The 72,089-nt window shown below is 45.0% G+C and overlaps 1 protein-coding gene across 1 annotated transcript; it reads left to right on the top strand.

Annotated features, from left to right (window-relative positions):
- Positions 1–45,639: 45,639 nt before the first annotated feature.
- LOC124672207 (exocyst complex component EXO70H1-like) lies at positions 45,640–47,358 on the top strand. Its single transcript, XM_047208477.1, has one exon. The coding sequence runs from the start codon at positions 45,640–45,642 to the stop codon at positions 47,356–47,358; it is 1,719 nt and encodes a 572-aa protein (XP_047064433.1).
- Positions 47,359–72,089: the final 24,731 nt, after the last annotated feature.

The raw sequence follows: 72,089 nt of genomic DNA, 5'->3' as shown, positions 1-72,089 counted from the left end.
GCTCCTCTTCCTACATAACCTGTAGTCGTCTCTACGCCGAGGATGTACTTCACACCCCTTTGAACCTGTACTGCGCTAGAGGAAACGGAAAATCTTTCCGCGAGAAACAAACAGAGAAACTACCTCGTACTCCTCTTGGTTGTGACGCCGTACTTGTCTCTACGACGAGGATGTACTTCACACCCCTTCGGACGTGTACATGCGCTAGAGGAAACGGAAATCTTTCCGGATAAATCAAAAAGAAAAATACAGATACTGTTCTCCTCTTCCTACCTAGCGCTGTACTCGTCTCTACGACGGGGATGTACCTCACACACTATTCGAACATGTACACTGCGCTAGAGAAAACGGAAACCCTTTCCGGATAAATCAAAAGAAAAACACGAGTACCGTGCTCCTCTTCCTACATAACCTCGTACTCGTCTCTACGCCGGGGATGTACTTCACACCCCTTCGAACCTGTACCTGCGCTAGAGAAAACGGAAAATCTTTCCGGAGAAACCAAAAGAGAAATACGATACCGTGCTCCTCTTCCTACATAACCTGTACTCGTCTCTACGACGAGGATGTACTTCACACCCCTTCGGACGTGTACCTGCGCTAGAGGAAACGGAAAATATTTCCAGATAAACCAAAAGAGAAATACAGTACCGTGCTCCTCTTCCTACATAACCTGTACTCGTCTCTACGACGAGGATGTACCTCACCACTATTCGAACATGTACCTGCGCTAGAGAAAACGGAAACTCTTTACAGATAAACCAAAAGAAAAACACAGTACCGTGCTCCTCTTCCTACATAACATGTACTCGTCTCTACGACGAGGATGTACTTCACACCCCTTCGAACCTGTACCTGCGCTAGAGGAAACGGAAAATCTTTCCAGAGAAACCAAAAGAGAAATACGAGTACCGTGCTCCTCTTCCTACATAACTCTGTACTGCGTCTCTACGACGAGGATGTACTTCACACCCCTTCGGACGTGTACCTGCGCTAGAGGAAACGGAAAATCTTTCCGGAGAAACCAAAAGAGAAATACGAGTACCGTGCTCCTCTTCCTACATAACTCGTACTCGTCTCTACGACGAGGATGTACTTCACACCCCTTCGGACGTGTACCTGCGCTAGAGGAAACGGAAAATCTTTCCACATAAATCAAAAGAGAACACAATACCGTGCTCCTCTTCCTACATAACCTGTAGTCGTCTCTACGCCGAGGATGTACTTCACACCGCTTTGAACACTGTACTGCGCTAGAGAAAACGGAAAATCTTTCCAGAGAAACAAACAGAGAAACTACCTCGTACTCCTCTTGGTTGTGACGCTGTACTTGTCTCTACGACGAGGATGTACTTCACACCCCTTCGGACGTGTACCTGCGCTAGAGGAAAATAAATCAAAAAGAAAAATACGATACCGTTCTCCTCTTCCTACCTAGGCTGTACTCGTCTCTACGCCGGGGATGTACCTCACCACTATTCGAACATGTACCTGCGCTAGAAAAAACGGAAACCCTTTACGGATAAATCAAAAGAAAAACACGAGTACCGTGCTCCTCTTCCTACATAACCTGTACTCGTCTCTACGCCGGGGATGTACTTCACACCCCTTCGAACATGTACCTGCGCTAGAGGAAACGGAAATCTTTCCAGATAAACCAAAAGAGAAATACAGTACCGTGCTCCTCTTCCTACATAACCTGTACTCGTCTCTACGACGAGGATGTACTTCACACCCCTTCGGACGTGTACCTGCGCTAGAGAAAACGGAAAATCTTTCCAGAGAAACCAAAAGAGAAATACAGTACCGTGCTCCTCTTCCTTCATAACCTGTACTCGTCTCTACGACGAGGATGTACTTCACACCCCTCCGGACGTGTACCTGCGCTGGAGGAAACGGAAAATCTTTCCAGAGAAACCAAAAGAGAAATACAGTACCGTGCTCCTCTTCCTACATAACCTGTACTCCTATCTACGCCGGGGATGTACCTCACCACTATTCGAACATGTACCTGCGCTAGAAAAAACGGAAACTCTTTACAGATAAATCAAAAGAAAAACACGGTACCGTGCTCCTCTTCCTACATAACCCGTACTCGTCTCTACGCCGGGGATGTACTTCACACCCCTTCGGACGTGTACCTGCGCTAGAGGAAACGGAAATCTTTCCGGATAAATCAAAAGAGAAACACGATACAGTGCTCCTCTTCCGGAGAATAAAAGAGAAAATCAAACAGAAACCTTTCCAAAAGAAAAAAATAGAAAAAAAAACAACAATTTGATGCGCCGAAGGCGCTCTGATACGAGCGAAGCCGAGCCGTAGCAATCGCTTCGACATATGGGGGTAACGACAAACGGGGACAACGACATATGTCTGCCATTCATTATGTTTATTAATGTTTGATGCGCCGAAGGCGCCTGATACGAGGCGAAGCCGAGCCGTAGCAATCGCTTCGACATATGGGGGTAACGACAAACGGGGACAACGACATATGTCTGCCATTCATTATGTTTATTAATGTTTGATGCGCCGAAGGCGCCTGATACGAGGCGAAGCCGAGCCGTAGCAATCGCTTCGACATATGGGGTTAACGACAAATGGGGACAACGACATATGTCTGCCATTCATTATGTTTATTAATGTTTGATGCGCCGAAGGCGCTTTGATACGAGGCGAAGCCGAGCCGTAGCAATCGCTTCGACATATGTCATCTCGTAGCACTCTGTTGGAATTAAAAAAAATTTGTAATTTGAAAGTGCTACCTCCCTCCCATTAATTCCCCAGAAAACTCACAGCCCGGAAATACAAAGGGAAAAAGCCAAAAAGAAAGTCCCGCCCAATTTTTTGAAAACGTACTGCGCGTAAAGGGAAAAAGAAGATTAACGGGTCCGCATATTGTTAACGGGTCTACCGGCGCGTAAAGGGAAAACCAAACCCGGAAAACGATTCGCGTCTTTTCCCGGGGACACGTTCCGCGCGCGACACGTGTCGTCGCGAGAGCGCGCGCGGGGGATGGGTTTTTCCCTTCTCAAAGGTCGGCCTTCGTGTAGTGGCACCCGTACGTCGGCCAGAAAATGAAAGATACGTTAAGTGTGCGTACAGCAGATAGGTGGGGCCTGCAGTGTTCAATGCTGTAACGGGTAGGAGAAGACGGAGTCCCTGAACGGGGCCGTCACTGGCGTCAACCCGGACTCGCGGTACATGTCGGTGCGGCGTCGTGGACCATGGCGCTGTCGCTAAGGGCGTCTCCAACGCAAACGTCAGCGTCCGGCTTGTCCGAAAATGAGGCTGGTACACGCTTCAGCGAGGTGATGTATAGTGACCGAGTTCGCAGCGACGCAAACCTGGCTTAAATATGCGTCTCGGATCCGTCTATGTGGATTCTGCGCGAACACGCAAAATGTTCGCTCGCGTCTGGCGGACATTTCGTCGGACTCGCCTGACAGTGATCTAGGCTCGATGCGTCTTCTCAGTAGCGCTAGACGCGTCGTTTCGGCAATCTACGGCCGCGTAATGGCGATGCCTCACGTGGAATCCTCACGCGTATAGGCCGCCCCCGTCGAGTGAAATGCACGGCCGCGACGGCGAGTCGCCGGCGAGTCGGGTAGCTAGGCTAGTAGTAGGTAGTATTAAAAAAATGTATTATGTCTAATTTTTAATGAAAGTGAAGTTATCTCCCTATGACACGCACGCCAAGGGGAGGACGCGAGCGGCCAGCGCTCGGAGTCCGCGGCCACGCAAATGAGGTCCAATTTTTTTCGGGATGGATCCGCACGCTAGGCCACGTTTTTGTTCGATTTGACCCATGCGCGGGTGCGGGATGGGTACCCGCCTCGAACAGGGCGACGCATTCCAGACGTCCAAAATATTCGTGCGCGTCCGTTTGCGTTGGCCCAAATGGTCGAAATCAACCGCGCGTCCGTTTCCGTCGGGGTGGCTCCAGCGGCACGACGTATTTTTTCGATTTTGCATTTTTCAACATAAAAATATAATTTACATAGTAAAAGAAAGGAAAATAAAATAAAAAACCTAAGCACGCCTGCGCCTACTGGTCGTCGTCGTCGTCGATCACGACGAGCTCCGGTACCGGCCACGGCCAGTTGGCAAGCGGCTGAACATATGTCGGTGCCGCCGGCGGTGGTGGAGGTGGAGCAACCCACTCCGGTGGTGGCGGTTGAGCAGCCCACGCCAATAGTGGAGGTTGAGCAGCCAACTCCGGTTGCGTGGCCGAGTCCTCAAGCGGATGTCGTAGGGCCTCTTCCTCCGTGAGGCCCGGCGGCATGATGCCGGTGGCGTAGCGGGGAAGCGGCGACTGCACCGGTTGGTCCACCTTCGAGACGAGGACGCCGAGCCTCACGATCTCGTCGTCCGTCATCGTCGTCGGGTACTCGAACTTCCTGCCCTCCGTCATGGCCAACTACCATTCCTGGAAAATGCAGGCGACGTAATCGTCATTGTCGTCCTTGGCCTCTTCGTTGTGGTAGGCCAGCGCGTCGATGTAGTCGTCGTCGTCCTGTGGAGGCGCCGGCGGTGTTGGATGATCAGGTGGTGGTGAATTGTCAAAAGGGAAGTCCCTCTCGCCGAGGAAGCCCGCCATCCTCCTCGGTCTTGCGCCAGGTGCGCCAGGTGTCGGAGTCGATGGCGTAGGCGGCATCAGCGTGGAGGTCTGGCGGTACGTACCGCTGCTTGCGCCGGATCTCGGCGTTCCACTCTGGCTCGCGTGGAGGCACAGGCGGGACAGGCACCCGGAGGTAGTTGAGCTGCCAGCCGCCACCAGGCAGGTGCACGTCCACATTTCGGTGCAACGCATTTCAGACACGAAATGTTCCGTCGGGCCGAATGGTCGAAATCGATCGCGCGTCCGTTTGCGTCTAGGGGTGTCCCAGCGGGCCGATGCATAATTTTTTCTTAATAAACTCATAATTTACATTAATAAAAATACATAAAAAAGACTTAAAAATGGCCAGCAAGGCCTGCTAAAACCTAGCTATGGGCTACTGCTCATCGTCGCTGACGAGGTCAATGAACTCCGGTGTCCGCCATGGAAGCTGGTACGCGGCAGTGGAGGAGGAAGGGCAGTCTGCAGCAACAGCGGCCAGGCCATCGGCGGCGTAGGACGCTGTGGTGAAGGTGGCCACGGATCCCATGCCGTCGAAGGAGTAGGAGTCGGCGAGCGGGCATTGGAACGCGTCGGCGTGGCCGGAGGAGTCGCCGGCCTCCCCTGCACGAGCGCTGACTCGCGAAGCTGGATGGCGAGCCCGTCCCACACGTTGAGCTCGCTATTGGCTACTGCCATGGCAATGGCCTCCTCGTCGCTAATGTCCGGCGGCTGGGTCTCCGGATCCCACGACGGCCCGTCGTCGTCGTGGTCATTGTCTCCGCCTTGGACATAGCTATCCGACGAGGTCTCGCACTTGGCCTCAGCGGCGTCCTCGTCCTCATCGTACTCGTCGTTGTCGTTCTCATCTTCTTCCGAGGCGATCTCGTGGTCGAAGTAGTCGAGGTCGCCAAGGTATCCCGCTCAGCGGCGCGCGTTGAACTCCCACGTCCCGAACGAGATCCAGTTGTAGGAGTTGAGCCGGTACGCCAGATCTTCTCGGAGATCGGTTAGCAAGATGGCTCGGCAGCGGCACACCTTGTCACGGCGCACTCGGCCCTCGCGTGGCACGGGTGGGGGGGGGGGAGGGGGACCGGCACGCGCATGGAGTTGAGGTACCAGCCGACCGGTTTTTCCTCCCAGAGGCGGCACGCGAACTCGATGCGAACGTACCGCCCGACCCACAACTTCTTGTCGGACCGCGAGCCGCTAGCCTCGTGGTTGTTCTTGGTTTTGCGGAACGGCCAAGATTTCTTCCCCATGGCGTCAGTCGGGTGGATACGGCAGACTGGCAATGGTGTGGTCGAGAAAATGGGCGCCTCCAGCGGACCTTTAAAAGGCTCGGACACCATCTCGTCTTCAATGTTCTGCCACTGCGACGCCACCCACCAGCACACGAGCGCGAAAGCTGAGAGGCGCCATTAACGCGGTCCTGAAAAGCTGTAGCGAGCCGCTCGTAAGTCATGCCATGCTGAAGACGAAACATATGTGCCACTGCCAGACGGGCCCGTGCGAGAAGCTTGCGGACAACCGCTGCGTCCGCGCAGCGTCCACACAGACGCAAATGAACGGAATACCATAGACAGCATGAAAAATTTGTATTGTGGCGGACAGAACCATAGACCTGTGTGCCTGATGTGAGATATGTGGCTAGTACAGGTTGCGCATCGGGAAAGCACCGCCTGCCAGAAGGGAGTGGAGTATTGTCCTGGGAAGCAGCCATGTGGGAGGAGTAAGAAGACGCCATGGATCTCGAGCTCTTCTTCCGTGGGGGAAGGAACCCTAGACGAGAACGGCGGCGGATGTGGAGTGTGATCCCACCCCAGAGCCGTTGGGCCACGCAGCTTCCGGTCCAACAGGCCATGCGTCAGTCCAGGACCTGATGAAACATTTTGTACCGGTGCATCCGTTTCAGGCGCGTCGCAATGAATTCAGCCCATCGGTCACAAAAGGCACTGTTCCTTATTCCCCTGTACGAGCAGATACGGTGAAGAATACACGGGTTTGCAACCGATCTGTCCGACTCTCTTTGGTCCACGTATCGGGCTCATCTAGACCCGGGAGCCAAGATGGATTTCTGATAAAGTTCATGAGTACATTTTACATTAAGTATACCGCAAACTTTAACATACACATACATCTCCCTCATGGCAAAGAGGTGAAACAGTTTGCCAAATCGATTGGGAGTAAGATGCTTAATTCATTTTCTTATAATGCTCAAGCCAAAGACAAGCCAAAGCATCTAAAAAAAACCTTGATCAAGATGATCAAATAGAAAATCCATGACAACTCAAGGCGGTGGCACGAGGTGCTAAATTTTTCTATGATGAGCTTAAGCATGAACTCCAGGACAACTCAAGGCGGTGGCACGAGGACAATCCAGGACAACTAAACCTTTAACCCAAAACATGAACGATGAGCTTAAGCATCGCCCTTAGACTAACACTCTACATTTTTCTATTTTCTAGCACTCTGCTAGAAAACATGAGGGCATATGTTAGCACTCATTTGTGGCAGGTAGTTCGGTGAGGTGAGGAGACACTGCAAATGGCTGAGTAAAAGGCAGATGCATCTAGCTTTGGGACGGATCCGGAAGGAGTCAGACGGTGGTCCGACTTAGGAATGGAGGAACAAGGTTATGAGAAGAAAAGAGTCCAGAAGATACTCCAAGGAAAGCCAGACATGGGCCAAGTTAAGTCCAGGAGCCCATCAAGCAAGCTGGAGAAGCCAAGGCGGAGATGAACATCAACACGGAAGAACATATCTAGAAGGCTTAGAAAGGAAGTCGCATGGACGCTTGAAGTCCTGGTCCAGCACGAAGCCGAAGGAGTTTTTGCCTTATTTTTAGCTATATTTTCCGGTCTGGATACTCACTTTGTAATGTGTAGAGGAGACCCAAACTTGTACAAGAAGTCCAGCCACCTCATATATGTGTGAGAGGTGACAGCCGTTCGGCAACATATCAATACATATAGTTTTTATCCCTCAACCCCTTGTTCGTGCTTCTGTTTATCGACAACTTCACACATATTTCCTCCATGAATCGATAAACAAACCAAGGATGGTCAAAATGACTTGGTTCTGCCCGTAATCGTTAGAACCACTGACGGGGTCCCTCCCTCCCATTAGGGCTTCGGGTTCTAAAAGCGTTTGCTAGTTGTCTTGTGTATCATGGTGATAGTCAGCCTCCTTCATGGTGAGTTGCGAAGTATCTCCATCGGCCCACGGGTACACAATGAAATGTTCGTGTGACACGTTTCTAACACAAAAACTATGGGTGCATCTTTTCGTCCTGATGTGTGTGCAGGTTCTACATATGCATTCTTTAGGAACTTCGAAGTCCGGTTTGTGGTAGCAACAACTTCTTTATCCCTCACATAGTGCTTGCAACACGGGTGGGGGTAACCCTAGAAATCAAGATGTGCTTAAACCGAATATAATATGAATCTGGTTCATCTGAAACAATTGATGCATGCACGATCAGAGCTAGATGGTGGAGCGAGGAATCGGCAATTTTTGCCTACTTCGTGGACTTGGCCACTACAATTGGAACTGCCACGTTTAAACATAGTTTGAGGGAAGGAAATAAAGTAACTTGTGACCTAGCTAGGTTTTGTTTTCATGATGATAGTTCTTATAATTGAACAAAACCTAATAATGAGCCCCCTAGATTTATGTTAAACAACCTAATAAATGATGTAACTATTAATTGTAATCAATAAAAATTGCAACATAGTTTTTTCCTTCCCTAAAAAAAATCTAACGGTGCTGGTAGACTTTGCGTCCCACAAAAGTCTATTATAATATTTGGATGAATGGTATACATATGGTATTAAATTTTATCAGTTCGCCGAACAATTTTGAAAGATCAAATAATTCAAAGGTAATACCAAATCTATGATTCTAGACCGGGGGAAGCAATGAAGGCAGCGGCTGACACGCAACATTTTGTTTTAGTTTGAGTTACATGGAATGTGCTTCATGATTGTGTGGGTTTTGAAGTCCTCTTAGAATTTCTATAAAGAAAGGTCCTCCGAGCTATCAATGGATGTTACTTGAAGAAATTCCACCCAGATGAATGATAATGCTTCCAAATGCACTTATGGATCATGTACATATATGTCACATTATCTCAATACATGGCCGATGATCTTAAACATCGCCCTTAAACTAACCCTCTACATTTTTATATTTGCTAGCACTCTGCTAGAAACCATGAGGGCATATGTTAGCACTCACCTTTGACAGGTAGCCGGGTGAGGCGAGGAGACGTTGCAAATGGCTAAGGATAAGGCTGGCTTTGGGGCGGATTCGAAAGAAGTCGGTGTTGGAGATATGCCCAAGAGGCAATAATAAAAGTGGTTATTATATATCTTTATGTTTATGATAAATGTTTATATACCATGCTATAATTGTATTAACCGAAACATTGATACATGTGTGATATGTAAACAAACAATGAGTCCCTAGTAAGCCTCTTAACTAGCTTGTTGATTAATAGATGATTAGTTTCATAATCATGAACATTGGATGTTATTAATAACAAGGTTATATCATTATATGAATGATGTAATGGACACACCCAATTAAGCGTAGCATAAGATCACATCATTAAGTTATTTGCTATAAGCTTTCGATACATAGTTACCTAGTTCTTTCGACCATGAGATCATGTAAATCACTTATACCGGAAAGGTACTTTGATTACATCAAACGCCACTCGCGTAAATGGGTGGTTATAAAGGTGGGATTAAGTATCAGGAAAGTATGAGTTGAGGCATATGGATCAACGGTGGAATTTGTCCATCCCGATGACGGATAGATATACTCTGGGCCCTCTCGGTGGAATGTCGTCTAATGTCTTGCAAGCATATGAATAAGTTCATAAGAGACCACATACCACGGTACGAGTAAAGAGTACTTTTCAGGAGACGAGGTTGAACAAGGTATAGAGTGATACCGATGATCAAACCTCGGACAAGTAAAATATCGCGTGACAAAGGGAATTGGTATCGTATGTGAATGGTTCATTCGATCACTAAGTCATCGTTGAATATGTGGGAGCCATTATGGATCTCCAGATCCCGCTATTGTTTATTGGTCGGAGAGAGTACTCAACCATGTCCGCATAGTTCACGAACCGTAGGGTGACACACTTAAGGTTTGATGTTGAAATGGTAGAACTTGAATATGGGATGGAGTTTTAAGATTTGTTCGAAATCCCGGATGAGATCCCGGACATCACGAGGAGTTCCGGAATGGTCCGGAGAATAAGATTCATATATAGGAAGTCATTTTATAAGTTTGAAAATGATTCGGTGCATTTATGGAAGGTTCTAGAAGGTTCTAGAATATTCCGGAAGAAAGTAACTTTGGAAGGCGGAGTCCCGAAGGGACTCCACCACCATGGCCGGCCAACCCTAGGGGGTGGAGTCCCAGGTGGACTCCACCTAAGGTGGCCAGCCACCCCCTCCCAAGGGAAGGTGGGAATCCCACCTCTAGTGGGAGTCCTAGCTTGGGTAGGTTACATGTCATATGGAAGGTTTTGGTTTGGGGTCTTATTCGAAGACTTCTAGACCAACTCTTGGGTGTTCCACCTATATAATGAGGGCCAAGGGGAGGGGGCCGGCCACCCCAACACCACAAGGTGGCCGCACCCCTTAAGTGGCCGGCGCCCCCTCTCCCCAAACCCTAGCCGCCCCACTCCTCCTTCTCTCCCGCACGCTTAGCGAAGCTCCGCCGGAGTTCTCCACCACCACCGCCACCACGTTGTCGTGCTGCCGGATTCAAGAGGAGCTACTACTTCCGCTGCCCGCTGGAACGGGGAGGTGGACGTCGACTTCATCAACACCGAACGTGTGACCGAGTATGGAGGTGCTGCCCGTTCGTGGCACCGTGATCAAGATCTTCTACGCGCTTTTGCAAGCGGCAAGTGAACGTCTACCGCAGCAACAAGAGCCTCATCTTGCAGGCTTTGGAAATCTTCAAGGGTGAGTCTCGATCATCCCCTCGTTGCTACCGTCTTCTAGATTGCATCTTGGCTTGGATTGCGTGTTCGCGGTAGGAAAATTTTTGTTTTCTATGCAACGAATCCCTACAGTGGTATCAGAGCCGTGTCTATGCATAGATGGTTGCACGAGTAGATGATACGTCTCCAACGTATCGATAATTTCTTGTGTTCCATGCCACATTATTGATGTTATCTACATGTTTTATGCACACTTTATGTCATATTCGTGCATTTTCTGGAACTAACCTATTAACAAGATGCCGAAGTGCCAGCTTGTCGTTTTCGCTGTTTTTGGTTTCAGAAATCCTAGTAAAGAAATATTCTCGGAATTGGACGAAATAAAAGCCCAGAGGCCTATTTTCTCACGAAGCTTCCGGAAGTCCGAAGACGAGACGAAGAGGGGCCACGGGGTGGCCAAACCCTAGGGCGGCGCGGCCCCCCTTGGCCGCGCGGCCCCGTGGTGTGGGCCCCCGTGCCGCCTCTCGACTTGCCCTTCCGCCTACTTAAAGCCTCCGTGACGAAACCCCCGGCACCGAGAGCCACGATACGGAAAACATTACCGAGACGCCGTCGCCGCCGATCCCATCTCGGGGATCCCGGAGATCGCCTCCGGCACCTCGCCGGAGAGGGGAATCATCTCCCGGAGGACTCTACACCGCCATGGTCGCCTCCGGAGTGATGAGTGAGTAGTCTACCCCTGGACTATGGGTCCATAGCAGTAGCTAGATGGTTGTCTTCTCCCCATTGTGCTATCATTGTCGGATCTTGTGAGCTGCCTATCATGATCAAGATCATCTATATGTAATTCTATATGTTGCGTTTGTTGGGATCCGATGAATAGAGAATACTTGTTATGTTGATTATCAAAGTTATGCTTATGTGTTGTTTATGATCTTGCATGCTCTCCGTTATTAGTAGAGGCTCTGGCCAAGTTTTTACTTTTAACTCCAAGAGGGAGTACTTATGCTCGATAGTGGGTTCATGCCTGCATTGACACCTGGGACAGTGACAGAAAGTTCTAAGGTTGTGTTGTGCTTGTTGCCACTAGGGATAAAACATTGATGCTATGTCTAAGGATGTAGTTGTTGATTACATTACGCACCATACTTAATGCAATTGTCCGTTGCTTTGCAACTTAATACCGGAGGGGTTCGGATGATAACCTCGAAGGTGGACTTTTTAGGCATAGATGCAGTTGGATGGCGGTCTATGTACTTTGTCGTAATGCCCAATTAAATCTCACTATACTCATCATGATATGTATGTGCATGGTCATGCTCTCTTTATTTGTCAATTGCCCAACTGTAATTTGTTCACCCAACATGCTGTTCGTCTTATGGGAGAGACACCTCTAGTGAACTGTGGACCCCGGTCCAATTCTCTTTACTGAAATACAATCTACTCCAATACTTGTTTTTACTCGTTTTCTCCGTAAACAATCATCTTCCACACAATACGGTTAATCCTTTGTTACAGCAAGCCGGTGAGATTGACAACCTCACCTGTTTCGTTGGGGCAAAGTACTTTGGTTGTGTTGTGCAGGTTCCACGTTGGCGCCGGAATCTCCGGTGTTGCGCCGCACTACATCCCGCCGCCATCAACCTTCAACGTGCTTCTTGGCTCCTCCTGGTTCGATAAACCTTGGTTTCTTTCCGAGGGAAAACTTGCTGCTGTGCGCATCATACCTTCCTCTTGGGGTTGCCCAACGAACGTGTGAAATACACGCCATCAAGCTCTTTTTACGGCGCCGTTGTCGGGGAGATCAAGACACGCTGCAAGGGGAGTCTCCACTTCTCAATCTCTTTACTTTGTTTTTGTCTTGCTTTATTTTATTTACTACTTTGTTTGCTGCACTAAATCAAAACACAAAAAAATTAGTTGCTAGTTTTACTTTATTTACTGTCTTGCACTCTATATCAAAATACAAAAAAATTAGTTGCTAGTTTTACTTTATTTACTATCTTGTTTGCTATATTGAAAACACAAAAAAATTAGTTACTAGCATTTACTTTACTTATTTCATCATGTTTCCTTTTAATTTTACCACAAAGAACATACCGGTAGGACGTGGGTCTATAGTTGGGAGAAATAATATAGAAGAATTCTTCAACCATGTTAGTACTATTGGTGATTTTGAGGATAGACACTTGGTAGACCTTGCGCCTACTTATGAAATTGCTGCCGCGCATTTAGTTCGCTTGTTGGAAACCAAATTTGTTAATCTCAATCCTATAATCCAACATATGTTTTTCACACTTGGTGATATGGAAGAAGGGGAAAAGAAAGATTTTGTTTTAGAAACCCTTCTTAGAGAATTTGGTGGTCTAGCAAGAGAAGCTAGAAAGGTCTTTGCTAAATTTAATATGCTTGGTTCTCCTACTAATTTTGCTAGTCTCCTTGAAAAGATGGATATGGATAGAATAAGATACACTAATAATATTGATGATGGTGAGGAGATCAAAGCACCAATACCATGCAAGCTCCTAGCTATGAATGATGCACTAGAAAATAATTATGCTTGGCTTGTTCCTGAAAATTTGTTTGATGAGAGTAGCACACCTAAGACTAATGAAAAGGGAGATGCTAAAACTTATGTATCTAATATAATATGCCTAGTTGAGAAAACTCCACACCTCGCTGAGAATGCACCACCCTTCGATAATACTTGATACACACTTTCTGCGCCTAGCTGAAAGGCGTTAAAGAAAAGCGCTTATGGGAGACAACCCATGTTTTTACCTACAGTACTTTGTTTTTATTTTGTGTCTTGGAAGTTGTTTACTACTGTAGCAACCTCTCCTTATCTTAGTTTTGAGTTTTGTTGTGCCAAGTAAAGTCTTTGATAGAAAAGTAAGTACTAGATTTGGATTACTGCGCAGTTCCAGATTTCTTTGCTGTCACGAATCTGAGCCCACTGCCCTGCAGGAAGCTCAGAAAATTATGCCAATTTACGTGCATGATCCTCAGATATGTACGCAACTTTCATTCAATTTGAGCATTTTCATTTGAGCAAGTCTGGTGCCATTTTAAAATTCGTCAATACGAACTGTTCTGTTTTGACAGATTCTGCCTTTTATTTCGCATTGCCTCTTTCGCTATGTTGGATGAATTTCTTTGATCCACTAATGTCCAGTAGCATTATGCAATGTCCAGAAGTATTAAGAATGATTGTGTCACCTCTGAATATGTCAATTTATATTGTGCACTAACCCTCTAATGAGTTGTTTCGAGTTTGGTGTGGAGGAAGTTTTCAAGGATCAAGAGAGGAGTATGATGCAACATGATCAAGGAGAGTGAAAGCTCTAAGCTTGGGGATGCACCCGATGGTTCACCCCTGCATATATCGAGAAGACTCAAGCGTCTAAGCTTGGGGATGCCCAAGGCATCCCCTTCTTCATCAACAAATTATCAGGTTCCTCCCCTGAAACTACATTTTTATTCGGCCACATCTTATGTGCTTTTTCTTGGAGCGTCGGTTTGTTTTTGTTTTTGTTTTGTTTGAATAAAATGGATCCTAGCATTCACTTTATGGGAGAGATACACGCTCCGCTGTAGCATATGGACAAATATGTCCTTGGTTTCTACTCATAGTATTCATGGCGAAGTTTCTCCTTCGTTAAATTGTTATATGGTTGGAATTGGAAAATGATACATGTAGTAATTGCTATAAATGTCTTGGGTAATGTGATACTTGGCAATTATTGTGCTCATGTTTAAGCTCTTGCATCATATGCTTTGCACCCATTAATGAAGAAATACATAGAGCATGCTAAAATTTGGTTTGCATATTTGGTTTCTCTAAGGTCTAGATAATTTCTAGTATTGAGTTTGAACAACAAGGAAGACGGTGTAGAGTCTTATAATGCTTTCAATATGTCTTTTATGTGAGTTTTGCTGCACCGGTTCATCCTTGTGTTTGTTTCAAATAAGCCTTGCTAGCCTAAACCTTGTATCGAGAGGGAATACTTCTCATGCATCCAAAATACTTGAGCCAACCACTATGCCATTTGTGTCCACCATACCTACCTACTACATGGTATTTTCCCGCCATTCCAAAGTAAATTGCTTGAGTGCTACCTTTAAAATTCCATCATTCACCTTTGCAATATATAGCTCATGGGACAAATAGCTTAAAAACTATTGTGGTATTGAATATGTAATTATGCACTTTATCTCTTATTAAGTTGCTTGTTGTGCGATAACCATGTTTACTCGGGGAACGCCATCAACTCATTGTTGAATTTCATGTGAGTTGCTATGCATGTTCGTCTTGTCCGAAGTAAGGGCGATCTACACCGAGTTGAATGGTTTGAGCATGCATATTGTGAGAGAAGAACATTGGGCCGCTAACTAAAGCCATGATTCATGGTGGAAGTTTCAGTTTTGGACAAATATCCTCAAATCTCTAATGAGAAAAGAATTAATTGTTGTCAAATGCTTAAAGCATTAAAAGAGGAGTCCATTATCTGTTGTCTATGTTGTCCCGGTATGGATGTCTAAGTTGAGAATAATCAAAAGCGAGAAATCCAAATGCGAGCTTTCTCCTTAGACCTTTGTACAGAGCGGCATAGAGGTACCCCTTTGTGAAACTTGGTTAAAGCATATGTATTGCGGTGATAATCCAGGTAGTCCAAGCTAATTAGGACAAGGTGCGAGCACTATTAGTACACTATGCATGAGGCTTGCAACTTATAAGATATAATTTACATGATGCATATGCTTTATTACTACCGTTGACAAAATTGTTTCATGTTTTCAAAATCAAAGCTCTAGCACAAATATAGCAATCAATGCTTTTCCTCTATGAGGACCATTCTTTTACTTTCAATGTTGAGTCAGTTCACCTATTTCTCTCCACCTCAAGAAGCAAACACTTGTGTGAACTGTGCATTGATTCCTACATACTTGCTTATTGCACTTATTATATTACTCTATGTTGACAATATCCATGAGATATACATGTTACAAGTTGAAAGCAACCGCTGAAACTTAATCTTCTTTTGTGTTGCTTCAATACCTTTACTTTAAATTATTGCTTTATGAGTTAACTCTTATGCAAGACTTATTGATGCTTGTCTTGAAGTGCTATTCATGAAAAGTCTTTGCTTTATGATTTACTTGTTTACTCATGTCATACACATTGTTTTGATCGCTGCATTCACTTCATATGCTTTACAAATAGTATGATCAAGTTTATGATGGCATGTCACTCCAGAAATTATCTTTGTTATCGTTTTACCTGCTCGGGACGAGCGTAACTAAGCTTAGGGATGCTGATACGTCTCCAACGTATCGATAATTTCTTGTGTTCCATGCCACATTATTGATGTTATCTACATGTTTTATGCACACTTTATGTCATATTCGTGCATTTTCCGGAACTAACCTATTAACAAGATGCCGAAGTGCCGCTTGTCTGTTTTCTGCTGTTTTTGGTTTCAGAAATCCTAGTAAAGAAATATTCTCGGAATTGGACGAAATAAAAGCCCGGAGGCCTATTTTCTCACGAAGCTTCCGGAAGTCCGAAGACGAGACGAAGAGGGGCCACGGGGTGGCCAAACCCTAGGGCGGCGCGGCCCCCCTTGGCCGCGCGGCCCCGTGGTGTGGGCCCCCGTGCCGCCTATCGACTTGCCCTTCCGCCTACTTAAAGCCTCCGTGACGAGACCCCCGGCACCGAGAGCCACGATACGGAAAACATTACTGAGACGCCGTCGCCGCCGATCCCATCTCGGGGGATCCTGGAGATCGCCTCCGGCCCCCTGCCGGAGAGGGGAATCATCTCCCGGAGGACTCTACACCGCCATGGTCGCCTCCGGAGTGATGAGTGAGTAGTCTACCCCTGGACTATGGGTCCATAGCAGTAGCTAGATGGTTGTCTTCTCCCCATTGTGCTATCATTGTCGGATCTTGTGAGCTGCCTATCATGATCAAGATCATCTATATGTAATTCTATATGTTGCGTTTGTTGGGATCCGATGAATAGAGAATACTTGTTATGTTGATTATCAAAGTTATGCTTATGTGTTGTTTATGATCTTGCATGCTCTCCGTTATTAGTAGAGGCTCCGGCCAAGTTTTTACTTTTAACTCCAAGAGGGAGTACTTATGCTCGATAGTGGGTTCATGCCTCGCATTGACACCGGGACGAGTGATGAGAAAGTTCTAAGGTTGTGTTGTGTTGTTGCCACTAGGGATAAAACATTGATGCTATGTCTAAGGATGTAGTTGTTGATTACATTACGCACCATACTTAATGCAATTGTCTCGTTGCTTTGCAACTTAATACCGGAGGGGGTTCGGATGATAACTCTGAAGGTGGACTTTTTAGGCATAGATGCAGTTGGATGGCGGTCTATGTACTTTGTCGTAATGCCCAATTAAATCTCACTATACTCATCATGATATGTATGTGCATGGTCATGCTCTCTTTATTTGTCAATTGCCCAACTGTAATTTGTTCACCCAACATGCTCGTTCGTCTTATGGGAGAGACACCTCTAGTGAACTGTGGACCCCGGTCCAATTCTCTTTACTGAAATACAATCTACTGCAATACTTGTTTTTACTGTTTTCTCTGTAAACAATCATCTTCCACACAATACGGTTAATCCTTTGTTACAGCAAGCCGGTGAGATTGACAACCTCACTGTTTCGTTGGGGCAAAGTACTTTGGTTGTGTTGTGCAGGTTCCACGTTGGCGCCGGAATCTCCGGTGTTGCGCCGCACTACATCCCGCCGCCATCAACCTTCAACGTGCTTCTTGGCTCCTCCTGGTTCGATAAACCTTGGTTTCTTTCCGAGGGAAAACTTGCTACTGTGCGCATCATACCTTCCTCTTGGGGTTGCCCAACGAACGTGTGAAATACACGCCATCGGTAGAACACAATGGTTTTGTGGGCGTTGATGCTTATGTTGTCTTTAGTTTGAGTACTTTGCATCTTTGTGGCATAGTGGGATGAAGCGGCTCGGGCTAACTTTACATGACCGCGTTCATGAGATTTGCTCCACGCTCGACATGCAACTTGTATTGCATAAGTGGCTTTGCGGGTGTCTCGTCTCTCCTACTATAGTGAAGATTCAATTTACTCTTCTATTGACAACACTAGTATCACCGTTGTGGTTCATGTTCGTAGGTAGATTAGATCTTACTCGAAAACCCTAAACCACGTAAAATATGCAAACCAAATTAGAGACGTCTAACTTGTTTTTGCAGGGTTTGGTGATGTGATATGGCCATAATGTGATGATGAATATGTATGAGATGATCATTATTATATTGTGGCAACCGGCAGGAGCCTTATGGTTGTCTTTAAATTTCATGTTGAGTAGTATTTCAAAGAAGTTGTAATAGTTGCTACATGGGAGAACAATCATGAAGACGGCGCCATTGACCTTGACACTACGCCGACGATGATGGAGATCATGCCCGTTGATGATGGAGATCATGTCCGTGCTTTGGAGATGAAGATCAAAGGCGCAAAGACAAAGGGGCCATATCATATCACATATGAACTGCATGTGATGTTAATCCTTTTATGCATCTTATTTTGCTTAGATCGCGACGATAGCATTATAAGATGATCCCTCTCACTAAAATATCAAGATAATAAAGTGTTCATCCTTAGTAGCACCGTTGCCAAGACTTGTCGTTTCGAAGCATCTCATGATGATCGGGTGTGATAGAATCAACAAGGGCATACAACGGGTGCAAGCCAGTTTTGCACATGCGGATATTAAGGTGTCCTTGACGAGCCTAGCATGTACAGACATGGTCTCGGAACACGTGATACCGAAAGGTAGAGCATGAATCATATGATTGATATGATGAACACTTTGAGTGTTCGCCATTGAAATTACACCTTGTCTCGTGATGATCGGACTTAGGTGTGGTGGATTTGGTTCGTGTGATCACTAAGACAATGCGAGGGATATTGTTTTGAGTGGGAGTTCACCTAGATTTTTAATTATGTTGAATTAAAATTTGAACTCAATTTATCATAAACTTAGTCTAAACTTTTGCAAATATATGTTGTAGAGATGGCGTCCCCAATCATTTTTAACCAGTTCCTAGAGAAAGAAAAGCTTAAGAGCAACGGTAGCAACTTCACCGACTGGTTCCGTCATGTGAGGATTTTCCTCAATGGTGGAAGCCTGCAATATGTGCTTGATGCACCGCTAGGTGACCCTCCTGCGAAACCGAAACCGATGAAGTAAAGAATGTTTACGAGACTCGGAAAACTCGGTACTCTCAAGTTCAGTGTGCCATCCCGTGCGATCCGGAAGCCGATCTTCAAAAACGTTTTGAGCATCACGATCCTCATCAGTTGGTCAATGAGCTGAAAGCTATCTTTGAAACTCATGCGGCCGTGGAATGCTATGAAGCATCGAAACACTTCTTCAGCTGCATGATGGAAGAAGGCAGCTCCGTTAGTGAGTACATGCTCGCCATGACCGGGCATGCGAAGAAACTCAGTGATCTGGGAATAGTGATTCCTAACAGACTGGGGATTAATCGTGTCCTTCAATCACTGCCACCTAGTTGCAAGAACTTTGTGATGAACTACAATATGCAGAACATGAACAAAGAGTTACCAGAACTCTTCGCCATGCTGAAATCTGCTGAGATTGAGATCAAGAAAGAGCACCAAGTGTTGATGGTCAACAAGACCACCGAGCTTCAAGAAACAGGGCAAGTCTAAGGGAAAATTCAAGAAGGGTGGCAAGAAAGCTGCCACGCCTCCTGTGAAACCTAAGACTGGTCCTAAGCCCGATGCTGAGTGCTATTACCGCAAGGAGAAGGGACACCGGAAGCGTAATTGCTCCAAGTATTTGGCGGATCCGAAGAGCGGCCTTGTCAAGAAGAAGAAAGAAGGTATATCCGATATACATGTTATAGATGTTTATCTTACTCGGTTCTCGTACTAGTACCCGGGTATTTGATACTCGGTTCGGTTGCTCATATTTGTAACTCGAAACAGGAACTAAAGAATAAACGAAGACTACTAAAGGATGAAGTGACGATGCGCGTTGGAAATGGATCCAAAGTCGATGTGATCGCCGTCGGCACACTTCCTCTACATCTACCTTCGGGATTAGTTTTAAGCCTCAATAATTGTTATTTTGTACCCGCGTTGAGCATGAACATTATATCTGGATCTTGTTTAATGCAAGACGGTTATTCATTCAAGTCCGAGAATAATGGTTGTTCTATTTTTATGAATAATATCTTTTATGGTCGAGCACCCGAAAAGAATGGCTTATTTCTGTTAGATCTCGATAGTAGTGATACACATATACATAACATTGATGCTAAGCGAATTAAATTGAATGATAATTCTACTCATATGTGGCACTCGTCGTCTTGGTCATATTGGAGTGAAACGCATGAAGAAACTCCATACCGATGGATTACTTGAATCACTTGACTTTGAGTCACTTGATAGATGCGAAGCATGTCTAATGGGAAAAATGACTAAGACTCCATTCTCTCGGTATTATGGAGCGAGCTACTGACTTATTAGAAATCATACATACCGATGTGTGCGGACCAATGAGTGTAGCATCGCGCGGTGGTTATCGTTATGTTCTAACCTTCACAGATGATCTGAGTAGATATGGGTATATCTATTTCATGAAACATAAATCCGAAACTTTCGAGAAGTTTAAGGAATTCCAAAGTGAAGTAGAAAATCAACGTAACAAGAAGATTAAATTTCTATGATCCGATCGCGGAGGTGAATATCTGAGTTATGAGTTTGGCATGCATTTAAAGAAATGCGGAATACTTTCACAATTGACACCGCCGGGAACACCACAACGAAACGGTGTGTCCGAACGTCGTAATCGAACTCTCTTAGATATGGTTCGTTCTATGATGTCTCTTACCGATTTGCCGTTATCATTTTGGAGTTATGCATTAGAGACAGCCGCATTCACTTTAAATAGAGCACCATCAAAATCCGTAGAAACGACACCGTATGAATTATGGTTTAATAAGAAACCTAAGTCTGTCGTTCCTTAAAGTTTGGGGTTGCGAAGCCTATGTAAAGAAGTTACAACCGGACAAGCTAGAACCCAAAGCGGAGAAATGCGTCTTCATAGGATACCCTAAGGAAACTATAGGGTACACTTTCTATCACAGATCCGAAGGCAAAATCTTTGTTGCTAAGAACGGAACCTTTCTTGAGAAAGAATTTCTCACTAAAGAAGTGACTGGAAGAAAAGTAGAACTCGATGAGATTGATGAATCTATACTCGTTGATCGCAGTAGCGCAAGCACGGAAGTTGTACCTGTACCGCCTACACCGGCAACAGAGGAAGCTAATAATAATGATCATGAAACTTCGAACGAGGAAACTATCGAACCTCGCAGATCGACAAGGGAACGTGCCACTCCTGATTGGTATCATCCTTGTCTAAATGTCATGATTGTGGACAACAATGATGAGGACCCAGCGACGTATGAAGAAGCGATGATGAGCCCAGATTCCAACAAATGGCAAGAAGCCATGAAATCCGAAATGGGATCCATGTATGATAACAAAGTATGGACTTTGGTAGACTTACCTGATAGCCGCAAGGCTGTCGAGAATAAATGGATCTTCAAGAGAAAAAAAGATGCTGATGGTAATATTACTGTCTACAAAGCTCGACTTGTCGCAAAGGGTTTCCGACAAATTCAAGGAGTTGACTACGATGAGACTTTCTCACCTGTAGCGAAGCTAAAATCTGTAAGGATTTTGTTAGCAATAGCTGCATTTTTCGATTATGAGATTTGGCGTATGGATGTCAAAACGGCGTTCCTTAATGGAGACATTGAGGAAGAGTTGTATATGGTACAACCCAAAGATTTTGTCGATCCTAAAAATGCCGACAAAGTATGCAAACTTCAGCGTTCAATCTATGGACCGAAGCAAGCATCAAGAAGTTGGAACCGACGCTTTGATAAGGTGATCAAAGACTTCGGGTTTATACGAGTGTCATGGAGAGGCCTCGTATTTACAAGAAAGTGAGTGGGAGCTCCGTAGCATTCCTGATATTATATGTAGATGACATATTATTGATTGGGAATGATATAGAACTATTAAGCAAGTGTAAAAGGTTATTTGAATAATAGTTTTTCAATGAAAGACCTTGGTGAAGCATCGTATATATTAGGCATCAAGATTTATAGAGATAGATCAAGACGCCTAATAGGGCTATCATAGAGTACATACCTGGAAAAAATTCTAAAGAAGTTTAGAATGGACGAAAGTAAGAAAGGATTCTTACCTATGTTACCAGGCAAGGTCTTGAGTAAGACTCAAGGTCCGGCTACGGCAGAAGAAAGAGAAAGGATGAGTCAGATCCCCTATGCTTCGGCAGTAGGCTCTATCATGTATGCCATGCTATGTACAAGACCGGATATAGCACATGCTGTTAGTTTGACTAGTAGATATCAAAGTGATCCAGGAATGGAACACTGGACAGCGGTCAAGAATATCCTGAAGTACTTGAAAAGAACTAAGGATATGTTTTCTTTGTTATGGAGGTGACCAAGAGCTCGTTGTAACAAGTTACACCGATGCAAGTTGGAACACTGATCCTGATGACTCTAAGTCACAATCTGGGTACGTGTTTATATTGAATGGTGCTGCAGTAAGCTGGGCAAGCTCGAAGCGAGTGCACGGTGGCGAAGTCTTCAACGGAATCGGAGTACATAGCGGCTTCGGAGGCTTCATCGAAGCGGTATGGATGAAGAGGTTCATTGTAGAGCTCGGTGTGGTTCCTAGTGCATTGGACCCACTAGTCATCTACTCGTGACAACATGGGTGCCATCGCCAATGCACAAGAACCAAGGTCACACAAGAGGCTCGAAGCATATCAAGCTGCGTTATCATTCGATTCGCGAGTACATCGAAGATGGAGAAGTAAAGATTTGCAAAGTACACACCGATCCGAATGTAGCAGATCCGTTGACTAAAGCTCTCCCTAGGGCAAAGCATGACCAACACCGAATGCCATGGGTGTTAGGTACCTTACAATGTAATCTAGATTATTGACTCTAGTGCAAGTGGGAGACTGTTAGAGATATGCCCAAGAGGCAATAATAAAAGTGGTTATTATATATCTTTATGTTTATGATAAATTTTTATATACCATGCTATAATTGTATTAACCGAAACATTGATACATGTGTGATATGTAAACAAACAATGAGTCCCTAGTAAGCCTCTTAACTAGCTTGTTGATTAATAGATGATTAGTTTCATAATCATGAACATTGGATGTTATTAATAACAAGGTTATATCATTATATGAATGATGTAATGGAAACACCCAATTAAGCGTAGCATAAGATCACATCATTAAGTTATTTGCTATAAGCTTTCGATACATAGTTACCTAGTCCTTTCGACCATGAGATCATGTAAATCACCTATACCGGAAAGGTACTTTGATTACATCAAACTCCACTGCGTAAATGGGTGGTTATAAAGGTGAGATTAAGTATCCGAAAAGTATGAGTTGAGGCATATGGATCAACAGTGGGATTTGTCCATCCCGATGACGGATAGATATACTCTGGGCCCTCTCGGTGGAATGTCGTCTAATGTCTTGCAAGCATATGAATAAGTTCATAAGAGACCACATACCACGGTACGAGTAAAGAGTACTTGTCGGAGACGAGGTTGAACAAGGTATAGAGTGATACCGATGATCAAACCTCGGACAAGTAAAATATCGCGTGACAAAGGGAATTGGTATCGTATGTGAATGGTTCATTCGATCACTAAGTCATCGTTGAATATGTGGGAGCCATTATGGATCTCCAGATCCCGCTATTGGTTATTGGTCGGAGAGAGTACTCAACCATGTCCGCATAGTTCACGAACCGTAGGGTGACACACTTAAGGTTTGATGTTGAAATGGTAGAACTTGAATGTGGAATGGAGTTCGAAGATTTGTTCGAAGTCCCGGATGAGATCCCGGACATCACGAGGAGTTCCGGAATGGTCCGGAGAATAAGATTCATATATAGGAAGTCATTTTATAAGTTTGAAAATGATCCGGTGCATTTATGGAAGGTTCTAGAAGGTTCTAGAATATTCCGGAAGAAAGTCACTTTGGAAGGCGGAGTCCCGAATGGACTCCACCACCATGGCCGGCCAACCCTAGGGGGTGGAGTCCCAGGTGGACTCCACCTAAGGTGGCCGGCCACCCCCTCCCAAGAGAAGGTGAGAATCCCACCTCTAGTGGGAGTCCTAGCTTGGGTAGGTTTCATGTCATATGGAAGGTTTTGGTTTGGGGTCTTATTCGAAGACTTGTAGACCAACTCTTGGGTGTTCCACCTATATAATGAGGGCCAAGGGGAGGGGGCCGGCCACCCCAACACCACAAGGTGGCCGCACCCCTTAAGTGGCCGGCGCCCCTCTCCCCAAACCCTAGCCGCCCCACTCCTCCTTCTCTCCCGCACGCTTAGCGAAGCTCCGCCGGAGTTCTCCACCACCACCGCCACCACGCCGTCGTGCTGCCGGATTCAAGAGGAGCTACTACTTCCGCTTCCCGCTGGAACGGGGAGGTGGACGTCGACTTCATCAACACCGAACGTGTGACCGAGTACGGAGGTGTTGCCCGTTCGTGGCGCCGTGATCAAGATCTTCTACGCGCTTTTGCAAGCGGCAAGTGAACGTCTACCGCAGCAACAAGAGCCTCATCTTGGAGGCTTTGGAAATCTTCAAGGGTGAGTCTCGATCATCCCCTCGTTGCTACCGTCTTCTAGATTGCATCTTGGCTTGAATTGCGTGTTCGCGGTAGGAAAAATTTTGTTTTCTATGCAACGAATCCCTACAGTCGGGCGGTAGCCCAGCTTAGGCATGGAGGAACATGGTGCTAAGAAGAAAAGAGTCCCGAAGATACGCCAAGGAAAACCATATATGGGCCGAGTTACATCCATGAGCCCATCAAGCAAACTACATTGAGTGAAGCCAAGGTGGAGATCGACTTCAACACGGAAGAACATATATAGAAGGCTTGGAAAGTTTCGCATGGACGATTGAAGTTCTGGTACAGTATGAAGCCGAAGGAGTTTTTTCCTTAGTTTTATCTGTATTTTCCAGTCTAGATACTACCTTTGTAATATGTAGAGGAGACTTAAACTGATACGGGTAGTCTAGCCACCTCATATATATGTGAGAAGTGACAACTTATCGACAACCTATCAATACATCTACTTTTTATCCCTTGTGTGGCTTCCATTAATCGATGACTTTACACGTATTTACTTTGTAAATGGATAAACAATCCAAACATGGTCAAACCGACTTGGTTCCGCCCATAGTCGCTAGAACCTATGATGGGGTCCCTCCCATTGGGGCTTCAGGTTCTAAAAGCATCGGCTAGCTGTCTTGTGTATCACTTTGATAGTCGGCCTCCTTCGTGGTGATTTGCGAAGTATCTCCATCGGCGCCGCGTGTACACAACGACGTGTTCATGTGACATGTTTATATCGCAAGAACTATCGATGCATCGTTTCATCCTGATGTGAGTGCAGGTTCTACCGGTGCAGTCCCTTAGGGACTTCGAATGCCGGTTTGTGGCAGCACCAACTTCTTTTATCTCTCACGTAGTGCTTGCAACGCGGGTGGGGGTAACCCTAGCAATCAGGATGGGCTGAAACCAAATACAAGCTGAATCAGGTTCATCTGAAACAATTGATGCATGCACGGGCGGAGATAGATGGTGGAGCGAGGAATCAACAATTTTTCCTACTGCGTGGACTTGGCCACTACGATTGGAACTGCCTTTTAAACAATGTCTGAGGGAAGCAAATGAAGTAACTCACTACCTAGCCAGGTTTTGTTTTCATGATGATAGTTCTTATAATTAGGACAATCAGTCCCCTAGCTTTTATCTTAAACAACCTAATAAAGGATGCAACCATTAATTGTAATCAATAAAACTCGCAGATCGTTATGTTGCTTCCCTAAAAAAAATAACGGTGGTTGTAGACTTTGCGTCCCACAAAAATCTATAGTAGTAGTTGTGATGGAGATATTTTGCTAACATATAAGCATCTTAACAAAATATGAATGGTATACATATGGAATTAAATTTTATCAGTTCGCTAAACTATTTCCATAGATCAACTAATTCAAAGGTAATACCAGATCTAGACCGTGGAAGCGATGAGGGAGGCGGCCGGCACACAACATTTTGTTTTAGCTTGAGTCACATGGAAGTCACATGGAATGGGCTTCATATATGTGTGGGGTTTGAAGTCCTCTTAACATTTCTGTAAAGAAAGGTCCTCTTATGATTTCGACAAAGCTGACTAAATATCTATAATATTCTATGGGAGTCTTTCCAAGACCTCTATTGGCGATGCATAGGAGATTGCTAATTCAAATGTAATTTTCTATACTCAGCTTATACTCCTGATGCTGTCAACTAGCGGAAGGAAGCACGTCGACGTTTGTGATGTGGAGGCGAATGCGACTGGTGACATTCGCAGTTGCGCATATGGTTTCTGACATATTAAACTGTACTTGGTCTGATTCTAGGGCTGGACATTGTGAGTCCAAGCAAAGGGCAACACAAAAAAACGGCATGGCCATGAGCATCTTGGATCGAGCAAGGCACGTAGAACTGGTCAATGTCAAACGCTCCTACCAAGTAAAAGATGCATCGATCGGACGGGCGACAAATCAGCCCCCGCATCCGCATATCAATATAGTAGTACTCAAGATAAATGATACTACTCTACGATGACTTGACTTCAACGGGCCTTAACCAGTTAAGCTTGATCATGTCAAATCTGATTGGAGTTCAGCAGACTACAAGTAATCAAGGAGGTCGCATTTGGATAGATTACACGGGAGTCGTAAACTAGCTATCGTGAACTTTTCTGTCAGTTTCAGGGGCCCCAATCGACTATTGTGATGACATGGGAGTCTGTTATTTAGCCTTGCTGACTTGATCATTTCAAGACGTCAATATCTGTCTCCACAGGAGGAACCTCTTGGAGACCATTCTGGGCCCTAGCCCACTCTCCCAAAACTGTAAAACATTACTAACTTGTCATTTAGCTCATGAGATTCACTGATCCAGATTACATATTCCAGTTATTCTGTTAGGCTCAGCCCATGCGGGTTCTGTTACAGGTTACTTTCCACAATTTGGGCCGTATTATTGGTGTTGGTGTTGGTGCTGGGCAAGAGTTACTACGCAAGAGTTAGCGGGTCGAGTATGCTGAACCGTAAATTCCCCAAAATATTTCTTATCCTCGTACTTCTGACGGTGCGTAAAGGGAGCCGTCTCCGAAGGCGGGAATTCTTTTGGTCCGGCTGCAGCTACTTATGAAGATTGTACTTTGCTTTGTCGTAGTTTTACTGAAGTTCTTTTTTTTTTTTTGAACAAGAAGAGCCCCGAAAGCCCTGGAAGCTTATATTAATATCCAAATAGTGGAGGTGTACATTATTACAGAGGACCCCATAAAAAAGGTAAAGTAACACATGAGTCCCCAATATATATGGAGGAGACCTCGCTGAAAGATGTAAAAAGCAATCAGGTCCCTCCCTCTCTCCTCTGCCGAGCTAGAGATCAGCTGCACCGCCGTCAAGCACCGCCGCGGGGACGAAACCACTTGCTGCACTGCCAACGTTGAGCGCGGCCGCTGACCTGGAAGATGGCCTCCGATGGAGGTTGATAAGATGCCGGAGCTCACCGGCGTTAACAAACGGCACACAGCCGTCGAGATGAAGCTCGCCGAAATTGCTTCCAAGCTTCGGAAAGCCCAAACGGATGAACTCTCACCAGCTCCTTCGATGTCGATTAGCCCGCCCTCAATCACGACACTCCTGCCACGGGTGGGAGAAGGCAGGCAGAGATGATTGGAGCAGCAAGAACTCAACACAAAATGGCCACCAAAGACAGCACCGCCGTCGCCATCTTCATCTTCCTCCTCGCCTCCACGGCCGGCCAGGTCGATGTCGATGATGTCAAGGGCGCATCTTTGCAACCAGCAGTGCTTATTGTTGAGGGGCTTGGCAGGAGTAGCATACGATTCCATCCCCCACCTTGGGGACTTGACATCGCAGCTGCTCGGCCATCCACCGGTGCCGCACCAAGACACCAGGGAAAGAGAGTCCCTGCTCATCTCCATCGTTCCACCATCTTCCGTCCGTCTTCCCCACCCCTCACCACCACGGCCGGCCAGTGGGAGGAGGACGAACAGAGCAAACATGGAGATCGAAGAGGGAGAGCAAACCTTGGGCTTATTGACGGAGATCCATGGGGGAAGGTTAAGCGCCGTCGTCTCCGATCGCCGGAGCTCCTTGCCGCGCCGCCTCCACCACCATAGACACCGGATCTTGCCCAGAAGATCTGGCGCTAGACTCCCAGACCACGGCATCCCGCTGAAAACTCTAGACCTAAACCTATCTACAACACCGGCGCGTCCCCCTCCCCATCTCCGTCCGGCAGCGCGGCCGGAGAAGGGTCGGGTTCGGCCCGGTCTCCTTCGGTCAACGGGCAGAAGAGTGGATGGGGGCGAAGAGGGAGGACGAAGGAGAGAGCGGTGTGAATTACTGAAGTTCTGTGTTTTCATAGTTTTAGGAAAGCTAATACGGCAGCACACACTCTAGCTAGACATTCAGAAGGAGCATTGTCAGTTGTTTGACATGATGGTCCTCCTAATTTCATTGTAAGTGTGTTGGCGAACGATATATCTGTGATTCATAATTAATAAAGTACGCCGTGGTGGCTTTCCCTCAAAAAAAAGGGAGCCGTCTCCGAGGTCAAAATACTGGAGACACTTCAATATTGGATACTGTTCTTTGAGGTGGAAAAAACTGTCTCAGAGTAGCTCGTTGTTAAATATTAAGGCCTTGAGCTGGATAATACGAGAACCGTCTATAGATGATAACGAGCTCTAAATCTCGGTTCAATACTAGTGCCTTCCTCAAAATCCCCAATGTCCGCTCCTTCTTCTCTCCCCCAATCTCAATCTATGAAATGGTTAGTTGCTCCGAATCAGTAGTTCTCCCAATCATCAACGCAAAAGCAAGCAAGCGAAGTTGTTGCTCCAATCTGACTGTAGGTGTAAGTGTTGTGCGTCGCGGCTAGCTGCAGCTCTAATCTCACTAAAGTCTAGGAAAGCCATCGGCATGTCCTTTGTTCCTTGTCACGGTCCACCAGTGCTTGTCTGCGTGTGCATCATATCTTTCATTTATTTTGTCAACACATGAAAATACCGTCGCATCCAAGCAATGTCTTACCCTCCGATCCATATTACTTGCAATTACATTTGATGTATCTATAATTAAAATATGTCTAGATATATCTATATTAGTGTCATGTAATATGAATCAGAGGATAGCTAGTAACTTTTCGAGAAACAACCTTTGGATTATGTATCCATTGATCCACACAGCTACAAATTATTAAATAGTATTACAAACAATGACAAGCATTGGGGCCCAAAAAATCAGCTTTAACTTGAGCCTATCCACGTAGGGCATGTCTCAGGGGTGGCACCTCCAAATCTTAGTAATGTGAATTATAGAATGTGAATTATAATTCACCGGCCAATTGACATGTGACTTTTTTTTGGCAAAAAATCACAATATAAAATCCGAAACCAGCTCTTACAAGAATATCTTTACAAGAAAAAAATACTCCCTCCGTTCTTTTTTAATTGACTCAGATTTAGTACAACTTTGTACTAAATTTGAGTCAATTAAAAAGGAACGGAGGGAGTAGAAGGTAAGTCCTTGAAGATTTTAGCACCATCTTCCTTTTGCATCCCTTGACGCACGCCGTGAGCAAAACTCAATGCCGCCTCTAGGCCTCCATCATAGAAAAGCTCATGTCAGAGAAAGCTTAAGAAAACCTAGATGCTTGTAGAAGCAGCGGCTGGGAAGTCGTCGACGTAGAACAGAATATGTCGGCGACCATGATCTCAAAAGATCGATGTCCTGAAGAAGCTAGTACTGAGAAGGGTGGGGAGATAAACCTAGCTCTGGCCAGATGGATATGGGGGACTCCAAACTCGCAAGTTCCCCAATGAAGCCTTACTTGGCTTACTTGGCTGAGCTTCATCATGCGGAATTTGAGGACACCAATACGCTATGACATCATCCCCTCCTCGGAACGCTGCCGCCTTAGACAGACACTTATTGCTTCAATCCTAGTGCCAGACCATCCACTGTCCGAATGACTTTATTCTCATCGCCGCCGACTACACCAGAGACAAAGAACTCGAAGACACTACAGGGACCGGACATCCGATCCGTGGTTCCCCCACCCTCCGGCCGTCGTTACAGCTAATGAGGGTAGGGACCTGGGGGCGCCGACAACCGAGGGTAGGAGGTGATCGCCTGTAGATCGCCTCTCTCAAGAGCTAACCCTAGGAAATTGTTTCGTTCACTAGCCTTCAAGATGCAACACTCCAAGATAATGCCTTCAAGAAGAAATCTCCTCTCTTACCTATTTGAGTTGTTAAACATGTTTTCCTAACCGCTCTGCCCCTTTCAACAATTTTGTCACCACTAAATGGTGTTGCATGTGATAGTGTCATCAAACAAGATGCCTCACTATCGCGCCCTGGGACGCAAAGAGGGTCTAGTATATACAGTTGGTTAAACTTGGGGTTGTGCATTGAGCTAGGAGCTTATCTTTATTTCATATTTTATTTTCTGGGTGTGTCTCAGTAAATCGAGAATTATTAGGAGTTTAATTCTCAGTCAGGTGATGCCATTTTCACAATTTTGTACTATATGAATAATTTTTATTGCGTGAATAATTATTTTTAGTATTTTTGGGTTACAACTCTCTTACGATTTGAAAATATCAGTTGCAAACGAATTTGTTTCTTGATAAATGAAATATATAAATACAAAGATGATATGGGGGGCGGCGTTTTGGCTCCCGGGAGCATTTGCTCCCGGTTTTTTCGAAAAATTAAAACAAATCGAAAACTTGTCAAAAAATTCCGGAAAAAATCATGCATGTACCTGACCATGGCACGCACCACCGTGTAAAATTTCGTTGCAAAATGTCATTGTATGCGCCCTGGACAAAAATGACAAATTTCTGACATGAAATGAGATCCAAAAATATGAATCTCAGATCTGGAAATTTGTCATTTTTGCCCAGGACGCATACGATGACATTTCGCAGCGACATTTCACAAGGTGGTGCGTGCCATGGTCAGGTACGTGCATGATTTTTTTTAGAATTTTTTGAAAAGTTTTGAAAAACAAAATTTGCTCCCCAAAAATCCGGGAGCAAATGCTCCCGGGAGCCAAGATGAATTTCCCAGATGATATCAATTACACCGAGCATGTGAAACAGCATAATACCTAAAGCAAGTCTATGCATAAGGATGCACACAAGCAAAAACAAAAAGAAGAAGAAAAATGGAAAACAAAGCCCCCGTTGAAGCAATCAGAGACATACATCAGCAGAACTGCAAAAACACTACCAGTGGTGATGACATCTACACTATGGAAAATATTTTCCAAAATGACGCCTGCAGAATGCAACAATTCACAAGCATTGCCGTTGTCCAGTGTAAAAACCATCATGGTTTGATCCTGTTTTTTTTACCCCGGAGAATATCCAATCTCTGGACAATGCATGGACGAAGCTAGAAGAAAATATTACCGTTGTCAGTTCTATATCCTCTCTATTACGCTGGTGTCATACTCTATAAATGCAACTTGGTTAGCAATAATTAGTGAAGATTTTAGTACTTTTTATTGGGGTCAGCTGACGCCAATGCATATAAGGTAGCTTTTTTTCGAAATAGGAGAAATATCATCCCAGCTTCTGCATTCAAGGGATGTACGCGGTTTTTTTATTAGATTATTCACAACATCTTACAAGAGAAATACAAAAGATCAAACTTGAAGCCACCTCGCTAAACCTATAGAGGGATGAAGAGAGTCACAATTCACCAACTCACATCATCCAAAAAACCATATGCCTTCCCAGGCCGCCCAATAGCAGATGAGAAGCACATCCAGTCAAGCAGACTCTCAGCGCACGCCAACGCACACACCATAGAAGTTGCTACCGCCATCTAATAAGGTAGCTCCGTCACTGAGACAATGCTTTCAACAAGAAAATGACTAGAACGCCTCCAATTTAGCTAGAAGCACTAAAGGTTCAACTTAGGGTTTTAACCTTAGAACACTAGTAGAAAATGGACCTACAGTCCCGGTCCATTTGGACCTTCAGTCCCGGTTTTTCAACCGGGATCAACCAGTCAGGACTAAAGGGTCAACGTTCACTATGAAGGGTGGAATTTCATCAAACTTATTATAATCTTCTGACATGTCTGTCTTGTCCTCCACTCCCACGATGTTTCGTTTTCCAGAAAGAACTATGTGGCGCTTTGGCTCATCGTATGATGTATTCGTTTCCTTATGTTTCCTTTTCCTTGGTTTGGTAGATATGTCCTTGACTAGGACGAATGGTTCGTCTCTATACCCAAGATTGTTGAGATCCACTGTTGTCATTCCATACAACTTGTCTACCTGGACCCCGCCTCATGTTATCTTGACCCATTTGCACCTAAACAAAGGGACCTTATAAAAGAACGTCCATAGTCAAGTTCCCATATCTCCTCTATGTAACCATAATATGTGTTATTTGGGCCTTTGTTGTTTATTGCATCAAAGCGGACACCAATATTTTGGTTGGTGCTCTTTTTATCTTGAGAGATCGTCTAAAATGTATTCCCATTTATCTCGTACCCTTGAAAAGTCAATACAGTCGAAGATGGTGTCTGGGCCAACAAGTACAGCTGATCTCCAACAGTGGTGTCATTCATGAGATGTTTTTGCAACCAACCGCCAAAAGTCGACATGTGTTCACCTGTAATCCAATCGTCTGACTGCCCCGGGTTCTGGGAGCGTACACAATTCTTGTGTACATTGATATACGGAGCCACCAAGGTGGAACTTTGTAGAACTGTGTAGTGTGCTTGAGTGAAAGAAATCACGTCCCTACATATCATTGATTTCCTTCCTAGCGTGCCTTTTCCACTTAGTCTCCCCTCATGTCGCGATTCAGGAACACCAATCGGCTTAAGATCAGGAAAATAAAGTCAACACAGAACTCAATGACCTCCTCTGTTCCATAGCCCTTGGAGATGCTTCCTTCTGGCCTAGCACGATTATGAAAATATTTCTTTAAGAATTCCATGAATCTCTCGAAGGGGAACATATTGTGTAGAAACACAGGACCGGAAATGGAAATCTCATCGATCAGGTGAACGAGGAGATGCATCATAATATTGAAGAAGGATGGTGGGAACGCCAACTCAAAACTAACAAGACATTGGACCACATCATTCTGCAACCTCGGTAGAATTTCTAGATTGATAACCTTCTGAGAAATTGCATTGAGGAATGCACATAGCTTCACAATGGGCAGTCGAACATTTTCCGGTAGAAGCCCCCCTCAATGCAATCGGAAGCAACCGCGTCATTATCACGTGGCAGTCATGAGACTTCAGGTTTTGGAATTTTTTCTCTGCCATATTTATTATTCCATTTATATTAGAGGAGAAGCCATACGGGACCTTGATACTGCTCATGCATTCAAAAAAGTTTTCCTTCTCTGCTTTTGTAAGAGCGTAGCTGGAGTAATGACGTCCTTTATCTATCTCATGCAGTTTTTTGGGGTCTTTCATACTTTGCTGGTCCTCCCGTGCTTCTGGTGTATCTTTTGTCTTCCCGTACACGCCCAGGAAGCCTAGCAGATTCACGCAAAAATTCTTCGTCACGTGCATCACATTGATTGAAGAGCGGACCTCTGAGACTTTCCAATAGGGTAGATCCCAAAATATAGATTTCTTCTTCCAAATGGCCACGTTTCCGACATCATCATTCGGAACAGACTGTCCACCAGGACCCTTTCCAAATATTACTTCTAGATCCTTGACCATACCAAATATATCAGCACAATTACGGTGGGCAGGCTTCTTCCGGTGATCCGCCTCATCGTTGTAATGCTTGTCTTTCTTTCTTACGGGATGGGTATGCCTAAGAAATCGACGATGCCCCAGGTACACGACCTTCTTATATTTATCCAAATATTCACCTTCGAGCTCATCTAAACAGTGCGTGCATGCATTGTATCCCTTGTTTGACTGTCCTGAAATGTTACCAAGAGCAGGCCAATCATTGATGGTTACGAAAAGCAGTGCTCGTAGGTCAAATTCCTCCTGCTTGTGCTCGTCCCACACAGGTACACCTGTTATGGACCACAGCTGTAGAAGTTCTTTGACTAATGGCTTCAGGTACACATCAATGTCGTTGCCGGGTTGCTTCGGGCCTTATATGAGCATTGGCATCATAATGAACTTCCACTTCATGCACAACCAAGGAGGAAGGTTAGAGATACAAAGAGTCACATGGCAGGTGCTATGGCTGCAGCTCTGCTCTCCAAAAGGATTCATGCCATCTGTACTTAGACCAAACCTTAAGTTCCTTGCATCCTCTGCAAAGTACGGGAACTCTCTATCGATTTTTCTCCACTGTGCATATGAAGAGGGCAAAGCAACATATACCCCTCTTGTGCCAACAAGTGAAAAATGGCTAAGTGTGGCTCGTACTTGGGCAGGAGGAGTATATGTAGGCAGTGTTGCGGTCAGAAACCCACCGGCGAGCAGCGACGGGCAACACAGTAGAGCCGGGAGGCTCCCAGGGCTGCGGCTGGCCCTGGTCCCTCCGAGCGACGGCCCGCAAAGACTCCGGCACGCACGTCCGATGCTGATGCAAGGGCGTGCCACCCGACCTATACCCGGTCGTAGAAGGTGTTGGATGTGCCTCGCTTAGTTTTCTCGCATGGCGTACACGTAAACATTAAATACGAGCCTCGATCGGCTCTCGAGTTGTCCCGTGAATCGGCTCAAGGAGCCGATCCACCCATGATCCGTACGAGGTGTACGATCGGATGGTGGTCCCGCTTGATCAAAATAAAGCTAAAACGACCTACTACGATTTAGGTTTTTCACCACATAATCGGAACATCCTACTCGTGATTGAGCTCGGCGGCCACGCACGGTGATCGTAAACCGACCCTAGACAAGGCCTAAAAACCAACACGAAGTTGATCCCCGAACATCCTCGTCTAGGGCTAGCAAACTACACCCTACGCGCCACCGGATCCTTCAACCCGTTTGTAAGGCCTAACTATGCGGATATTAAACTAATCCTTGAAGAACAAGGAGCAATCATAACGGATCGGATCTACTAAATAATGATCAGCGGGTGCCGCCCTTACACCCAAGATAGGTGTAAGGGCGGCTAGACGTCTAAGGGTTGCACGACGACAGCATATGATACGATGAACAATGCTAACCCTAAAACATCTATGATAACTACGTTGCTCGCCATCAACAAGGCTTCAGCATGAGCAACGCATGAACAGCGAATAAACGTGTACTGCCTAGATCGCAAGATGCGATCTAGGCAGCATGATGCTTACCCGGAAGAAACCCTCGAGACAAGGGAGTTGGCGATGCGCCTAGATTGGTTTGTGGTGAACGTGATTGTTGTTTATTTCATAAACCCTAGATACATATTTATAGTCCGTAGTCTTTCTAACGTGAGAATAATCCCAACCGTGCACGAGCCAAACTCTATCTAACCGACACGTATCCTACTATGTTACAGATACACGGGCAAACTAGCCCAAACTTTGTATACAAGGCCGATTCATGTATTTCTTCTATGTATATACTTCAAGCCCATCTGTAATCGCGGCCCGCCTCTGATCCGGTCAAATTCTGGTGATAACAGGCAGATGGGCACTTGGTCCCGGTTGGTAAAGTAAACCGGGACCAAAGGGTATGCGTTTGGTCCCGGTTGGTAATACAAACCGGGGCCAAAGGGTTTCGAGGCGGCCGTGCCCTGCCGCGGGCCCTTTAGTCCCGATTTGAAATACAAACCGGGACCAAAGGCCCAAACGAACCAGGACCAGAGGGTGGGGTCGCTCTGCGCCAAACAAACCGGGACCAATGCCCCCCACTGGTCCCGGCTCGTTTTAAAACCGGGACTATTGCTCCCAGGGTACTGGACAAAAAGTCTGTTCTCTACCAGTGGAAATTGAGACCGCCAATAAAAAAGTCTACGCTGCCCCACTCACCAAGAACACTGTTGTAAAACACCGATCATCAAACATGTATACTTCTCCCGATCCGCTGCAAGTACTCCCTGGAATTTTCACAAGTTCTCGACTAGACATGAGCATGCGAGATGGATCCTCTAAAGCCTATCCGGCCTTCTACAAACACAACTCAACTTGCAACTAAAAAATCTCAATTGCAGCCTCATATACAACTGAAAAATCTTAGTTACAATTCCATTTGCAACTTGAATCAGGATACAAAATTGTTGGTTTCAGACTTGACTGAGCACTAAGTAGCTGAGAATTAGCAATTCAATTATTTTGTTTGATTTCAATCGATTTGTTGGCTAATTTTTTAAGAAACTCTCAGAATAACTTCGGGCCAGGTGTGGAGTATCGTGCATGCAGAAGAAGATGCAATAGGGATATATTGCTATCAGTGTCCTCCTTTCAGTCATTTTCTCTTCTTCCTTGTCTACTCACATGTGACCTAGCGGAGGGAAGCACGTCTGAGGTTTGCGACAGGGATGCGAGTGCGACAAAGAGGAAGACTGCTGACACTTGCGCATATGGTTTCTCTCATATCCAACAATACTTGGTCTGATTCTGATTGTGGGGGTGGACATTCCGAGTCCAAGCAAAGGGCAACACAAAAACCGGCATGACCATGAGCAAGTCGGATCGAGCAGGGCACAGAGAACTGGTCCATGTCGAACGCCCCTGGTACTAGAAGATGCGTCAATCAACCACTGCCACCGCATGCTAATGTAATAAGATAAACGGTTCTACGATGACTTGACTTCAACGGGCCTGAACTAGCTTGGCTTGATCACGTCAAATCTGATGGGAGTTGAGTTGACCAACTCAGATACTGCCTGACTCAATCACTTAAATTTCTCCCATAGACCCAGACTGCAAGGAAAATAAAAGCTCGAGAGATTATACTAGCTAGCAAGTAGCCAAGTACGTATTAGATAGCTAGCTAATCTAATCAAAGGAAATAAACAAAAGCAAGACAAATACTCTTCAGTGCAGGCCTCAACCGGAAAATGACTAAGCTGTTCCTTGCGCATGACCAGATCAAACAAGCTAAGTATTGTACGTACTAGAAGATTCGTCGCACGAGGCGAAAAACCGCCAGCAGATCGATCTGTCTTCACTAATCGTACCGTAAGATATTGGGCTACAATTCCTATAAGCTATCCAGCGCATCTTGGGTGTATATCTAAATCTAGATGCGTAGATGCGTACGTAGTCTAGCTGCCGGCCAGTTCCTCCGCTCCTTTTCAGCCGCCGAGGGGTTCGTAAACTTTTCTGTCAACGTATTCATTAACCATAAGCTTTTCTGTCAGTTTCTGGGTCACTATCGACTACTGTGATGACACGGGAGCCGGTTATTCAGCCGTGATGGCTTGGTCTCTCCAAATCAAACGGCAATAGTTGTCTTCGTGTGCATCAGATATTCATTTATTTTGTCTACAAATGCAAATACCGTCCCGGTTAAGTAATGTCCTGCCAACGGCAATAGCTTATCGAGCATGTCGCTCGATAAGTAATGTCCTGCTTTGCTTCAGATGGTAGGTTTTTTATTTTGAAAAGGAACCTTTCAGTTTTTACATCGATTGATGCACACAACCACATGTTATTAAGTATTAAAAACAACAACGAACATCAGTGTCGAACAAATAAACATAAAAAACTTGAGCCTATCCATGTAGGACCGATCTCCGCGGCATCTCCAAATCATCACTCCCTGAAAATCAAAATCTGTTGAGTTAGGGTGGTTCGCCGAGTTAAAAGCTTCGGAACTCGACAAACATGGTTGTCTGCCAAGTTAATCAAAAAAATACATCGAAAAGGTGACAAACTCGGCAAAGATACAAAAAAAAAACAGTTTGCAAACAAACAAGGAAGCACGCTGCAAAAATTGGAAATGCACTAAGAAAACAAGTGACCACGGCAAAGAATGGGGACATGTGGCTGGAGCGCCGGTAGATGACAGCGACACCATGGCAGCGGGGCTCTTTCGAGTGTACCCTAACGGACACTTGGCAAACAACACTCTTATCCCGCCATCTCTTCCTGCGCCAAACTTCTTTTCACCTTCTTTTCCCACCATTTCTTTAAATCCATCTTCAGCCCTTGGTCCAATATATATTAGCCCATCCCTCTACCAAATAATCCACAACTCACTCTTCGGTGTTGTTTCTCCCCTCCCTTCTATGTTCTTTTCGTTCGTCGAATATTAATCATCCGGATGAGATCGGGTATATCCTGGGGGTAAGTGATATCCAACACATGGCCTTCCCGAGCCACCACTAGATATATCCGGTCTCAACCATATGCTTTGTTATAGCTTTGAGGTGTTCTTTTTCTTCATGGAATAATACAAATCATCCAGATTATATTGGGTATATGGGGGGGATGTGTTATCCAACATACATCGAGTTTTTGAGGTACCACTGAATATGTCCAGTTTCAACTGTGTGCTTTGTTAAAGTCCACACAGTGTTCCCAAAAAAATACATAGGTAACATTGGAGCTCCCGTGGTGGTTCATTGTTGTTTTTTCAAAGAAGAATTGGTAGCTGGTAAATCCAACACTTTTTAGGTATATGAAATATACCATTTACCATCTATCTCATGCTCTATCTAGCCCTAACTATGCCCCATATGCTTTACTTCCAACTCTCATTCACTTTCATACGAGTATTGCACAATTACTAGTTTTTTTAGGATATTATTACCTTTTTTCTCTTGCTTTTTATGTGTATGTAGGTGCAAGACACTTTTATGACTAAGGGGGGACAAGGGGAGCAAAGAGGACACAATATGGAGGAGTTGCAGCCACCAGACTAAGCCATTTGGAGGATGGAAAAACTCATTTTTTTTCCCGAAGCACAAAATACAAATCCAAGACCGTGATGTTGTAGCACTCATCCATACGAGTTCAACAAGCCAAACAACACCGAAATCAGAGTTAGAGACTTCAACGACCGCCGATACGGGCAGGTCGTGCCCGTATGCGGGATCCAGGACGCGAAAACCTCCAAAAAAGCAGGCGTTTCTTCACCGTTTCGGCCCCCACTCGTCCCTAGGGTTCCCCCGAGTCATAAGTTCGGTATTGGGGGAGTGTCAAAGGCCCTCTTAGTCCCGACGCTCAAATGCGACTACAATATCCATCTTTTGCAGCAGTTTTTCGCCACCCTTGTGATCAAAGGGGATGATGGACACACTATGAGATGGATGTCTGGTGCTAGCCCTTTTGAGGCCACCTTCTATAGGTTTGGTCAGTTGTTGGAATATCCTTTTGATGGCCCCAATGCCACTGGTCACCATCTCCATGCACCAGGTTGCTGATGACGATCGACGGGCTTGATGAAGTGTCTTGATTATTCCCTGGCAACAACACCACATCTTGATACGTTGGGACTTCAAGTGCAGAGTGTTGTATCAGCAGACTATTTTCCCCACAAGGGTGACTCGAGGGTTTAAATCGAACTCTTGGGGAACTGAGCAAAGAGTATTCTCATATCTCTTCTTCTAGCAATCCTGCAAGTAAAATAAAAGCCTTGTGTCCCCAACTTTACCGTGTGGTTGTCAAGCACAAGGTTTCGCGTATGTAAATAAAACATTTTGGCATGTAAAAATAAAGCGAGTAAAACTAGATGAAATAAAGTAACTAAGTAAAAACTGTGAAGGGGTTGATTTTTTGGTGTTTTGGATGCAAATAAGAAAAGTAAATATTTTTGTATTTTTGGATTTAAATAGTGAAGCAAATAGAAAACAAGATAAAAGAAAGATAACAGTGTTTCTGATGCTAAAACGTGGACCGGGGTTCATGGGTTCACTTGACTATTCTCTCTTTTAAGTTGTAGTGGACAAATAGTAATTCATCAATTAGATATGAGGATGCAGAACAATAACATGAGTAAGATACGCATTCATATCGGCATCACGCCCTAACATAGAGATGATGCAACACATCTCTCTTGTACTACACAAGAAAGGGAAAACTTCATGCAATCTTGTATTAAGAATTAACAGAGTATAGCCATAAGTACTTTGACATGATGTTTGAATATCAAATTTACTACCTTGACCAAACAAGATCATCACTTTTGTCATGTGATGAACATAGCACATGCATTCACTTTATCCCTAGTGAGGTAGCAAAATAAAAGGCAAAGTCATAATAGATCATGAATTTGTTGTCACTATTCAATCACTAAAATCATGCTACTCCATCTAATACACACACCACCCCACACACGCTCTTGCATATATGTTGGATCAGAAAAAATACTTAAGAACGGGGTACATAATATGCATCTATCAATACATCTTACACATAATACGATCAGATCTCGTAGCACAATATCATAGAATAAGGATATATTACATAAGTATTACAAATATGGCCATAATCATGTGAGGTAGCTCATATGGCACTAAGAACTATGAAGAACATGAGAGAAATAGATCAAGCTACTGCCACAAACCCGTAGTCCAGAGGTGGAATACTCTCCTTTGATCATATGGTAATGACGATGAAGACGTCGGAGAAGGTGGAGATCCATCTGGCAGTGATCCCGGCGGAGTTTCCCCCTCCAATCTTCTCTGCTACAGCCTCCATTTTCGTGTTTGTGTCTTCCTACGGCGTTCTCCTCCTGAGAACTCTTCGGGGCCATATATATAGTGATTTTTAGGTCAAAATACGTCGGTGGGTGAAAAGATCACGCAATTTGGACAATCGACGGCCGAAAGAGGTCAGGTGGCACGCCCTAGAAGTCTAGGCGCGCCACATGGGCTCTTTTGGGCCTCAGACCCTTCCAGATGTGCTTCCAGGTCCTAGTTTGCTTCCCCGATGAAAAAATTACGCTCCAAAAATCTCAGGTCAATTTGACTCCTTATAGATCTTTGAAAGTGAAAAATACACAAAACAGAGTTTTCCTATTCTGCAGAGTTATAACCAAATAAAGGGGATCATTCGTAAATCTCCATAAATCAATGTAAAACATGGTATTATCATCATATATGTTGCAAATATGTGAGAATTAAATATGATATAGGACAAAGTTCATGTATGCCTTTTACATGCATCAGTCGCCCAAGCAAGGATAAGCTCTACAAGCTCTATGATGATACTGGAGTGCTTGGCACTATCACCGGTCTTCGGCCTCTATATGATCAGCTTGTGATCATCTTGTGTGACAACATTGCTCCAAGTTGGGGCAACAATGATGTTATTCGCAGTGCCCTGGTAAATCTTCTTCACCTTGCCTATGAGTGTGCACAAAATGAATATGAGTCTCAGGATTTTCGTGTGGATGTGATGGCCTATATCTTCCATGAGATTTTTGATACTATTGTTTCCAGAATCTATATTCCATATGATCCCTAGATTATGATACTCATCAAGGATACTATTGGCATTAATGATTTGAGTGATGACTGTGTGGAGCACCTTGTCAAGAAGCCATGTGTGAAGAGAAAGAAGGGTGCCTCCACTGCTTCTGCTACCCCTGGGTCTTTCACGAGAGATGCTCATGCTAGTTCCACCACCCATGGGCGCCAGGCTCCCTCCACATACATCAAGAAAGAGGTGAAGAAGCTGAATTGGTTTCAGTGCAATGTCTTGCACGTGAATGTTGAGATTCAAGAGGAGAACTATCAGTCCAGTCGTGAGTGTGCAGACATTCAGCACAATCAGCATGTTATTCTTCGCAAGATCAGTGGCGAGCAAGGCCCTCCTTCTGAGCTTACTACTCATGCTACCTACAACAACTGGCACTCCTCTCTAATCAACTAGACTGAGCTTGAGCAGCACCTTCTAAGGAGCAATATTTCTCGCTCTTCCCCACCACCAACCCAGGACAATGATGAGGACTATGTGAGTGAGGATGTCTCGGACCCCGCAAACTCGGAGTGATATCCTTGGGACATGTATCATATCCTTCTCCCGTTTTTGGTGTTTCGATGCCAAAGGGGGAGAGGTAGTTCTATTAGGATCTCCGGGATCTGCACGGATGGGGCTCAAGCATATGCTTTTACCATTCTTTGAGAGCTTGTGTCCATTTATTTTTCATTTGTGTTGAACATTTGCGTATTTATTGTGCTACTATGTTCTATGTGCTATTTGCAAGGTATGTGAGACATATGGATTTCTGTATTCCATATTGTTGAGACTATATTATTGCATGGTATGTGACTTATGGATTTCGGTATTCTCTATTACCATAAGGCTATGAACTCTATCTCAAAGTCTCAACTATATTTGATATGATATCATACCTATTGTTGTTTGATCATGTCTCTTATATTAAATCTTTGAGGCCAGTTGAACCTCTTTGTTGTGCATATGTATTCAAATATAAATTACTTATATGCACACATCTAGGGGAAGTGCCTCTATCCATTTGCAACATGTTTATATGTGATATTTGAACTTTATTGAAAATCCTAGTGTTGTCATCTAACACCAAAAAGGGAGAATTGAAAGAACATTTCCCTATTATTATGATTTTGTGTGTTAGATAACAACATTGCTGATGATGTAATGATATTTTTAGTGGTGCGGGATCATTTAGATGTGTTCATTTTATCAACATCAAACCCCAAAAAGTATGGATCACATATTGCGCATGAAAAGAGTTTAGTTTTCCAGCTCCAAGCCATATATTCTGTAGTATCTGGGAGGGGTGGAGGGGATATTCCGCCCAGTCTGGATTATCCCCCGAAAAACGGAAAAGGACTTTGAAGAGACCAAACGTGCGAGCCCTAGCACACCCCCCGGATATTTGGCCAGATATTTGACCGGAGATTTCAAAAAACCAGATTATTCAGTAGGTCGGATAATCCAGCCCGCACTTAGGTCGGATACTTCGGCTCCAATTTCGTCAAACGGCTCTTTCAGTAGCTTGGGTATAAATACCCCACTTCATCTTCCACCTCAAGATGCTCGTTTTTATCAAGAAAACCTCATCCAGCTCAACCAAGATTTCCACTAGATCTCAACAACCCAAAGCTCTTGATCTTTGGAGAATCGAAGGAGACGAACATGATCTACATCATCACCAAAGCGATTTGATTTTCCCCCTCATTCACCTAAGGGAACTTTGGCTAGAGTTTCCTTTGGAAACCCTAGTTGTTGTTTACATCATTGATAACTTGTTGTTCTGCTGTAACAGCCTTGGGAGGCTCCAATTCAGCTATGTATGTGTGCCCCAAGAACCTTGTAAAGGCCTAATTTCCATCTCGAGGAAATCCCTCAGCGGACAAGTGAGCTAGGCCTTCATGGCGGCGCTCATCGTAGAATAGGGTGAGGCCTTTGTGCCACTGGTTAGGCCTTCGTGGCAACCACACCCCTCCAACGTAGACGTACTTCCCTCAAAAGGAAGGAACCACGGGAATCATCACTTGTGTCTCCACGTGCTCCACACTTGGTTACCTCTATCTTTTATTGTATTTATTGTATCTTTCTTAGCGGTAGATTGCTTTGTTGTGTAGTCTTTCATCTAGGTAAATTCACTTAGTTGCATATCTAAAAAAATTACCTTTGTGCCAACCCTAATTTTCTTTAAAAAAAACTAAAAACTTGGTAGCACCTGTTCAACCCCTATTTTTCTGATTTTTTAATTTGTTTTGCTCAAATTGGGACTCACATGAAATGATGCTTAGCCAAACTAGGCCTTGCAGGGCACACCGTAGAGACCATGCAAAATTGACATCGTACCTTTCTTCGCCAAGTGTTACCATCGACAAAGGCACCATGTTGCAGCAGCTTATGTTCCTGACATTTTGTCTATCAAATGGTATGGCCCGACAAAGGTCTTTACTGTATTTTGAGGGGCACATGACAAGAACTGAGGCTTTTCCAAGTTTCAGGGAAAAACACTCGGCAAAGCCTCTGTTCTTTGCCTTGCCCCCCTCAAAATACGCACCAAAAAAGATTTAAAGTTTATCTGTGTATACTAAATACACACAATAAACGTATTCCCATCATAAACTAACATGACACATGTCTCCTCGGTTAAAATAGTCCCCCCGTCAAGCTACATTTTTTATCATTAGAGGCCAAAAAACACTCGGAAAAATCTTTGGCAAGTTCCGGGGCAAAACACTCGGAAAAATGCCTTTGCCCATGGGATTATATCGTTTGCTCTTTGCCAAGTGCAAACACTCAACAAAGCCTTTACCGAGTTCCAGTGTAGAAACACTCGCCACATGATCTTTTCCAATTGGATTGCTGCCGTCTACTCTTTGTGAAATGAAAACACTCGTAAAAGGCTTTGCGAAGTTCCAGGCGGCCTTTGTAGAGTATCTTCCCACTAGGCAAAGGCACAATGTCCCGTAGTGCCAAATTGTATAGTGCAAGATGCTTAGAGGGCGCTTTAAAAAAACTAGTTTCTGAAACATCGATGCTTATTTATGCTATACATGATAGGTAAGTAGGCACCTCTCTTTTATAAATAAGCACCGGTGCTTTAGAAAAAACTTGGTTTGTTTTCATAAGTACCCCTTGAAGCACCTTGATTAATAAGAGTGTAATCCACTAGTTGAGCAACTTGTGACTTGAAGAAAGGTCAACACTCCAAGATAATGCCTTCAAGAAGGAACCTCCGCTCGCACGTCGATGTTGACCGATCTGAACTAGCCCCGAAGCAAAACCTCGAACCAACACCTTTAACAAGGAAATGACATGAGGCTGCCCTATCAAGGTAGAATGCCAAATCATGGGTTTCACCTCGAGAAAAAACATCCTAGTGTCAATGACCAATATTGTCATCTACCACTCTACCAACTGGACCACACAGAACTAGTCGGCCAATGGAGGATTTGCTGGAAGTGGTCCGGTGGTGGTTGCACTATCATCCTACTGTTGCCGATTTATTTGTGGTGTTATGCCGGGAAAACTCGGGTAAACCCCATATCTAATTATGAGTTAAATTACAAGCTACTTCCTCTGTCTCAAAGTATAGAACGTTTTGGTAAGCTAAAATAGCTAACCAAAAGACTTTGCTATCTGAGAACTAACAGAGCATCCTCCATGTTATGGCCTTGTCATTAGCTTTATTAATTTAAAGTCAAGATATGGTCTTAAGTTCAAACTAACCCAGACCTTCCATGCTAATAGAAGCGTCGATGGCAGGACTGAAAGTGTCTATGTAGATCTCAGCCCTAAAGATGGACCAGCGGTTGATGACGGTAACGATTTCTTTCAAGTGGGCATGAGACGCTCCCGTTCATTTAGTGGGTGTCTCGGGCTATGCGATGTTCCCGGGTTCTAGCTAGTGATTTTTTTTTTGTGTGTGTGTGTGTGTGTGTTTTCATGGAATGAGTACCTGTTGGCATGATCTTCTTTCATTGTGTTGTGTGGTGGTTTCGAGTTTTTTTTTATATATAATCTCTTGTTTCACCTTTGATAAATAAAAATAGATAAAAGCGGCCGTTTGAATTCATGCAGAGGCCGGGGCATAGCATCTAGTTCGAAAAAACGCGTGTGTATGTTCTTGTAAGTGCTGTTACCGCGTACAGGAGAGACCAGGTTAATCACAAATTCACAATGCAGGCCAAACAAGCTGGAATATTTATATTTCAATATGCATTCTGTTGCACGGCTGCAACGCAACTCACATCCGTGACGGAGATACATCGACGCAAGCTTGGCCAGGTGTCGCGTTTGACCGACGTCGCCATAATACTGTCCCAACTCGGCCCAAGAAATGTATAAGTACCAAATACTGCCCCCTGCCGTCCAAGCAAAGCTCAGCTCTTCATAACAAACTCCGCCATTTGCCTTGCATTTCCTTGGAACCAAAGCTAGCTCAGCTCAGCTCAGGCGATACATCAGTACGTACATCACCGTCACACATCGCGGACAACGATCAAACCATCTATCGATAGCAACAATGACGCGCGCCGGCAGCCGCAGCACCTTGGCTCCCCGCCGCACGCTCCCGGCCACCGTCGTCGACGACACCGTGGCCGCCGCCGCCATTCTGCTCGACAAATGGCACCCGGAGGATTCTTCTTCCGGCCGCTCCCTCTTCCTCGACTCCACCACCCCAGACGAGGCCGACGCCTTCCTGCGCGCCGCCAAGGACCTGCACCGCGCCATGCTCTTCTACGCGTCCGGTCTCACCGCCAAGGACGTCCACGGCGGGGGGCACGGTCTCATACAGGCGCAGGAGCTTCTTGATACCGCCATGAGGAGGCTCCAGCTTGAGCTCCAGATCCTCCTCTCCTCCCTCCCGAACGTCTTGAAGTTCGAGGAAGACGACGACGTCGACCAGAGCACCGACGCTCTGAGAGAAACGTGCGGCCACCTCCGCGCGGTCGCGGAGGCCATGCTGGCCGCCGGGTACGGCCAGGAGTGCGTCTCCGTCTTCAAGGAGCGCCGCCGCGCGTCCGTGGCTTCCGCGCTACAGCGCCTGCACGGCTTTTCGTCATCCCTGCAGCAGGCCACGATCAACAAGCTATCCTGGGAACAGATTGAACCCAAGATGCAGTCCTGGCTCTCCGGCGCGCGCGCCGCGTTCGCGTCCGTCTTCGCCGGGGAAAGAGACCTCTGTGACCGCGTCTTCGCAGGGGAAAACGCGTCCGTCGGCGATGCCTTGTTCTCGGCCGTCGCCGAAGATAAGGCAATGATCATCCTCGCGTTCGCCGAGGCCGCCGTGGCGCGCGCGCGCCGCGCCCCGGAGCGGCTGTTCCGCGTGCTCGACGTCCACGACGCGCTCACGGAGACCATCATCCCGTCCATCGTCGCGGCGTTCGGTGACAAGTCGGAGGTCACGGCCCGTGCCGTCACGCTAGCGATGACCAAGGTCGGCAACGCGGCGCGGGGTATGGTGGCCAGCTTCGAGGCGGCCATCGAGAAGGAGCCGGCCAAGGCCACGGTGGCGGGCGGCGCGGTGCACCCGCTCACCCGCTACGTCATGAACTACCTCGTCTTCCTCGCCGACTACGAGAACGCGTTGGCTCGCATATACTCGGCGGAGCAGTTTACGGACACGTCGTCATCCGTCGGCTCCGGAAGCGACACCGCCAGCTCGTCATCGTCGGACCTCTCAATGTCGTCGACATCATCGTCATCGATGAAGCTAGCGACACTTAGCCTGTGGTCGAACCCGATCGGTTGGCTCGTGTCCGTTCTGATGCGGAAGCTGGACGCCAAGGCCGGGAACTACCGGGAGGCGGCGCTGAGCTATTTGTTCCTGGCGAACAACACGCACTACGTGGCCAAGAAGGTGGGCGGCGGCACGAAGCTGGAGGCGGTCCTCGGCGAGGAGTGGGCGGAGGCGCAGAGGGCCAAGGCGCGGGGGTACGTGGACGTGTACGTTCGCGCGGCGTGGGGGACCAAGGTGCTCCGCGGCGGCGCGATGGACGAGGCGGTGGTGGAGGCGGCGACGATGCAGGAGAGGTGGGTGGCGGCGGACGATGACATGGGGGAGGCGCTCAGGGCGGTGGCCAAGGCAGCCGTGGTTCCCACGTACAGGATGTTCTACCGGCGGCAGGGAGCTGCGGCCAGGCTAACGCCGGGGGACGTGATCGGCATGATAGACGGACTGTTCGGCGGCCGGGCGTCAGACTCAGACATCAGCAGCAGCAATAGCTTAGTCAGCACCTAGGCAAAAAAAAAAAAAAAAAAAAAAAAAAAAACTAAAAACTAAAAACTAACATGTACATTGTCTGTTGCTGTGCAGCGCGTTTCTGAACAATAATGTATTGCTCCACATTTTTCCACGTTCAAATTAACTAATCCTCATTTATTATTGTGAAGATGCCAATTACACGATGTAGTGCAACAATGTAATTTTCTAATGACACTGCACAGCCAAAAGAAAGAAGAAGCTGAAAAAAGAAAAGTCTCAAGGCACTATGCATACGCACAACAACCAAAAAAGGAAAAAACAAATAAAAAAAGACTTGCTACAATGATATATTCTTTGTAGCAGCACTACAAATACCCAAGACAACACTAGAATTCCGAATTCTTCCAAAGTGAGGCTCAAAGAAGGAAGCAGTGCAGAAGTGTCCGCCTGATCACAAATCGTAGGTTTTTACCCTGAAGAAAGTTCACACTCTCAAAACAATGCATTTAACAAGGTTGTTGCCATGCACAACTCATTAAGACTGTACCTTAGATTTTCACCTTGGATTGTAAGATTTTAAACTTCTCATGTGTTGTCGCCCAAACAGCAATCACCAAGTGAATTTCTCATTGCTGCACCAACGTGAACCACCAGTAGTTCTCACATCTCTCGGCTTCCGTGATATTCTCCGCCTCCGACTTCACCATGGAACATAAAAGACATGTCCCCGGTAACAAATAGTAGAGCTTCGCGTCGCTCCCTCCTGAAACCGAACGGTTGGAAAAAAATACGGGTGTGCACGACCGAATCTCATCCGATCCAGCAATCTCCATGCACGATGCCCCCAAATACAATTCGTCGGTGGAGCCTTCCAAAACTCGATAGTCCATTTAGACCAATGTGGGCAAGCATCAAACAGATTTGCGTCTTCACGCAAGAGAAACCATATGACTGTCGCCTTTATTCACGCCGAGCCAGTACCCCCATGCCACCAGCCGATAGTAGAGGAGAAGATGATCATGACCTCCGCCGACCTTGTTGGATCCGGCGTTAACCCCAAAAGGGTCCACAACACCACCTCCACAGATAGTAGCCCGTCTAGCCATGCATGCAGTTGCCACCATGACCAACCAGCCCAAATTGGATACAGGGTGGGGCCGTTGCAACCCCCGCCCGTCACAGCGGCATAGGCTTGGATGGTGTCGCTAAGCATTCACCTCGCCCGATCCACACAAACCAGCTAGCGCCACCACCACCGCATGTTCTCCTCCACCATCCACCATCTACACACGCCCACCGCCATGCATCTCCGCTCCACCGCACCACACCATTGTGTGCCTCCTCGGCCCTCTGCCTTTCGGCAAGACAGACTTCGCCACCGCTGACAGTGGCTAGGGGAGTACCCAAGCCGAAGTGACAGAGGAGGGTGGGCTCCGGTGTGTCAGTTACTCACAATGTGAGTATCATATGTAGTATCATGCATGCAAAAAAACAGATTTGGTAGTGCAATTAAACATGAGAGCGAGCATAGTTGTATCATAGCTAGATACTGTATCATAGCATGTAGTACTAGAAAATTTAATATCAAATAAATCTTGTACGTATATTTGCATTGAGATTCTATAAATTAATTAATATAAGAAAACTATGATATTAATACATGATACCAATATTTTTTAAGAATCTTCAGGAGATCCCGCGTTTTGTATTAAGCTCAAAGGGTGAAAAGGACGAGGTTCAACAAAGATAGAACTCCACCGTGACCTAGACCACTATAGACAGTCCAAGTAAAAAAAAAGTACATAATACCGTGCACAGCCCTTGTAAATATAATAACATATAATAGTATCATACCAGCTACTTCTATATGCTATTTATGCATTGCGACTAGTCCTCGTACAGCATCTTGCGTGACGCTTCAACTTGTCCAGATGTCTTTGTACGGCTGACCTAGCTAGTGAACTGACGAAACGTTACCTAATAGTATGCACAATTAATATACTACTCCTAACTGAGCCCAAATGGATTTCCCCAGATTCATATGGAATTTCGTTGCGGACTGTCGTATCAATCGCGCAATCCCCGGGACACAACTTCTACTTGAATGTGTTTCTCCCGTGCACGTTTCACTCGGTAGTAGGAAATTTGCCTCGGCGGTATGCTAGGTCCAAACTGTTTGTTATAGTATTTTATAGTACTATAATATGTGGGTTAATTAATAGAGATTTTAATTGCAGAAGGATGGGCAGAAGTGAAAGGATCAAAGTCTTTTATCGGGAAAATGTGAGAATGATAAAAAGGTAAATCACTTGTTTGAAACGTCTTTAAAAAATAGTCTTTGCTATTAGAACTTATATTTTCAATAATTAAAGGGATGAATTTTTTAAAAAAGGGAAGCGCTAATCGTGAGGAATAAACAGAAGAGGGTAGTGTAGACAAAGAACGTCAGATGATTGTAGGACGATGGAAAAAAAGGATAGTATGCCATTAGGGCATCTCCAACGGGCCGATCCAAATGATTCTTGGCTGTCAGAAAAGATCCGCGCAGACTGCTGAACATAGATGGTTGTCATTTGGATGAAAGTAGCCACTTTTTGGATGAATCTCGCCACTTTTTAGATATATTGTAAGATATTGTCTAACTTTACACATTCCGGAGAAACCTGCCACTAGTTGGCGCTGCGTGGAGGGCAAAGGCATATGTTTACCACATATTATGCTTGACAATTACTATGTTTATGTGTTGCAATTTGAAATGGAGTTGCCCAACTCGAAAGGTGTTCAAAATCGTCAGCGGACCCACTGGGTCGCGCCGCAAGGCGCACTGTCTGGGCAGGCTGGATCGTGCAACACATCCTATCCGCGGGCCGACCCAAACGGACAGAACTGACCGTTTAGGTCACTGGTTTTGGTTGGCCCACTGGAGATGGAGATTGTGATGCCCGAAGCGAGGACAACCCATACTGGTTGAAAGATGTAACGTACGACGAAACAAGTTTATTCATAAATACTGAAAAGAAGGCAGTAGTATTTTCGACGACTAAAAGAGGCGACGGATTATGGATTATTTTTGTTTTCATAGTTGCTACAGAAGAAAATGGTAGCATTCTCTCTGGGTTAAAGAGGTAGCTGGTGAAGGAGTAAGCATATCTTTCTAATGATACCGTAGAAGAAGGTAATAGTGTTCTTCCCTGGTGAAAGAGCGATGGATGATGGAGTAAGTATATTTCTTTTGTGGTACCGCAAGAGAAGACAACATAATTTTCCCTGAAAAAGGAGGTGCCGAATATTGGATTTTTTTTCAGAATTACCACTAATAAATTATGCACCGGTGAAGAATTACTAACGGGTAATTACTATCCCGAATTACGATTGAGGCCGAAGATTCGTGTAAAAATGATCACGCTTGTACACCGTTGGGAAATTACCATCGCACAAATATGCGCCCTTAAAGAATTAATATTTTGTAGTTAACGGCTTGTTTCATAGTTGACGCCGGCAAATTACCGTCGACGTTAAAAAATTCTACCAAAAAATTGCTTATGGAAAAATAGTATAGGTAGTTACTTCCTAGTGGAAAATTATTATTGAATAGTTAACGCGGAAAATTATTGCAAAAGCTCAAGTTTCCTACCGACAAATGGACAAATTACTTGCAATAACGATTTATTTCATATTTCACATCTGCAAATTACCATTGACATTCAACATTTCTACTGAGAAGTTACTCGGGAAAAAATATATAGATAGTTAGCGCCTCATGAAAATTTATTGTTGAATAGTTGACATGACAAATTATATGATACTACCATTATCATAATCTCATTATGTTTATTGATTTACATAATCTCAAATCAAAACTGTGTGCAAGATCTATTTGACATTAAATTTTCTAGTTTTGCATGCTATGCTATGCTACCTCCATCACAAAGTTTAAGGCTTTTTATAAAGTAGTCAAACCAAGTAAAGTTTGACCAAACCTTTAGAAGAATCTATCAACAAATATAATATTTTATAGATATCATACAAAAATCTACTTTATTATCTATCTAACGTTATTGTTTTGTATTTTGCATGTTAATGTTTTTGGATAAAAATTTAGTCAGACTTGATATAGTTTAACTTTTCAAAATTAATAGATGCCTTATGTTTTGGGATGGACGTAGTAGTAGTTATCTATGATATCAGCATCACCCATCTTATCATTAATTGCGTACATCTGTTTTTTGGCATGCATAGAAATCATGATACTAGTATCTATGATACCTATGGGCTATGGCTGGTCTAAAATCCTGCACATGATTCAACGAGTATATTTGGGTGTCATTTAATGCATTTGTATTGTTTTCGCGTAAAATATGTCCCAATCGTAGCATTATTCTTCTCGTGTAATGGGGGACCGAAAAATATTATGCGAAAAATAGTCTTTATGAATGTGGCACCTTTCAGGCACAACCAAGGTTTTGGTTCCGAATAGGAAAAAATTTGGAGGGGGTTGGGATTTCCGGTTACCGTGATTACTGGAAAATTCTGATGGGTTACCAAAAAGAAGTTGAAAATCAAAATTTCAATTGAAATTTCTTGATATGACCATTTACCAATGGTTCTGGTTAAAATCTATACCTATTAATAAAGGAGCTAAGATTTCTGCTAAAAAGTTTCATCAACATTTTTTTAGGACCGTTTTACCCTCCCACCGATTCACATAGTACTGCACAACTGCCAGGTACCGGTTCGGTTAGTTTCTTCTCTGTTCTCAAGCGATGGCTCGCTGCTTCCAATATGTCTGGGCCGATCTCTTGATACCGTCGCGGCCCAACACATTCAGACACAGGTGTTATTTTCGTGTCAATAGTCCCATATCGCTTTCATATACCGAATCCCATAAGTTTACTAGTAAAGGTGCACGTGCCACGCACGTATTATATTTCATAATAAAAAAATATTTTAAATCTAATTTATATTTTAGCGACTTTATGTGAAGATCCACTTGAAATGTGTCTCACACACAATCATGTGATCACACACATGTCTTCACATAAAATTCGTAATCATATAAATGTATTGTATGTATTTTAACCTGACACACACCATTGCTAGTATTTGCAAAGAAAACTGTTCTCCAGAAAAAATCGTCAAAATCATCAAATGATCATCCAACACTTGTTCTCAAACTTATGCTTATTTTATAGAATTAAAACAGGTTTTTTTTTTGAAGGCAAGAATTAAAACAGGTAATATTGTTTTTCAAATCTCGTATGACAGGGAAAAGAAAAGCCCATGGCCAACGTCCGAAGGCCCAGGGCCCACAAGCACCCGAAGCAACGACATGAAACTAATGTGTTCCAGGCACAGCCTCAGTCAATCTCCTGGTCTCCTCACTTACCCGTAGAAAATAAAAATCCCCACTCACTTTCTCCCTGTGTCTCCCCCACCACCGTTGACCGGACCCCTGCTCTACTGCCTACCCACCGCTGGCCTCGACGACCGCCTCGTCTTCCAGGAGACCGGAGACTATCCGGCACTTGCGGAAAGCCAGGTGAGCCAGCGGCAGGCGCTGGACTCGCACGTACCTGGTCGATTCCGGTCAGGAGGATGCAGTCGAGCTCCGCATGGGGCGACCAGCGCAAGGCCAGGCGGAGGCGGAGGCAGCGTGTTGGACGGCTCCAAAGCGCCGTCCTGTTCCCTCCGTCTAAGCGCGCTTGCGCCGCCCTGTGCATATTCAAGCTGGACACCCGCGGCGGAGGGATTGGAGCGATTCCGCCCTAGTCCTCCTCGAGCTCGACACCTGCGTCAGAGGGAGTGGCGTTCTGCCGCCACCAGGGCTCTCCATCAGCAATGAGATTCATTTCATCCGTCAGTGCATACACCTGGTCGTCATACTTCGTTGGCGGTGAGGAATCCCCTCATGGATAAAATTAGCATAAAGCTTGATGAATTAGGCATGAAATGAAGAGCATGTGTTACAAACCAACTACTGCATCATATATTGAATATTTACACAGCAATTTTTGTCAAAAGCAGTATGAATGGCCAAAACTAAGCAAAAATCTGGACTTTGTTATTGAAATTTTGAATGATGCAGCGTTCATATAGGAAACTAAATGGACAAACAGTGAAAGTAAGCCTTATTGTGGCCAGCTTTTAGAAGTTTGACAGTAGCACCAATATACGGGGTACAAAGGAAAGAGATCCACCCACTTCTCCCGCACATGGGTAGATCACCAGGTTGCTATAGCATAGCTCAAAAACGATTACAACTTAACCAAGCTAGGCCCTGTTCCCAGTACACACAGTGTGCTGTAAATATTTCAGTGGACTTCAGAATGAAGTGCATGAGTAAGAGCAATATCTTTAGCTTCTAATATTAGTACACATTGACTTTTGACGAAATACAACCTTGTTCATTCAGAGTATATTTTTCTTAAACCTTGCATTGAAGTTTGCATAACATTGGTAATTTTCAGACTGGGTTACTCTTGATGTACCCATAAACTTATATTTCAGTAATTCATCTGCTAGTATACGCTGGCTAATTGGCTAGTAGATAAATGTGTTCAATGTGAACTTGTAATCCGAGGATCCTTCACTCCCAAAAGCTTCTATATCACAGCAGGCATCAAGCTACTCGCATGTTTCCATACTTTCTATGCCAATTTGAAACATATGCCTTCAATGTTGCCCTTGTTTTAATACATAGTAGTCAGGTTGAAGCGAATAGTACTGACCTGGCCTTGGCATGCCCTTAATATATTCTCTTCTACAATGTTTTCTACTCCCTCCAGTTCAAAATAATTGCCCAAATATAGTGTGTTGATACATCCGTATTTAGGAAATTATTTTGAACCGGAGGGAGTACTTGTTTTATGTGTGCTATCCAAAATATTAACAGAATTTGGGAAATTATTTTGTTTTATGTGTATCCAAAATATGACAGAATTTGGGCAATTATTTTGTTTTATGTGTATCCAAAATATAACAGAATTTGGCCAGGCCCTGAATTTCACTTGTAGGCTGTGGCTGTGACCTCGCATACCAGTTTGCTTGAGATGTATTTTTGTCCTCAACCATTGTTTAAATCAAGGTCTAATTTATTTCCTCTTCTAAATATATTTTAATCATGTAAAAAAAATTTGAGTGGAGCGGTGCACGTCATGCAGACAAAATAACCCAGAACCTGTCCTAGGTGACAGGTATGCTCCCTCCAGTTCAAAATAATTGCCCAGATTTTTATCTTATGAGGAAAAAATGTCACGGGAGCGGGATGACATGTCTTCGATTGGTCAGTTCCGCGTTAGTCCGTCCGGGATAGTCCATTTGTTAGTGACAAAGGAAAGAGATCCACCGACTTCTCCCGCACAGGGTTAGATCACCAAGTTGCTATAGCGTAGCTCAAACGATTACAACTTAACTAAGCTAGGCCCTATTCCCAATACACACAATGGGCTGTAAAATATTTCAGTGGACTTCAGAATGAAGTGCACGAGTAAGAGCAATATCTTTAGCTTATAATAACCGTTAGATTGAGGATCTATGGCCGTGATTTGTTGGATCACCCCACTCTCCAGGTCTTTTTATATTGGTATAGAACTATAGTAGTCATCAGAGGTTTTCCTATAGATATAGATGTTTTTAGGCTGATGTTACATACCTTTGGACTCATTGTCTACAGCCACGAATCAGCTATAGTTGTCATCAGAGATGCCCCGCTTTGCTGAACAATTGGATCCATACCTACAATTACATTGTAGACAAAAAAAATCAGCATTACGTATATTAGGGTCTGGCGGTCTGCATATACTACCTCTTCAGGAAAAAAAATGATATGATCCTCCAACACATCATCAGATATGATGCTTTTAGGTTAATGTTACTTACCTTTGAACTCATTGTTCACACCCTCTAAAGAGACACAGCCAATAACTGTGACAAGTCAGCTATAGTAGTTATCAGAGACGCCCTTCTTTGGCGAACTATTGGATCCATACCTACAATTACATTTTTGACAACAAATCAGCATTCTGTATATAAATCTGCAGTACAAAAACATCCCATCCATATGTAGGGAGTTTAGAACACATGACCTGCTGCATGTGCTCTATACTGCTGTTGGGTGACTTCGAGTTGTCCAGTAGCTGGAGCATCACATATGGTGTTTTCAGAACTCACCTGTTCTTAAACTCCCGTGTTTGTCACCCGCACTTGGAAATTTCATCTTTTTTTGCATACCATTCCTTATCCATCTGTTTGTTGACTTCTTTAGTATCTGCAGTTGTGTAATTGCTCACGGTTTTTAGATTGCTCACATTGCTGTTGTGTATATGGCATATTTAGGTTCTTGCTAATTACCTTGTTCTTTCCTGTTGGTTATGTCCTGAAATGGGATTATGGCTGGAAGATGAGATTATGATATGTGCTTCCTCTGTTCAAGAAAAGTAACTGACAATTACTTAAACAATTATGGCTCTGATTTAGAAACCCAGAATCACCACTAATACCAAGTACAGGATATGAGAAAATAGATGGTAGCGTTCTGCAATTCTCAAATCAGACCTTGATTTAGCAGACTTCAAAAGAAACGTATTCTGAAATATAACCTTGATTTTGCAGACGTCAAAAGAAGTGTGCAGGGATGAAGGGTTGGCAGCAGTTGGATGCTGCTGCAGGGGACGTGATGGCGGACGGCGCAGCAGTGGCGGTGGTCGGCGCCTGGCGGTGCAGACCAGCAGCCGTGCGCGAGGCGTGGTGCAGGGGACACGACGGCGCCGCAGTAGCAACGGTCGCCGCCGGCAGTGCAGAGTTGGCGGCCGTGCGCGCGTGCAGGGTCAATCTCACGTCTCTCAAGATCAAGGTCAGCGGCTGGCAGGATCAAGCGCGGCGGCGACAGACCGGTCGTGAGTCGTGACGGCGACGGAGGTGTCGTCTGCGGGCGCACGGCTGCGGTTACACACGATTGACACACGATTCTGATATGAGAAGAAAATTCACGGGAGAGGGGCCTTTGCTGCGGTTACGCACGATTCTGATCTGATTGTGGGGAAAAAATTCACGGGAGCGGAAACTTTGTCCGCCCTTGATAGTTGCTTTGTGAATCGTTAGATGGACGATGTATGGCTGTGATTTGTTGGATCACCACCCTCTCTCCCTTTTAATAGTAGTGGTGATATACACAGCTTTTTGGGTTGTAGCAAGCTGCCTTGGAATCACAAGCCAATTGTACGAGAAATACGAGGGGGGAAAAGCTATGCGGGATCAGAGGAATTTGGGAAATCGTAGCGACGGAATTCGCACAAGAAATATGAGGAATAATCCCTGCGGGATCCAAAGAATTTGGGAAATCGGAGCCGAATAAACGGAGAAAAAGGCTGTGCGGTATCAGAAAGCCCGCGGGGATCAGATGAGAGATAAGAGAGGGGAGATTGCGAAAATCCTAGGCAGAAGGAGTGAGCGTCGTCGGCAGCACAGATCTGGGGAAGAGGAGCGCCCGCTCGCTCGGAGATCCCAAGCACGAGCGGAGCCTCATTGCAGTGGATCAGAGGACCCAAGGAAGCGTTACCCTTAGGCATTTTCCAATCTGATAGTTGGGCCTTCTTCCCTTTCTCTTTATTATCCTTTTTTTCATCTCCTAAGTGGGGTGGGGCCCATGTGCTGGGCATGGTCGGAAGACTACAAATCCAGAAATGAACACACAGTCGCTGTTCATTTTATTCATCGTAAAAAACATATGGGCTGATTGAATAAAAACATATTTATAAATGCACTTCAAATATTTCTTGGTAAATTTTTTAATGATAAAACACTAATTATTATTTTAATATTTATATTCATGGCCTTTAATTTAAATTTTGGCATGCCTCGATATTTCAGGACCTGCCCTAGCAGAAGACGAGTGGAGAGGAGGAGCAGCGCGAGGGCGAGCCTGGAGAGGGAGAGAGCATCCTGGCGGCACATGTCAACGGAAGAGTAGTCTGTTGTTGATGAGTCTGTTGTTGATGACGTATAGACTCTAGAGGATCATGTAGCATGGAAATGGCCAGTTAAACAAGGTTTGGTCCTGGTTCGGTTCAACTGCACCACCTTTTTTGTTACTGAAAAGTACGAAGAGTTTCAAATTTTAAAAGATTTACAACTTCAAATTTTAAAACATTTGGCACTCAAAACAACAAGCTTTCCCAAAAATTATTCCTAAGATTATAATTAGGTTTTTATTTTAAAAGCATGTGAAAAATGAAGGAAAACATGTGGCATGTAATCTATGGTAATTTGCATCATGGTATTTATTTGGTACAATACAATGTATAAGATGGATGGGTCCGTGCAATTTGAATTCAATAAAGGCGCAACACACTCCTAGACGTGAGGAGATTGAGTTTATTAATACACACTGTACAATAGAAGTTTAATTAAAGGCTCTATTTTATTTTCGATTTGATTGCAACAAAGTATATCAATTTGAATTAATATATATGACACCGTAGTAACGCACGGGTTTTGTGCTAGTATAAAAAAAAGTTCGAATTTTGGAATTTTTTGCTCGGTATGACTGTTTACCAGGTACTTCAGAAACCCGGTAATCAAAACCCTAAGAGCATCTCCAGTCGCGTCCCCCAAACCGTCCCCCAAAGCGCGCCGGATTGAGCGTTTGGGGGACGTGTTTTGTTCGTGCCGCGTTTGGGGGACGTCGCTCCCCAGCCCGCGTCCCCAAACGCCGCCCCCAATCGAAATTCAAATAGATGCATTCAAAAGAGATCGTTCCCGCCGGTTCGTCGCGATCGCAGTAGCGGCGATCGATCAAAGTACTGGGCGCGCGATCATATTACGGACCGGTGGTGCATGCAAATTAGAAGAAGGGGTTGGTCGACGGCGTCGTGTCCCGAGTCGACGCAGGCCCGTCGAGCACGACGACCTCGTCGCGATCCGCATGTTCCTGTGCATGGTGCGTCCGCTCCGTCGCCGACGCGGAGGCCGACGCAGGTGTAGCGATAGAAGACGCGTCGGCCTGCTCTTGCTCGTGTTGCCGCCGCCGCCGATGTCGATGCCGCTGCCGGGGCCGCCGCGTCCGCCGCCGCCATTTTGGCTTCGATGTCGTCGAGGATCCGGCCTTTGAAGAAGTTGTGCGCCGCTCGCGTCCGGGGAGACATTCCCTCTGTCGACGTTCTCGGCGGGGACATGTCGTCCCTGCGTTTCTTGAGCTCCAGCTTCTCCTCTTGCCTCTTGAGCAGCTCGGCCCACCTTTGGTCGGCCTTCTTGTCGCGGGAGATAAAGGTCGAGGAGACGTCGGCGAGGCATTTCGTGATCGACGCTCGCGTCTTCTCGGACGACGCAGCGTCGGCCAAGGCGGCCTTGGCAGCCTTGTTGCCGTAGGACGCCCGCCGACGTTGCCGGCGACGCGTCCGGATCAATGGCGTCCTTCCCCTTGGACAACGACGAGCGCGTCAACTTCCATTTCTCATTCACTTTGAGCTTGCCATAGCAATGCGTCGGCGCGAACGGCTTGTGACCATCCGAGTACTTGGCGTACAATTCCATAGCCCGATCAAACTAACCAAAGAAAGCAGAGTCATTTCATCGAACACAATGTGGGCGCTACGGATTATGGAAGAAACAGGTCGTGCCGGTTGGCCGACGTCGGCGCCGCTGTCGCCTCGGTCTCTAAGTCGTGATGGTACCCATGGAAGGAGTTCACCGACGCCCGGATGATGGCCCATCGCGTCGACATTGCCTTCTCGGCTCCTCTTCATTGGCACTTTCCGGTAGTCGCTGTTGATCAGCTTGCGCTCATCGAACTCGGCCTTGATCCTCGCCCAATACTTCCCGCCTTTTTGGTTGGCGCCGATGATGGAGTCATGGCTCACCGTCGCCCACGACTCGCACAGACAAAGATCTTCTTCTTCTTCTTCTTCGTCCTCACGCCGTCCGCGTCTACCTCCACGAGATCATCGTCACCGGCACCCTCGTCGTCCTCTTCCTCGCCGCCCTCTTCCTCGCCGCCCTCTTCGTCCTCAACGTCGTCCTCCTCGTCGTCCTCCACCCCGTCCTCTTCCTCGTCGTCCTCCTCCTCAACCCCGTCGTCCTCCTCGGCACCGGCGCCGTCGTATTCGAGCGGACCCCCGCGGCCGGTGAAAGGGCCGCCGTCCGGACCGGGTCCCGGCTCGCGTTGCTCGTACGCCGGGGAGTAGAGGTTGTTGGGGTTGAAGCCGCCGTGCGGCAGCGCATCCCGGTAGTGCGGCGACAAGTTAGGCGTCACGCACCCGGGAGTGGCGGAGGGGCCGTCGTTGTAGAAGGCGGCTTGCGACGGAGAGAAGACTCCCGGAACGTACACCGGCACGTTCGTACTATATGGGCTCGCGTTGGTGGCGGCGATACACCCGGCGATTATGCGCCGGTGCCGGCGCGCCGCCGAGCCTTCTTCTCCAGCTCCGCCGCCCTCCGTCCTTTCCGCTCCGCCGTCGATAGCTTCCGGCGCAGGCAATCTTGCTGCCATTCATCTTCGGTCATGCCTTCGGGCTTCTTCTCGCAGCCGGCGCCTTCCGCGGCTTCGCGAACGGCGCTTTCGCCCCTATCGTCGCATTGCCCGGCGGCTTCTTGGCCGCTTTCTTCGCCATCTTTTGGGGGGCTGTCGGCGGCGCCATGGAATGGGGAGAGGGTAGCGGCGGCGGCGGGTGCACGGCGGGAGGGAGAAAGAAATCGGCGGGATAGGAGAAATGAATCGGCGGCGAGGATATGTTTTGGGAGGCTCTGTGCGCGGCGGTATAGGCGCGATTTGGCGGGAGCGGCGGGATTTGGCGGGAGTGTGAGACGAATTTTCCCCGTGCCGCCGACGGGTCGGGCCCGCGTCGGTTGGCCTCGCTGTCGTTGTGTCCCGGCGTCCCCGGCGCGTCCCCGTGGGACGGGGACGGGCTCGGGCGCCGGACACCGTATCGGGGCGCGCCGGACAAAAAAGGGCTTTGGGGGACGCGGCTGGAACGCTTTTTTTGTCCGGCGCGCCCCAAATCGCTTTGGGGGACGGTTTGGGGGACGCGACTGGAGATGCTCTAAGGCACCATGCTAAAAAACAAAAAACGTCGGCACAACACGCTACGCGCTGTGTGCTTGCATGCCGCTGCCGCGCACTCGAGCTTCCGGTGGGAGCAGGGGCCAAGTGGAAGAAGCAGCGGGAGAGAAACCAGTCGCGCTGTAGTCCAATTCAACGGGAAAATGCTCGTGTAAGTCAATGGTGAAGTGCAAATGAGCAGCTGCGACGCGTTACGTTCACAACGTGAGTCTGAGCTGTTAGATGCACGTCGGGATCAGTGTCTATTCTATATGCGTACTTGCTGGAACCAATTTTTCATACGGCAAAGATACTACTCCACACAAAACATACGTTTTCGCAGTGTACCGTATTCCATACAAAGATGTGACTGTAGTAGCCTCGCAGGAACTCCACTAGTTAGATGAAGATATAAATACTCCCTTCGTGAATCCATATTAATTATCGCTAATATAGATATATCTAGACTTATTTTCCTGTAGATATATTTATATTTTTGTGCAACACGTTTTGGTGCAGCGCATTTTGTATATTTTTTTGTGCGGCACGTTTTCTGAACAAGATTAAAATGTAGATGATATATACTCCCTCTATCCCAAAAAAGCTGCTCAACTTTTTCTAGATACATATATATCTATAACTAAAATATGTATATATACATATGTATTTAGATAAAGTTGAGTTTTTTTCTTTGAGGCGGAGGGAGTACTGGTTATGGCTCCACATTTTACCTTGTTGAAATTAATAAATCCTCATGGTCATGTAGCATTCTTGTGTGATGTTTCAACTAACTAATCGAGGAGGCACGTGAGTGTTTCCTCCATATCCACCACCGACACCGAGTGACGCGTCCCTCCTCCCCCCACCATCACCTCCTAGTACCACCCTCCCAAGCAGCACCGACATAATAACTATCTAGTGCTCAACCAACCCCCACCCCCACCCGCCTTGCTATGTGACCTCCAGCCGCCGCCACAATGGCGATGGACCCACATATAGAATTGAGGCACTAGCCAACTCATTGAAAAGTTTGAACTGATGGAAAGAGCTAGACAATATATTTATTTCAACACTCCTCACCCATAGGCTATTTCAGTCCATAGATGTTGATTTGATGTAGGACACATAATATTTTTAAATAAATATTGTGTCTACAAGGTCATGAACTTGAGACCTCTTGGCTCTGATATCATACATAAAACTGATGCACGAGCCAACTCAAAAATTCTTACCTAATGGTAATAGCTAGGCTATATATTTATTTCAACGGTCCTCCTCACATCTAGGCTATTTTAGTTCTTGGACGTGGGCTCGATCTAGGCCGCGCAATCTTTTTTTGAATTACTGTATGAGCAGGGTCTTGAACATTAGAACTCTTGGTTATGATCCCATATAGAATTGATGCCCTAGCAAACTCAACCAAAAGTTCGAACTGATGAAAAGAGCTAAGAAATATTTTTATTTCAACACCATGTCGAAAGGTTTCAACGGATCTCACCTCCTTAGCATGGTGGCCGGATCAGCTACTCGTCGGGCGTAGGTCTTGTTGTTTACATATCTTATTCCTACGCGCAGATCGTGCCCAGGAAGTGCATTGGGGAGGTTGACTCGTTGTAGTGTATTGGGGACGTGACTATGTCGGGTTTCGTCGTATGGTCTATGCGATGTGATAACAGGTGCACATCTCTGATGCAGATCGTAGGAGATCAGGTACTGGGTGACATACCTGGTTCATTGGCGGCGGCAGCCGACCATGGTTGTATGGACAAAGACGCCTATAATTTTAGATGGTGATGGCCTTCAGCTATGCATATATGGATCCCCATGTGTAGTATTGGTAATTATTGACAATCCCTATGAACTTGAGTTATATGTGTAGGTTTTGTCAATAGGCCATAATTTAAGAATTTGTTGGCATCAAGGTTAAAGAAGAAGATTAAGTGATTGCCAAAATGGTAAAGGTATGATCCGAAGACTTCCCACGTGAGATTTGTTGGAATCATGTCTTGAAGAATAGGATTGTGTGAGTATTCACGGTTAACTCTAAGACATCATCATTATGAAGAAAGAAGAAATGATTCCAGGTTGATCAAGTCGATGTGCAAGTTCAAAAAGAACCACCTAGAAGATATAATATGCTTGAAGCTTGTCTTACATTTGGTGATGATGGATATGTGAAGATGTGCCTAATAAGGGTCCCTCCCATAGTAGAATATGGGAGTGAAATCTACAAGACTTAACTAATCAAGCATTCAAGTGCAGTCAAGAAAGATGGTCCAATTTGAGAAGTTCAAGATATTTATCATCTATCTAAAGTGAAATGCGCAAGGATAAGGTTTCTTATTGATACTTTTTTTTTCTCTTTTACCAGTCTCTTGTTGTTTGTTGGGAGACCTGGTTTTAGGATCGGTTGCCATACTATCAGGATAGGCTCTCGGTTGAGTATGTTGATCGTATCGTTTGGAGAGAGCTCAAACCATTGCATATTTGACACCATCTTTCTTGGTTGCTATGTGATCGTATTCATGTGAGGATTTAGAGTTTGTGCTTATTTTCATGACAAGCTCTAGTTCATCGAAAACATATTTCGTATGGAAAACTTGTTGCGTTTTCGATGCTGGAGTTTAACCTGATTTTTCATTGAGATATGTTCCAACACCTCTATCTACTTGATATTTTGTTTGGATGCTACTTGTGTTTATCTTTCCAACAAAATCAATTTCATCTTAATCGAAATTTGCATGCTCAAGATATTGCGTCTTTGGGTTTCGAGGTTTTATCGGTTCGTAGTTTAAAGATAGGTCAAATATTTCATCTTGTGGTTTCATCCTCCCCTATTGGTTTCTTGGTGTTTCTCTATTTGATGATCTAGATATTGTTGTTATCTTCGAAACAAGTCCATGATCATCTAAATAGCAGTTCGTATGAGAAAATGATGGTGTTTTTGGTACGTGTTGTATTTTAGGACAAACTGGTTTGACCTTAGTCTGGGCTGCCGTATTAGTCGAACCCAACTTCGGACTGATTCGGACGAACAGCTGGGATCGCTCGTTTTTTCCTCGGGATTGGTCCCACAGTGCTATGATTCGCCTGGACCAAGGGGCCAAAGTAGTTTGACCCTGCCCGACCCGGAGTGGTTCGGCCTATTCCAAAACGGCTTCCAAGTTCTTAGCACATTTTTACCTCCAAGGTTGACCATCTTGAGTTTGTTATATCCCTATTCCCTCCATGATTTTTGCGGCCATTTAATCGAGAAGAGACTGGAAATCTAGATCTACATCTCCACCAATCAATCCCCCCTCTTTGTGAGGGAAATCAATCAGGTCTAGATCTTGAAAAAAAAATTATTGCTCTCCTCCTGTGCTCTTCCTCTCTTATTCTCCCATAGCCTTTGTAATTTTGGTGGAATTTGAGACTGAAGAACTTGAGCACTTGTGTTCTTGCCATTGCATTTGGTTCATTGGTTTGAGTTTTCCCCGGAGTTTTATGGTGGTGAAAGTCTCTAATTACTTTCAGGTGCTTTGTGCCCAGACCTTGTTCTTCTTGGGTCTTTGGAACCTAGTCTTGGTAAACTTGGTGGCCATTACTTGGGAGCCTCCAATTGAGTTATGGAGATTTTCCCAAGTAGATTTTGCCAATCTTGTACAGGTTCGGTGACCGCTCTCAAGGGCCCCACAATGGATCGAGGACTTCCCTTTGTGTGGGACAGCTCGAGGAGAACATGATGAGACATTGTGGTGCTTGGAGAGTATTGTCCGTCCACACCTCTCCAATGGAGAGTAGCATCTGCAAGGGTGTGAACTTCGGGGTACATCATTGTCTCCATGTGTCTCGGTTATCTCTTATCGAGCTCCTCTACTTATGCACTTTACTTTGTGATAACCTTCGTGCTTGAAGATATATATCTTAATATCACATCTTGCTTTGTATAAGTTGTAGGTGCACATAGGTGAGCCTAGTATATGTTGGTTTTGTATTTGACAAATTAAATGCTAGTTTTGCTCTGCATTCTTTCAAGCCAATCTAGTAAAAAATTCAAATCCTTCTAGTATGCTTCCGAGGACCGTGGGGGTGTCGGGATATGACTAATAGGTAGGACCGCGACATGGAGATATTATAACAGGACAGGGTGTCCCATGGGCGGATGTGTCAGCGTACACATCGGGATGCACAAGCCTACTAGAAGAACCAATTCTGAAAGTCGAACGACCGGGTGGCCCAAGCTAGATCCACGAGGAGCCCGCTAGATGTACGACTTGAGAACACTTGGATTTGAAGACACGGCTTCCTTAGCCGGGTTAGTCTAAGATTCATAGTCATATGAACTGACTCAGACCTTGTAAACCCTGATCAGCTCCCTATATAAAGCTGGCAGGGCCACCCCTCGAGGGGCATGTTTTACATTCATTGTAATGTCCTGATAGATCACATAATATAAACAATGCAAGAGTAGGATTTTATCTCCACCAGACGCTCACGACAAGGGAAGGAAGCCTAGGCGACCTCGAGAGTATTCAACTTTACTTTCATGTACAAGTGCGAAGAAACCCTCGAAGAAGGTTTCTCTAAGGTCAAGGATCTCACCACTCTTGCCGTGTGAAGGGCGTTGCGGCCGAATTGGTAAAAGATAGGGAAGTTTTGTCTGTGGCATAGTGCAACCGGAAGCTTGAATGGAGCCCCACCCCCTAGTACAACGATAAAGGATGCATTAACGAGGAGGAGCATCCATATGAAAAATACTATTTGGTGAGGAAGTAGGTTCTCGCCGCTGCTATGAGATTTGAACCTGGGCAACTCGTGTCTCCCCGTCTAGGTGGCTCCCCGCCTTACGCAATACACTCTCTCCCTTCCATACTGGTACCTAACACCACGACACCACTATTGGTAACCCTACTGAAAGAACATGGAGCCCCCATGTGTGGTTTTGGTAATTGATGACAATCCCTATAGACTAATGGTTATATTGAGAATCTATCTTAGGTCATGTCCATAGGCAATGCTTGAGCCATTTGTTTGTCTCAAGGTTGCAAAATGAAGAAGACGGATGAAGACGGTGTCGAAGAGAGATGAAGACGGTGTAGAAGATGAAGAGGGACGAAGACGGTGTAGAAGAGATGAAGACGGTGTAGAAGAGATGAAGACGACGACGTAGAAGATGGATGAAGACGGTGACGTGTATGTTGGAAGAAGATGGTGGCATGTACAATGATGAATAGGGTGAAGACGGAGCTTGCCTACTCGAGTGGAAGGAACAAGGACAAGGTTTGTGCTCGATAGGATAGTGGGTCGCATCTTCGGAGAGAGCTCAAACCTTGCATGCATTACGTTGTGTTTCTTGGTTGTTATTGGTTCTTATCCATGAGATGGTTTAGAGCTTGTGTTCATTCTCATCACAAGCTCTAACTCATCGGAAACGAATTCCAGATGCATCGCATGTTGCATGTTCGAGTTGGATGTTTTTCCCGGTTTACCATATTGAGAGATTACACATCTATTTTCATAGGAAAATCATCCTTCACTCCTTTACATGTTTTCACCATGTGTAAAGGTAGCCCTTGTCGTCCTCTTTTCGAAAAAATTGGTTTCATCTCATTTGGAGTTTCCTAGGTCAAGTTATGAATTTTATAGTTGCATCATATTTGAAAAAGAAAAGAAAAAAAGGTTTTAGGGCCATCTGGTACTTTCGTGTGGGTACCGGCCCTGCACCGGCAACCTCACAGCAAGCTTACTGGATCCGTACCGGTACCAGGCCGGTACGGGGCCCGGAACTACCGGCCAGCCCACCAAAGATTCTTCCTCCCCACAGCCCCTTCTCCAACAGTCGAACCAGGCCTGCCTGCCTTCGGGGGGTGCTATACACCGATCTGATCGGTGGGTGCAAAGACACAGCACACCCCCCACGATCCCGGGTGGCTCAGTGGGCCGTGGCCCATCGGTGATTTTTTTTTTCTTTTTTCTTCCTTCTTTTCTGTTTTTTCTTTTCTATTTATATTTTCGTTTTTTAAAATCTAAAATTTGAAAAGAATTTTTCGAGAAAAAATATTTCACAAAATTTGAACATTTTTTAATTTGAACATTTTTTAACTTAACAGTTTCAAATTTGAACCATTTTAAATTTGGAACAGTTTTTAAATCTGAACAATTTAGAAATTTGAACATTTTTTAGTCAAACAATTTTCGAAATTGAACGTTTTTTGAATATGAACAAATTTAAAATTTGAACGATTTTCCAATTTGAGCATTTTTAAAATTTGAACGATTTCCAGATTTGAACAAATTTTGAATTCGAACAAATTTTAGATTTGAACTTTTTAAATTTTAACAAAAAATAAATAAACAAAAAAGAAACAAAAACAAAAAAAGAAATAGAAAAAAAAATAAACAAAAACAAAAACATAAATAAACATGAAATGGGCCGACCAGGCCGACCCATACCGCGCACGGGGGTGTGCGGCGCGCGGTAACCACCGACCTGATCGGTGTATAGGAATTGCCCCTGCCTTCCCCTAGCGAGCCCAACTCGCCCAGACCGCACTTGCCCGCACCTGGGCTGTTGCTGCCCGGCCGGCCCATGCTTGTGACGGTAAAGCACACGTTCGTTGGGAACCCCAAGAGGAAGGTATGATGCGTACAGCAGCGAGTTTTCCCTCGTAAAAGAAATCAAGGTTATCGAACCAGTAGGAGATGAAGGCCACGTGAAGGTTGTTGGTGATGGAGTGTAGTGCGGCGCAACACCAGGGATTCCGGCGCCAACGTGGAACCTGCACAACACAATCAAAGTACTTTGCCCCAACTTAACAGTGAGGTTGTCAATCTCACCGGCTTGCTGAAAACAAAGGATTAAACATATGGTGTGGAGAATGATGTTTGCTTGCAGTAAACAAAATAGAACAATGATTGCAGTAGATTGTATTTCAGATGTAAAAGAATGGACCGGGGTCCACAGTTTCACTAGTGGTGTCTCTCCAATAAGATAAATAGCATGTTGGGTGAACAAATTACGGTTGGGCAATTGACAAATAGACAGGGGCATAACAATGCACATACATATCATGATGACTACTATGAGATTTACTTAGGGCATTACGACAAAGAACATAGACCGTCATCCAGCATGCATCTATGCCTAAAAAGTCCACCTTCGGGTTAGCATCCGCACCCCTTCCAGTATTAAGTTGCAAACAACATACAATTGCATTAAGTAATGTGCGTAATGTAAACAATACAAATATCATTAGACAAAGCATTGATGTTTTATCCCTAGTGGCAACAGCACATCCACAACCTTAGGGGTTGCTGTCACTCCCCGCATTCAATGGAGACATGAACCCACTATCGAGCATAAATACTCCCTCTTGGAGTTACAAGTATCAACTTGGCCGGAGCCTCTACTAGCAACGGAGAGCATGCAAGATCATAAACAACACATATATGATAGATCAATAATCAACTTGACATAGTATTCCATATTCATCGGATCCCAACAAACACAACATGTAGCATTATAAATAGATGATCTTGATCATGATAGGCAGCTCAAAAGATCTAAACATGATAGCACAAGAGGAGAAGACAACCATCTAGCTACTGCTATGGACCCATAGTCCAAGGTTTAACTACTCACGCATCAGTCCGGAGGCGAGCATGGTGATGTAGAGCCCTCCGGTGATGATTCTCCTCTCCGGCAGGGTGCCGGAGGCGATCTCCTGAACCCCCCGAGATAGGGTTGACGGCGGCGGAGTCTCTGGAACTGTTCTGGTGTTCTGGCTCTCGGTGATAGGGTTTTCGCGTCGGGAGGATTATATAGGCGAAGGGGCAGAGTCGGGGGACGCTCGAGGGGCCCACCCCATATGGCGGCGCTGCCAGGGGTGGGGCCGCGCCCCCTTATGGTGTAGCCGCCTCGTGGCTCCTCTTCGTCTCTCCTTCGGACTTCTGGAACCTTCCGTGGAAAATAAGGCCGTGGGCTTTTGTTTCGTCCAATTCCGAGAATATCCATAAACTAACTTTTCTGAAATCAAAAACAGCATAAAACAAAACTGGCATTGCGGCATCTTGTTAATAGGTTAGTCCCGGAAAATGCATAAAAATGATATAAAGTGTGAATAAAACATGTAGGTATTGTCATAAAACAAGCATGGAACATAAGAAATTATAGATACGTTGGATACGTATCAAGCATCCCCAAGCTTAGTTCCTACTCGCCCTAGAGTAGGTAAACGATAAAAAGAATAATTTCTGAAGTGACATGCTACCAACATAATCTTGATCAACACAATTTGTAAGGCATATGAGATGAATGAAGTGACCCAAAGCAATGGTCTATAGTTTGCTAACAAAAAGATAATGACTAAACAACTGAATCATATAGCAAAAACTTTTCATGAATAGTACTTTCAAGACAAGCATCAAAAAGTCTTCATAAGAGTTAACTCATAAAGCAATAGATTCTTAATAAGAGGTTTTGAAGCAACACAAAGGAAGATTTAAGTTTCAGCAATTGCTTTCAACTTTCAACATGTATATCTGATACGTCTCCAACGTATCTATAATTTCTGATGTTCCATGCTAGTTTTATGACAATACCTACATGTTTTGCTCACACTTTATAATGTTTTTATGCATTTTCCGGGACTAACCTATTAACAAGATGCCGAAGTGCCGGTTCTCGTTTTCTGCTGTTTTTGGTTCCAGAAAAGCTGTTCGGGCAATATTCTCGGAATTCGACGAAACAAAAGCCAAACCTCCTATTTTACCGAGACGGACCCAGAACACCGAAGGAGAGACGGAGAAGGCGGCGCGGCCAAGGAGGGGGGCGCGCCCAGCTATGGGGTGGGCCCCTCTGGCACCCCCTCGGGCCGCCTCTTCGCCTATATAATCCCTCGCGACGCAAAAACCCTACATCAATCAACCATACTCCAGAAAGACTCCAGGGGCACCGCCGCCATCGCGAAACTCCGTTTCGGGGGACAGAATCTCTGTTCCGGCACGCCGCCGGGACGGGGAAGTGCCCCCGGAAGCCTTCTCCATCGACGCCACCGCCTCCATCCTGCTCCGTGAGTAGTTCCCCCATGGACTACGGGTTCTAGCTGTAGCTAGTTGGTACTCTCTCTCCCATGTACTTCAATACAATGATCTCATGAGCTGCCTTACATGATTGAGATCCATCCGATGTAATCGGTGTTGTGTTTGTTGGGATCCGATGAATTGTTACATTATGATCGGCCTATCTATATAAGTTTGTGAAGTTATTGTTGTCTGCAATCTTGTTGTGTTTAATGCTTGTCACTAGTGCACGAGTGGCATGATCTTAGATTTGAGCTCTATAATTATTGCTTAGATTGTATCTACAAGTTGTTTGCACTTGTCTATGTCCGGAACCCGAGGCCCCGGAGTGACAAAGAATCGGGATAACCGGAGGGGAAGGCTTAGATATGAGGATCACATGTTTTCACCAAGTGTTAATGCTTTGCTCTGGTGCTCTATTAAAAGGAGTACCTTAATTACCGACCGATTCCCTTGAGGCCCAGCCTGCCACCGACTGGTAGGACAAAAGATGTTATGCAAGTTTCTCATTGCGAGCACGTATGACTATATATGGAAAACATGCTTACATAATTAATAGACTTGATGTTCTGTCTTAATGCTATTTCAATCCTATCAATTGCCCAACTGTAATTTGTTCACCCAACACTTGTTATTGGAGAGTTACCACTAGTGTAGATAGCTGAGAACCCCGGTCCATCTTTCATCATCAAATACTCACTCGGTCCTATATGCCATTAGAAGTAGTATCAACTATTTTCTGGTGCCATTTCCTCTATGTTACTGCTTATCGTTCGTCGTGTTACTGTTACTATTGCTCTCATATTACTGCTGCTTTCACATCACCCCTGTTACTAGTGCTTTTCCAGGTGCAACTGAATTGACAACTCAAATGTTAAGGCTTATAAGTATTCTTTGTCTCCCCTTGTGTGAAATCAATAAATTTGGGTTTTACTTCCCTCGAAGACTGTTGCGATCCCCTATACTTGTGGGTTATCAATATCTCATGGATAATTGTCAACACAAAGTAATATAATAAGTGCAATAAGTAAACATGTAAGAATCAGTGCACACAGTTGACACAAGTGTTTGCTTCTAAGATAGAAAGAAATAGGTAAACTGACTCAACATAAAGTAAAAGAAAGGCCGTTCGCAGAGGGAAGCAGGGATTACTCATGTGCTAGAGCTTTTTATTTTGAAAACATGGAAACAATTGTGTCAACGGTAGTAATAATTCATATGTGTTATGTATAAAACCTCCTATAAGTTGCAAGCCTCATGCATCGAATACTAATAGTGCCCGCACCTTGTCCTAATTAGCTCGGACTTCCATGGATTATCATTGCATTACATATGTTTCAACCAAGTGTCACAAAGGGGTACCTCTATGCCACCTGTACAAAGGTCCAAGGAGATAAATCGCATTTGATTTCTCGATTTTGATAGATCTCAACTTGAGGACATCCATACCGGGACAACATAGAAAACGAGATAATGGACTCCTCTTTTATGCTTTAAGCATTCAACAACGGATAATATTCTCATAAGAGATTTGAGGATTAATGTCCAAGTTGAAACTTCCACCATGAAACATGGCTTTGGTTGGCGGCCCAATGTTCTTCTCTAACAATATGCATACTCAAACCATTTAACTCATGAAAAATCTCCCTTACTTCGGACAAGACGAACATGCATAGCAACTCACATGATATTCAACAAAGGTGTGACGAGTTGATGGCGTCCCCAGATAACATGGTTACCGCTCAACAAGCAACTTATAAGAACTAAGATACATAAGCGACATATTTCTTACCACAATAGTTTTTTAGGCTACTTTCCCACGAGCTATGTATTGCAAAAACAAGGGATGAATTTTTGAAAGGTTATAAAGGTAGCACACAAGCAATTTACTTGGAATGGCAGAAAAATACCACATAGTAGGTAGTTATGGTGGACACAAATGGCATAAGTTTTGGCTCAAGGTTTTGGATGCACGAGAAGCATTCCCTCTCAGTACAAGGCTTTGGCTAGCAAGGTTGTTTGAAGCAAACACAAGTATAAACCGTACAGACAGAAACTTACATAAGAACATATTGCAAGTATTATAAGACTCTACACTGTCTTCCTTGTTGTTCAAACACTTTTACCAGAAAATATCTAGACCTTAGAGAACCAATCATGCAAACCAAATTTCAACAAGCTCTACGGTAGTTCTCCACTAATAGATTTAAACTACATGATGCAAAAGCTTAAACATGATCTACTTGAGAGCTCAAAACAATTGCCAAGTATCAAATTATTACCACATGAAGCATTTTATGTTTCCAACAAAATTATAATAAGTGTTGTGGCTTTCAGCTTCCGCCATGAACATGAATTAAGAACACAAGTGTTCATATGAAAAAGCGGAGCGTGTCTCTCTCCCACACAAGGATGTTTAGGATCCGATTTTATTCAGAGAATGAAAATAACAAAACGAAAATAAAAGCACACAGACGTTCCAAGTAAAGTACATAAGATGTGACGGAATCAAAATATAGTTTCACTAGAGGTGACCTGATAAGTTGTTGATGAAGAAGGGGATGCCTTGGGCATCCCCAAGCTTAGACGCGTGAGTCTTCTTGAAATATGCAGGGATGAACCATGGGGGCATCCCCAAGCTTAGACTTTTCACTCTTCTTGATCATATCAT

Source organism: Lolium rigidum, chromosome 7 (genome assembly GCF_022539505.1).
Source record: "Lolium rigidum isolate FL_2022 chromosome 7, APGP_CSIRO_Lrig_0.1, whole genome shotgun sequence".
Classification (NCBI taxonomy): Eukaryota; Viridiplantae; Streptophyta; class Magnoliopsida; order Poales; family Poaceae; genus Lolium; species Lolium rigidum.
Note: the sequence above shows the minus strand (reverse complement) of the source record. Positions and strands in the feature narration are given on the sequence as shown.

Bases quoted from the DNA above. Each gene is read 5' to 3' on its own strand.
- LOC124672207 (XM_047208477.1), top strand. From the start codon at position 45,640: ATGACGCGCGCCGGCAGCCGCAGCACCTTGGCTCCCCGCCGCACGCTC.